This window comes from Pinus tabuliformis, chromosome 7, assembly GCF_031772625.1.
Source record: "Pinus tabuliformis cultivar Carrire ecotype Pingquan chromosome 7, CPIR1, whole genome shotgun sequence".
Classification (NCBI taxonomy): Eukaryota; Viridiplantae; Streptophyta; class Pinopsida; order Pinales; family Pinaceae; genus Pinus; species Pinus tabuliformis.
The window spans coordinates 1106379772-1106451860 of NC_142293.1; positions in this window are offsets into that span (position 1 = coordinate 1106379772).

Below are 72089 nucleotides of genomic sequence, written 5' to 3' on the forward strand. Positions count from 1 at the left end.
AGCCCATAAGAAACGAGTCAAGGCGCAGTTCGACAAGAATGTCAAACCTTGTGTCTTCTTAGAAGGTGACTTGGTCTTGCTTTACCACCAGGAATCCGATAAATTGGGAGCAGGTAAGTTCAAGTCTTTGTGGATGGGCCCCTATATTGTTAAGCATGTATTAGCAAAAGGAGCCTACAAGTTAATGGATTATGACGGGATTCCACTGGCGCAACCCCATAACGGGTTGTACCTTAAGCGTTACTACGCATGATTCAGTGTAGTAACCCCTATGCTTTTGTTACATTTTTGTTTTTGTTAAGGGTAATCATTTTGGTAAAGTAATCCACTTTTTACATTTGTTGCAGATGTAGAACCTATTGGAATCATTTGTTGGATATGCCGATGGAGCAAGTCGTAGTTCGCGGAACCTATCTTCTGCGGCCTGGGCCATTTTTGATCCAAGCAGCGAGCTAGTAAGTTTCATAGGGGTATGTATTGGTCGGTCAACAAATAACATCGCTGAATATAGCGCGTTGATAGAACTTCTCTCTGATACCATCACACATGGCATACGCTGACTTGTCATCAGGCTAGACTCGCAGCTCGTCATACTACAACTCACTGGTATCTACTCCGTCCGAAATCCAGCTATCTATCGCATGTTCCTAAGGGTCAAGATTTTGGAAAGGAAATTTGATTTTTTTCAATATCAGCATATTTCTAGAAACTTAAACACATTAATAGACTCATTGGCAAATTATGTGTTATATAGACATTTGCAACATTTATAAAAAGAAGCATTTCATCAATATTTGCATCCGGATCATGTAAATTAACCAAAATAAAACTCCGAAAATCAAAAATATATATATATAACTGTTTATGGTTTACACATAATGTTTTGTAACCAAGACAAAATTTGTCAAATGACCCAAAAATCAAAATGCTAGGGGGCACCCTAGTCTAATGATGCTGGTGATAGTAAGTCACCGCCTGTGCAATCATGCGTAAAATCCTAGTCCATCGACTTGGCACGCCAGTAGTATGTCGCTGCAACCTCAGAGGGAGCTCGTCAGTCCTCACATCTGGAATACCGAGAGTGAGGCCCTCGACCTAATCCTGTAATGCTGAAAGAGTCTCTGCCACATCGAGGTCGCGAAGGATAGCCCTTCCCACAGCCTCTCCTGCTGGAGCGGCAGCTGGCACTCTCAGGCGTACTACTGGCCGAACTGGTCCAACATCTGCATGAGCACATGAGTTCTTATTAGTCTTGATAGAATAAAGCACAAGAACATTATAAAGAGAAACAATGAACAAAGATATGGTCAAAAATTTTACCAATAGTGCCCCACTGCTCGCCAGTCGGCAGTACCAAATCCGGGTCACCACGGAAATCCATACCAGCATATGGATACTAAAAAAAAACCATCTCCTAACGATCGAACCACCCGAAGAAGGTATCAGAAAAGGAAACCTAAGACTGACCATAATTTCTGGACATATGGTCGACCCATCTTTGCATCCGTGGCTCAGTCGGTGGAGGTAAACCAAGTGAAATATACTGCGGCTGCATCAGCGGGATCTTTTCCAAGGCAAAGGCGGTCAAAATAGAACCATATCCAAATTTCTGCAATCTTCCATTTTTCACCTTGGTCAATTGTTCTTTCATCACAAAGAGTACCACATCACACCAGTTTAACACCTTTGGTTTAAGGCATTCTAAGGCGTACTACATATAAGATCGGTTGGCCACATGAAGAGCCGCACTACCAGCCATCCTAGCAAAAGTGAACAGAATGGTCCTCAAGGGTCTTCCAGTGACATCTCGGATATTGATCTTGCCATCCTTACTCGGCTAAGATCCCTCTCTGCAATACCACAAATGTAATCTCTCACATATTCACCCCCATGGGCCGAACCTGATAATGAGATAGGGGCACCCCGCCTTGATAAGCCAATCAAAAAATAGATGTTCGTGACAGTCAGAGGGATAGATTTTCCCCTAATCTGGAACACCTGGCTGGTAGGATCCCAGGCATCGAGCAAATACTGCAACAAGTTGATTTGTTGCCTCATGCTAGAGATGTGGAAAAACATGAACAGGCCATAGTTCCGCAGTGCATTTACTGTGATCGGATCATGTAAAGCAAGCATGTCCTCTTCTTCATGCTCACATTCTCGCCATGTAATAGGCATTTTTCTCCAATATATCTCTGAAAACAAACAAGAGAAGAGTTAGATCCTGATTTGGTGAAAAACAGGCAGAAATTTCCATGGAAAACTGTTCACAATTTTCCCTCATTGCGTCCATCGCACCCCCAACAGTGTTCTAGGTGCATTGCATGCTAACTGTCAAGTGGCTAAGCCAACATGCAACGCACCTTTCGATATAGAAAGGGTGCGATGGAGCCAGGGCGAGTTTTTCAAACCCCAGAGGCTCAGAAAAACCAGAAAACATGCTCAGAATGCAAAATGGGAAGGATGAAATGAAAGAGCTCAGGTTTTGCTCCTACCTGGTCTAGACGGCGCTGAAAATCATCCACAGAATCTCTTGGAATCAGCTGGTGAAAATCAAGGGGGAAAGAACCTCCAAAGCTCCAACAAACCAAAGTTCAAATGAAATGGTAAAATGAGAGGTAAAAGCACTTTTAAATTACATTTTACATAATTCAAGTAAAATATTAGTGTCTTAACTCATTTTTCAAACATATATTGTTCATTTCTAACTAGTTTGATGAAGCAATTGAGCAGGCAGTACTACCTTTGAAGTAACAAAGTTATTAATGGTAATCAATGACCATTGGATCGAGCAGTTTTAACGCGGAATTCAATCTCGTTAAAAAATAAACATAAGCAATGAGAAAGTGTTCCCCCGTCGTTTAAGCTCATTAAAAAATGAACCATTTTCCAGTAAATAACCATTGTGAATGTATTGTCATCATCCTTTGAAGCCTTGGTCATGTTCTCATCATCACCTCCACTCTGTATTGGCCGATCATTCACCTCCACTTGATTGTTTACCCCTTTTGAGGAACAGCTGCGAAGAGTGATCCTGTTAGCCATCCTTGTGACACTGCCGTGATTGGAAAATTCCAAACCTTACCTGGAACCAGCTGCTACCCAAGTCTATCACTCGTTCCTCAATAAATGAGTCTCATTTAAGCTCTTTTCAACTGACTCGTAAAATATGAAAAGATTGCCGAGCCATTGGCCTCTCCAGCTCGTTAAAGTGACCAGAAGTGCTATCCTTCCTTTAGATTTTAATCTTTTTGGACTTGAGGGATTATTACACAAAAAGATCGAGCGCTTGTTTTCTTCGACTCATTAAAAGTACCGAAAATTCATCCCTTTTGTATTGTTTTATACTTTTTCGAACTCAAGGGATTATGTGATGAAAAAGGATTTTTGGAGTTTCCTTTACGTCCCTTTTCAGACTCTCTAAAATTGAAAAGGACTGAGTTATCTTTGTCGTTAAACTCGTTAAAACCGAATAGCGATAAACTTGTCCATAACAGACAAGAATGAGTTTCACTATCGCTAGGCTCGTTAAAACATAGCGATGGGTTTGCCCGAAGGGAAAATTATAGAACAAGCATATGTTATCCTCCTCAAGCTTGATAAAAATAAAGAGGTATTGGTCAGCAATGACTGGGAAAAATTGGGAAGAAAACTTGAAGAAACGTTGTTGGTAGCAAGTCGCTCTTGAACATGACACTTTCACTCCGCATCCGAGTTGGGTTGGGTTGTTCCATTCACTGGTCACATCACCATGGTTCTGTCACACCATCCATACTTGGGGTTAATGCTACCAATCCATCATGTCAGTGTCGCCGATATGTTCAAGAGAAGTCGCTCAGAGAATTTGCCTGTGTCTCACCCACTGCAATACATTCACGCTCCATTCTTTCATGACCGCCACCCTGAACCTTATATCACCAAATCGTTTTCACCTCCATTAAAATCATTTGCTCCGTTCTGTGTCATTGATGTGGGATTCACTAAGGCCCTCTTATGATGGATCGCTTCTTGTTGACATCAGCTCATTATCCAAGAAGTTGATCTAGGAACAACCCTTTCAGTACTTTGAAGCTTTCATGCCTCAATGGCAAGTTTTTCACTTCCGGCGACAAGTTTACATCAATGGCCTTCGACCGAAAGATTTTGCGTGGTGTTCAACGCCAAGTCCCTTATTCAAACCACGTGAATTGTACTGTAGTACCTTGAGGGTCATCATCATTATCGGTGATTCCTCTCATGCCTATTAACAACTTACATCATTGGCTGGTAATCAGGCGATGTCTTTCCATGTTCGACTCCAGAACATCTCTCACATGGATCGACCTGTACTTTGAGTGAAGATCGAACGAGATTGAAGACCCCGGATCTAGTTTCATCCATCTGGGCTGCGATATATATTCAGGAAAATAAAGACATCTAATGTACATCATTGCTTCACAGATAATCATCCAATTTAAGGGATGATGGCTCTACCAGAATCATCAGTCTACACTCAGACGATTGTCTGTCTCATGTACATGAAAATGAATTTATGAAGTTGAGCATGGGAATGCCTGCCTCATCTAGATCATGAAAATATTATGAAGATAATGTATTGTATTGTATCTTATTACAGGTCGCCTTCCAGCTTGAAAAAACTTCGGATCGTCATGATAAAGCATTTCACCCGACATCAAAAGATTAACGACCTCCTGCTTTAGGGGGCAACTGTTATAGACATTTTTGGGCACTGCAACCCCAATCATAAATGTCCATAAACCAAGGGCTCCTAATTCCCTAAAGGTGCTGTTCCAACCCCTAAAAGAACAAGGTCAACTTATTACAGCATCTCCTAGAAGTTCTCCATGAAAAACTACTCAGAACTGGTCAAAACTGGACCATTTCACCTGCTCCATAGTCAAAGTGCGTTGCATCCCACCTAAATACACACAGTAGGTGCGATGAATGTTGAAAAGCCCTTCTATGGGGTGCGATGTGTGAGAGTGGACAAATGGCAGGGTCAATCTGTAAGGTGGAGGACCATGGAATCTTCCAGAAACTTCTCCTGTGACACTTACCTCTCTGCATTCACCCAAGGATGAGTAAGAGATCATCAATCTCCAAGTGGAATCAAGAACTATCAGAGAGAGGACACTAATCAAATCTCAAAAGCTGACTCATTCCCCTTGCAAACATCTATATATGGATCCCTCATCCTAGAGATCCAGAGGCTGGAATTTCTTATCTTGTAAGGAAGTGTTGGTTTCTTGGTGCAATATCATAGTGTTGGGTGATCTAAGCTTTTCATGAGGTGAAGAAGGGCTTTCTTGCTGAGATGATGATACTGGGTCAGAACAATTGGTTGTAATCCTCTTTGCTCTTTCTTGATTATCAATAAAGCTATTCAAGTTTTCCTCCACATTCTTGTATGATTGATGTTATATGCATTTGTGTGGTCAATATACATCTGGTCCTATATTGTTTATGATAATAGATCTATGCTCTTGAATAGTGTTATGCTACTTTGATTCTACAGGTGCTCTTTAAAGCTGGGTAGACGAGGAAGCAAGTGGCGAAGACCTATCATAAGGGAGAGGAATCGAGCAAGGAACCAAGCACAAGATAGAGGTTGGTCCCCTTATTCCTCTCTTATCTATTTCTCATAAAGGAAAATGAAAGTAGTTTTTAGTTTGTTTATTTCTAAGGTAGCTACCAGCCTTAGTGGGACTAGCAGCTCTTCATAGACACTAGTTTTCCCAATAACACAAAGGGAGACTGAGAGGCCAAGGAACTGTTGCTAGCCTTTTGATTCTTCACTGATCACTGTTTAAACTACTATAGAAAGCACAAATGGAAGCAGACTACTGAATCATCAAAAACAACCTATTCTTAATCATAAAAAAAATTCATCTAACAACAAACTAATCTACAAACTGAAATAAAACATACAAATACAAGTAAAGAGTTGCTTGACTACTTGGATTGGGCCCTAACCCAAGAGATTCATCCCTCTTAGGTAACTTAGTGCTAGCTCAAAAAGGATTCCATATTTATTTTCAAAACAATAGCAATATTACATGAAACTGTCACAAAATAATAAGCTTGAAGTTGGAGCAAAGTTTACATAAGAAAAAATCCAACAAAAATCCGACCCTAGTGAGGCCCTAGGCCACTCTACTTATACAAATGAAGCTACCAATAGCTTCCTTAAAATCAGGGAGGCTTGGCTCCCAAAACTCGAGATAATCATCAGTCATCCTCCACTTGCTCGACTGCCTTCTAGTGCATGATTTGGATGCTTGTACTCCGAGCTGAATGAAAGGGAATTCGAAGTGAGGAGTAATAAATGAGGGGAATTCCCTCCTATAAGTCCTCTCCTTTTTCCACTTCGAGTTATTGTTGCCATTTTTCTACTGGACCCTTGAATTTGACCTCAAAATCCATCAATAATCTACATTAAATACATGTTAGACGACATGGCACAATAACTAACTCAACTCACTCTATAAGCATAAATATAATCAGAAAATCATACAATAAGCTAAGAGAATGGTTGATCTAACTAGGTTAGGAGGTAAAATGAGCCCATATAATTACCCATTTATGAGGCTCATCAAGTGTCCTCCCTGTCCCATAGGTACAATAGTTGTTGAGCATCTCTCTAGCAGTTATAGTTAACATGGAATCCAAGATATTTTCATCAAAGAAAACCACCGAGATCAGTACTAGGGAAGAAATTGAGAAGATATCAGTTTTTCATTGAGAAGGGTACAATGCTAACATGGCAGTAGATCAAAGGCACTTTTGCAGAGGTCTTCAAGGAAGACTTAGAGGACTGGTAGTTTTATCTTAAAATCTAGCGGTCAAGGTTATACAAGGTTGCATGCAGGTGCCATGTATTCCCATGTGCATACATCATCAGTTGGATTATATCACACATTGTTACAGGGAAAAGTGTCTATATAGAACTGCTCTATCCCACTAAGGTGTGACAGCTGCCTTAGAAACAAACAGAGAAAAACTACTTTTGTTTTTCCTTTATGAATTATAGATAGAGAGGAACAGAAAGACCAACCTCTGTCTTGCGCTAATCTCTTGATTCGATCCCTCTCTTCCTTGATAGTCCTCAACTACCTGCTCCCTTGCATGCCCAGCTTCACAAAGTACCTGTAAGATCATAGAAGCATAGCACTATACAAAGACATGGATCTATAATCATAAACAATCTAGGATCAGATGTAAATTTACCATACAAATGTAACAAACATCAATGATACAAAAGCATGGAGGAAAACTCAAATAGCTTCTATTGATAAACAAGAAAAGAGCCAGGAGGAGTTACAACCAGTTGTTCCGACCCAGCATCAACCTCCCAGCAAAGAATCCCCTCTTCACCTCAAACAAAGCTTAGATCACCCAACAATCTGATGTTTGTCTCAAGAAACCAACAACAATTCCTTACAATATGCAAAATTCCAGCCTCTGGATCTCTGGGATGAGGGATCCATATATAGATATCTGTAAGGGGGATGAGTCAGCTTGTGATTTGATTAGTGTCTTCTCTCTGATAGTTCTTGCTTCCACTTGGAGACTGATGGCCTCTTACTCATCCTTGGTCGAATTCAGTGAGGCAAGTGTCACAGGAGAAGATTCTGGAAGCTTATATTGCCTCTCCACCTCACGGAATGACACTTCCATTTGTCATTTCTCGCCCATCGCACCCCACAGAAGGGAATTTTGAAATGCAACGCACCCTCACAGTGTATTTGGGTGAGATGTAACACACTTAGCCAGGGGAGCAGCTGCAATGATCCTGTTTTGACCAATTCTGAGCAGTTTCTCATGGGGAACTTCTAGGAGAAGCTGTAATCTGTTGACCTTGTTCCTTTAGGGGTTAGAACAACACTTTTAGGGACTTAGGAGCCCTTGGTTTATGGAAATTTCATGCTTGGGGTTGTAGGGCCCAAAAATGTCTATAACACGCATGGATGAACAAACTATGACATTGAGTAGTGCCAGTGGGAGAGAACTTGCCACCTTCAAGGTAGAGAACTTTCAACAAATGTATCACTTTCCCAAGCCAATGAAGCACATGGAATCACTCTTCTATGCCACCCATAGCTATGTGAACGCAAGAGATATTGTTAAGAATTGGGTGAAAGATTCGTTGAAGTTTATATAGAAACCTACCTATGTTTACAAGACAAAGTCCCTCAGGAAGGATTACCAGTTCTTAATCATCTTTTCCCGCAAAATATATGTTCAAGACAAAACAGAAACCTTTCCAGATGGCTGGGTGGTCTTACTGGACCAGTTGGTGAATGATGGGAGGCAATTTAGTTGGTTGGATTTGTTGGCTCATTAGTTGAAAACCAATTTGTGTAAGGATCAGAACCCGCCCAAGAATGAGGAAGCAAGGTTTTACATGTATGCATACTTACTGGATGAAATCTATGCCCAACAACAGTTCCCTAGCATGAGATGGATATGGACATGAAAAGAGATTGTTGTCAACATCTATTGCAAGTTACTTTCCGACTGTAGCTATCTAGGTGTGATGAAAATGCTAATTGTCCATTTTATCATCCCGTTGTACAAGGTTATCTTTGAGTAGGATCCACCTTACATTTCCTGGGAAGAAATGGAGGTTATAGAAAACATTGCAGATTGGTATGCCTCACCGGGTGGCACCTTCATCAAAGTGTTTGACAAAGAGAAGCTTCTACATGTTCTACCAAGGTATGCCACTGACAAGATGATCATGCAAGAAGTCTCATACTACCTCACTACAGGGTTTTCAGCAAGACCACATAGGAAGAAGAAAGTGCCATGGCCCGCTCTACCTTTGGGGATCTAGTTATATGAGATTAAGAGCTTGAAAGATGTAGATTCCAAGGCTAAGGACATAGTGAAATTCAATTTGCGGCACCATGGACTTTAATATATATGATCCCCATGGTATTTGTAAGGACCATTATGCTAAATACTACTTTCCATGGATCCATGGGGCATGTCACTAGCCAGAGGAGGACCCTTGGAGGTAATGCTAGAATGCCTCCAAAATCCATTAGCTGGTTAGTATCGCAAAATCTTGGAAGGTTGTTGTAAAGACAACAACGGATCTGAAAGGAAAACAACAACAACAGAAGGTAGAAATCCAACAAAGGACAAGGGAAAGAGGAAGGTTTTTGAGAATCCAGAGGGAGAGAAAAGCTACAAGATGAAGGAAAATCCTATCTTGGAGAAGGAAGCTTTGGCAACGGAAGCAAAGAAGGAGTATAAGATGAAGAGAGAAGAATGGAGGAAGAGGTAAAAGCAGAGGTTGCAGAAAGTATAACTGAAGTTGTAGGAGATAGAGAAGAAGATGAAGGAAGAACAAGAGTTGAGGAGGAAATAAAGAGAAGAGAAGAAGAAGCATGAAGAAGAACAAAGGAAAGGTGTGATGATAGAGGAAACAACGCTAATACATATTGATGAACTAGAATAGCTAGCAGCTGAGGAAGAGAGTGAATAGATGCAGGATTGAGAGCTTGCTCAACAGATTGAGAAATTTATTGAAGTGACAAATATGGAGTTGGAATAGAAGCCATAGAATGAAGACACTAACCTTATTTCGAGAGCAGCAGAGGTCATCTCTCAGTCTCCACCACCTCCAGTGTCAGAACTAGTCCTGAGCGAGAAAGGAGATACTATTCTCCTTGATGATGATCCAGTCATGGATGTGTACAATTTTTCATTTGACGAGTTGCAGAAGAAGATTGTACGGGAATGGAGGAAGCACTTTTTGGAAGATAACACATCACCTACATGTTGGGTGTGGAGTCTTCTTATATTCTTTATTTAGAGATATCATCACATTGGATCCCATTTCGTAATGTGGCGGCAATGCCGCCCATTTATGCACGCCGCCAGGGGGGGCAATGAAGATTCTTTAGAGCCCCCCCCCCAAGTGGGGGATCGGGGGTAGTGCCCCTGAAGCTACAATTAGATGTAAAATTGCCTTGTAAAATGTTGTAACTTTGTAGTAAACTTGGGTCATTCATTAGACGAAAATATGACGGTAGAATTTATGTTTAATTTAGGGTTTTTTGCCCTAGAAGGAAACCCCTCGCTATATGTGAGGGAATTGTATTGTGGTTATGTAGATGTGTATTCTAAAAGAGAAAGAGAGAAGAGATTGTGTGAGAGAGAAGAGTGAATTACAACGGATCTATTGTAGGTTGTATCTCTTCATTTTGCTGGATAATATAAAAGGAAGGACTAGTTGTTTCTCTGTGGACGTAGCCCAAATTGGGTGAACCATGTATATCTGTGTCTCTCTTGTTTTATGTGTTTTCTGTGTTTATATTTCTACAATATTTTATGTGTTCCATTACTTTGTAATATATAATTTTATGACACTAACTTCATCAAGGAAAGGGTGATAATGTCAGACACCAAGAAGCATCCAATTTCCCTTGCGAAAGCTAGCTTGGCTTATGAAGGAGCAACAAGCTCAAATGTTAAGTACATGACGATTGATAATGAACAACTCACAAAGAACTTGTAGGCTGCCAAGAAAGAGGTAGAACAACTGTGAGTATCAGCTCAGCATGTAGTTTCCGCATTGGATGAAATGAGGACAACAATACTTGTGAAAGTATCAACACTTGAGGGTGCCATGCGAAATCTCTATGATGTATTTGTCACCATGCATAAAGCAATTTTCTGTGTGCATGTCCTACAACAGTGGAGCAAAGAGATCACTCAAACTCTCAAGAACATACATGTTGCCATTGCCCATGTATAAGAGTGGACAATGCGATACAAAGGGACCCCGCTGGACTTAGTAAAGAATATAAAGCCACAAGCAGAGTTGGAGAAAGCAAAAGTCCAGATGTTGATTGAGAACTACAAGCAGCTCACCCCATTCATCAGCAACATACATGCCTCATATGTTCGGTTGTACAATAGTTTGAATTCATGGTGAGGAAGCACAAGATCCCATCAATTGGTTCCCTTACTGATGCTAAACCTAAGAACTGAGTCTAGTTAGATATTGATCAGTACATGGAGTAGCTAAGACAAGAGGCCACCAGGGAAGACTTGGAATTGAATGCACACAACATGAAGAAGTACATCGATGGTCCTATCAAGGTCAACACCATGCTACTCATGCTTCATAACAAGTTGGATACAAGTTCCAAGACCATATACTAGGAGGCCATGGAGGCAAGAGTCTACTTCTAGAAAGATATTATAAAAAAAAAATGGGACACCATCGCACAATACTAAGCTTGGGTCCGATATGTGACTGAGAAACATCAAGTGGATGTTGTTGAGCTAGACTTTCTGCAAACTCCAGAGCATAGTGTTGTGCCTTGTCAGGCTGTCTCTAGCCTATTTTATCTTATATGGGTACATGTGGAAAATGTAATATTATTTGTAAATATGTTGTAAGTTAAATTCGAAGTGTCGTTAGTGGAATGTGAAAGGTCATCATGTTATGTAATGTGTCGTTTAGTGAAGAATTTGAAGGGTCATGAGGGAAGTCAAAGAGTCACAAAGGGGAATGTCAAGGGTCACCCCACCCTTTGTCATAAATATAACCGCATAACTCATAGAATGGGCTTTTGGGAGCTAATATTTTGGCTAGGCTTAGGCTTAGAGAAGGCTTGAGAGTATTGTGAATAGCCTTGGCTTCTCCATAGCATAGAGTGAGTATACTTATTTGGAGGAGCATGTGTTCTTGACTATAATGTTCCACTAGTGCGGATACTGGTCGTCAACGATGTATATATGGATGGAAATTTCACTTATAATAATAATACCAGAGCCAACACACTTTCATGTATATGTTTTTAATGTAGTTGGACTATTCTGGTTGCATTGGAAATGTATTCTATTTAACTTACGCATATGCTTATGAACTAGTCTGTATGCATTTATATGAATCTTGTTGAATGTGTGTTGTTGAATTAACTCATCACTTTAATTTGTGGACTATTCTACATTTTAGATTGTGATTTCATTTCTCTCTTGTGTTCCTTTCAAGTTGCGTACTATTGCAAGATTCTAAGGGGCATGCTTCGTTTTCCCCTCTATGTGTTAAAACCTTCATGCATCACATTTTACTCTCCACAGGGTCACACACTTGCTCTCACCAAAAGTTATCATACTTTCCTCTATGCGCTACCACAGTCAAGGAATTACACTACCACCCACTACTGGGACTCCTAATCCAAATGGTTTGAGGTCTAGTTGGGACTTTATATCGGGGAGATCCCCTAAATGTTGGTGGGTCCAGCACCGTCAACATTTCTGGTGCTAGAAGGAGGCAGATAAAAAACTAAGCCCTCGAAGTCTGTTTTGAATTTCTACACATATTTCGTGACTTCTATCGAAATCAAAACCCCAACATGTTTTTCTAACTCTGATCATTTTGAAGTGCTAGCAAGTATTTTAGATGACTTGTCCAGATATATGTTTAATGGTGAGGGTGGAACAACCTTGTTCAAGCACACAATTCCTTTGTTGGTTTATGTGACAGGCATGATGTCCTGTCTGATGATATTTCCTATGGTTGGTTCGCTTTCAAGTTTGAAGGGTGCACGAAGAAATTGTGTCACACTTTTCCTGCAACCTCTATACACTCTTTTTATCACTTTTTATAAAATTATGTTGTTCTTTCATTCTTTATGACCATAAAGACCTTAATAGAAAAATATTAAAATTTCGAAAATAACCTGATGAATATCTTCAAGATTTTCATGATCGTTTTCTTCATTATTGTTTTGAATTTCCTGAAGATGAAGTTGAATGGGAATTATTTGATGAAATATTTCAATATCTTGTTCACATTTATGAGAATCCATAGGATTTGGAATCTTTTGAACCTCTCCCAACATACCTCAGTGTTAGAGATTCTAAATCTGAGACAGACAAGGTTGTTGTCCCAAGTGACCCTCCATCCCCTTCTCATCAAACAACTCTAACTCCGTAGGTCGAGGTGGGAGAAGTTGGAAATCCACCTGTTGATCTATTATCATCTCCTCCTACCCCACCTGCTCAGGATTTCTGTGCAGATTTGGATTGTAACTCCAGTGGTTTTCAGGTGGTCTTATCTCCTCATCCTCCGTCCTTTGGTCCCTTTGATCCTTCAAATTTTGGTGTGTTTTTTTCATCCGTGTTATATATCACATGTGATGTTCACAAGGATCAAGTTCTGGATGGAGTTGGTGTTGAACAACCAACCTGTGATATCATTTTTGATGAGTATGTGTGGGAGTCTGAACAAGAATCTACGGTGAAGGATGACCTCCTTTTTTCTGCACCTCGTCCGCTTTATCCTGAAATCTTCCACGATTCTGTTAGTTCTGTTCCATATTGTGAAAATTCATTTCTAGACATTTCTCTTTCTGATCATTTGCAGAACATGTGGAATGCCAGTTTTTCATTTGATTACAGAGAGGAGAAATCTATCTTCCCTGATCCTCCCAAACTCTCATCTTATCATTCCAGAAACATAGAGGGTGAAATTTCTTACCTTTTGTCATCCCCTTTGTACGATTCATTAGATCATGAGGATTCCACTACCCATAATATTGAACTTTTTGATCATGGTTGTCATGATCTTTTCATCCCTTCATTTGATCCTGATAGTTTTGATTTGTCTACTGTTGATCTTTCTAAGCCACCGGCCTTTGATAATCCATCTTTTCATGAATTGGAAACTCCTCAAGCTGAAGGAACTTCAACCCAGGTTAATGGTTATGTCAGGTTCTTGTAGCCTTGAGGTTAGTTCCAATTATGATCAAAAATCTATTGAATCTTTCTAAGCTCCTCATCACTTTGTTGTTCACATTGAAAATCAATCTATCTTACCATTTTCGCATCCTCCACTGGAATCACATGATCCTATTGCTCAAGCATTGGAGGAGTCGTATGTAGCAAGCACTGTTGTGAAATGAAAGTTTTGTTCTTTCTTTATGTTTGCTCATTTTTCAAGTTTGAAGGTGTGTACATTCTTGTTTTCCACTCACAATTTGTTAGGGAACCATTATACATATGTAGAGTTCCTCTCATGTGCTTTCCATTCTTACTTATCTGCAGAGGTATTCGAGCTTTAGACGAATTGGTTTACATTTTTTTATATTTCTTATCTGTTGGATTACTTGCATATATTTCTTTTCAACCATGCTCTCGCTTACATGGGCCAACCAATGCGTCGATGGCTACATTGGAAGTATCACTTGACATGAGTTGGCCTATGTTCTACTTAGGGTAGGAGTAGGAGAAGTGTTCCTTTTCTTGTTTGTTTCTTGATCTTCTTTGCTTTGTTTTTTTCCTTTTCCTGCTTCTTTCCTCTATTTGTTTGATTTTTCACCTATAGGTTAGTTTCCACATGAAATGATCTAGGTGGATATTGGTAGCCACCCACCAATTCCACTTGGACCCCACCATTGTTTCTTTCAGTTTTTCAATTTCCTTAATTGTAGCACACTTTACTATTTTTAGCAGTTTTTTGGGTCCTAAACTTCCAAAACTGTTTTTAGGCCCTAAAAAACGTTTTTTTGGCAACCTACCACCACTGATTGTTTGCTTAAAACAATAATTTTTGTTATAGTCCTCGGAGAGATCTTTCCAACAAGTTATCATGTGCATCAAATGAAGATAATATGACCAATTCACGACCCCAGGAAGTTGGCTATCCAACTCACCCCAACAGGGCCCATAAAATCTTGGTGTTACATCTCCTTGGGTTAGGGTTTGGTTGTTTAAGGTTTGCTCTTATTTTTCAATAATAAAAAGGCCCTTGAGCCTCATTGTAACACAGTTCAGAGGCATGTAGCCGCCACATCTCTTCTCAGAGATACGCTACCATAGCCTGAGCTAATATTATTTCCATTCTGTTTGTAAGCATATTTCAGTATTTGATATTAATGAAATGAAGTGTTATTTCTACTACATCTTTGTATTTATGGTTATATCTGTAATTTGTTGTGTTCTTGTCTAAATCCAGATTATGAAACCGTGTTTGGTTTCTTAGATAAGCATGGTGAAGTCCAAGAGGAACTTGTACAACTATCAACACTTTGTTATATGTTTATTCCCTCTCTTTGTGTGAGTCTTGTGTTTATTCTAGTCGATGATACCCTAATGGAAAATATGTTCCTTTTAGAGAGAGTCATGGTGAAATCATGATGGTTGCACTTTTAACTAGTACTACCTACTCTAATCGGTTTTCTATTTTCAGTTAACCCTTGTCAAATTAGTCAAGTAGAGTAAGGAGAGGGGGGAAACCTTAACAAGTATGTCAGAGGTATATATAAATATACTTCTCTAAAGGGACAACCTCTTTTACTCTCAATAGGTTGGGATCCCTCTTCTGCCTCATGAAATAAATAAGTTCCTATGCAAAATTCTTTGAAAAATTAAAAAATGAAAAAAATAAAATAAAGGGCGAAAGAAGAGAAAGGCTTCCTGCGCAAAGAGGCGAAGCAAGTAACTCTGCTAGGGTACTATCCAAGCTCCTTGGCAGCAGAACAATGCTTGTCTTCCTAAAGTGACTCTACAGGTTTACTATCCAGTCCTGCTGGCAGCGAAGCAGCACCAGAGATGAAACTAAAAATATGACAATCTATTTTACATGTGCATCTATATACCCCTCATCCCCAATCAAAACAACTTAGTTTGACTTGGCTTGGTATGTGTGCTGTTGATAAAGAGAATGGTAGGGACTACATATTTAACTCAAGCTAAGTGAAGAAGCTATGATAATAAAAGAACTAAACAATACTTTCAAAAGAGTTAGACTCACTTTGAATGAGACAAGGTCCATACAGAGAGTTGGAGTTCTACTAGTGTGTCACCAATGTTGTAGCAACTATAAACACCCTCCAAAATGTTTTCTATGCTTCGATTTTTGAGCCTTCCTTCTAAACCATTGCAACTCATATTGCACTAATCCAAGTACTTATGCTTCGACTGAGCCTTATTATTTTCATATTGGCTTGTGTTTTCTCACTTAGTTCATTTTCTAACCCACAAGTCGATCTCTTGACTTGGTACCTTGATAGTTTCGAGCTTGACTTAGAGAACTGCACAATTCTTGAGGGTAACTAGCCTTTCTCTTGGGAATTGTAGAGTCCTGACTACCAGTGATCCTTGAGCTTAGAAAAAGTGCAAGACTGGATGGAATCCAACCTCGAGATGGGAAATTGAGTATATAGGAGAGGCAGTCTAGAGCCACTGAGCTCAAAAATTGCACAGACCCCACTATGCTCAGAAGCTGCGCAGTGCACGAGCCAGAGAGTTGCCAAGTCCTTCCCAAAACTACACAATCTTTCTGGGAAATGCATGCCACTTTTTCCCAAAAAATAAAAAAGGAAAAAGTGAAATGTATCCCTGAAAATAGGGATATATTTTTAGTAACTTGAAGGAGGCACTTGAGTTATTTTTAGAAACTACTGCCAAGTGTCACTTTTTCCTTGATTTTAGCTTCACGTCATAAACCCTAACTTGACCAAATGTATTTAATTGACAGTGTTATAGCTCATTTTCACACTCTGGAGCTCTAACATTCCCAAGGAGATCAAGGAGCCTTCGGTGCAATTGTCGTCACTTTTCTGGGTGACTTTTGCTTTTCTTGTATTTTGTCATTTTTTCTGTTGTTTTTTGTTGTTTAGCTTGTGAGAGTGTTGTTTCACTTGTTTCTTTGAATGATTTCTATGTTTTTAACTTGTTTTAGCTTGTAGAAGTGTTTTTTCAAGTTTTATATTGCCTTTTCCAAGTGTTGCATGTGTTTTTCCATTTTTGCACCAATAGTCATTGTTGCGGCGAGTTTCTTCGCATGCTTCTCTCTCCTTCAATTTAATCGATTCTTGCACTTGTTTCACATGCATTCTTCAACACTTAGTTAGATTTTCACTCAGCATCACACCATCCTTCAGATCTGTGTGTTTTTCACACTCCCCTTGGGTAGATCTAGGTCCCCTTGCACAAATCTCACACTTCATTGCTTGGACTGTGCAATCTGGGAGCACAAGGCTTGTGCCTTGGCTTTTGGAATTGTGAAAAGCTTGACCTGGGTTGGCTCCAATTGTGCACTATGCAGTTCCAGGAGCTAGCCTCCCAACTTGGCCACTGATACTATGTAGTCTCTCCCGGCCTTGGTCCAGACTGAACTGTGCATTGCGTAGTTCCAGTCATCAAGCTTCTTGACTGACTGTTGGGACTACATAGTTCAAAGTTCGCATAGTCAGTGAGTGATCCCTGTCATCCAAAACTATGAAATCCTTCCCATCATGAGTGCGACTTGCTGCTTGATCTTGTCTTCAAGTTTTTTTTATTTTAGCTGACATTTTCTTTCCATGAGTTTCTTCTCTGTCCCACAAATACAACAGTTGTTGAGCATCTCTCAGCCGTTACAGTTAACATGGCATCCAAGAGAGTTTCATCAAAGGAAACCATCGAGAGTAGTATTGGGGAAGAAATTGAGCATATATCAGTGGATTTTCTAGTATATGCAGATACTCAATTGTTCATTGAGAAGGATACAACACTAACATGGCAGTAGATCAAAGACACTCTTGCAGAGGACTTCAAGGAAGACTAGAGGAATGACAGGTTTATCTGAGCATCCAACGGTCAGGGTTATACAAGGTTGCATGCGGGTACCTCATCTTCCCATGTGCGGACATCATCAGCTGGAATGTCTCACACATGGATGAATAGACTATGACATTGAGTAGTTCTAGAGGGAGAGAGCTTTCCACTTTGAGGGCAGAGAACTTTCAACGAATGTATCACTTTCTTGAACCAATGAAGAACATGATCTCACTCATGTATGCCACCCATTTCTATGTGAATACAAGATATATTGTTAAGCATTGGGTGAAAGAGTTGTCGAAGTTTAGACAGAAACCTACCCATGTTTCCAAGACAAAGTCCCTCAGGAAGGCTTACCAATTCTTAATCATCTTTGCCTACAAAATATATGGTTAAGAGAAAACATAAACCTTTCCTGAAGGGTGGGTGGTCTTATTGGACCAGTTGGTGAATGATGGGAGGCCATTCAACTGGTCAGATTTTTTGGCTCATCAATTGAAGATCCATGTGGCTAAGGCTCAGAATCCACCCAAGAATGATAAATCAAGGTTTTACATGTCTGCATACCTACTGGATGCAATTTGTGCCCAACAACAGTTTACTGGCATGAGTTGGACACAAACACCAAAAGAGATTATCGTCAACATCTATCGCAAGTTTCTTTATTAATGCAGCGATTGAGGAGTGATGACAAGGTTAAATGACCATTTAATTATCCTGTTGTACAATCTTATCTTTGAGCAGGATCCACCTTTCATGTCCTAAGAAGTAATGGAGGCGATAGTAAACATTACAGATTGGTATTCCTCACTAGGTGGCACCTTCATTAGAGTGTTTGGCGAAGAGAAACCTTTGCATTTTCTACCAAGGTATGCCAAAAAAAAGTTGATCATGCAAGAATTATCATACCACCTCACTATAGGGTTATCATCAAGACTACATAGGAAGAAGAAAGTGTCATGGTTTTCTCTTCCTTTGCGAATTGGGTTATACTAGATTAAGAGCTTGAAAGATGCAAATGTTGAGGCTAACGACATAGTGAAATTCAAGTTCGACAAGGACCACTGTGCGAGAGTGCACTTTCCATGGCGTAATGGGGCATTTCATTGGCCAAAGGAGGACCCTTGGAGGTATTGCTACAATGCCTCCAAAATCCATGAGCTGGTCAGTATAGAAAAAGCTTGGAAGGTTGTTCTATAGACAACAACAACTTTGGAAGTAACAACAACAACAACAGAAGGCAGTAATTTAGTGAAGGATGAGGGAAAGAGGAAGATTTTTGAGAACCTAAAGGGGGAGAAAAGTTTAAAGATGAAGGCATATCCTATCTTGGAGAAGGCAACTTTGGCAGCAGAAAAAAAGAGGGAGCAACGGATGAAGAGAGCAGAACGTAGGAAGAGAGAAAAGCAGAGGTTGCATGAAGCAGAATTGAAGCTGCAGGAGATGGAGATGAAGTTGAAGGGAGAACAAGAGTTGAGGAGGAGAGAAAAGAGAATAGAAGTAGAATCAGGGAGAATAAAAAAGGCAAGGCATGATGATAGAGGAAATAGTGCCAATACAGGTTGATGAACTGGAATAAGCAACAGTTGAGGAAGAGTGAATAGATGTAGGATCAGGAGCTTTCTTATAATATTGAGGAATTGATTGAAGTGATATACATGGATTTGGAACAAGAGACACAAAATGAAGACATTGACCTTATGCCAAGAGCAACATAAGTCATCTCTCAGTCTCCAACACCTCTAGTGTCAAAACTAGTCCCAAGTGTGCAAGGAGATATTGCTCTCCTTGATGATGATTGGTCATGGATGTGTATAATCTATCATTTGACGAGTTGCAGAAGAAGATTGTATAGGCACGGAGGAGGCACTTTTCGGATGATCACGCATCACCTGCATTCATCAAGGAAATTGAGATGGTGTTAGACACCAGGAAGCATCCAACTGCCCTTGTCAAAGCCAGATTTGCCTATGCAGGAGCAACAAGCTCAAATGTTAAGTACCTAACAACTGAGAACGAAAAACTAGCAAATAACTTGTAGGATGCCAAGCAAGAGGCAGAACAACTATGATCATCAACACATAATGCAGTTTCTACATTGGGGGTAATGAGGAAAATAATACTTGCTGAAGTAACAACACTTGAGGGTACCGTGCAAACACTCTATGATAGATTTGTATTCGTGCATAAATAATTTGTTCGTGTGCATGGCCTACAAAAATGGAGCAAAGAGTTTGTTCAAACTCTCAAGAACATACATGTTTCCATTGCCCATGTACAAGAGTGGACAATGTGGTACAAAGGGACCCCGCTTGACTTAGTTAAGAAGATGAAACCACAGAAATAGTTGGAGAAATAAAAGGTTTGGATGTTTATCCAAAACTACGAGAAGCTCGCCCCATTCATTGGCAGGATACATGCCTCATATGTGTGGTTTTACAATAGTTTGGATGTCATGGTGAGGAATCACATGATCCCATCATTTGGTTCCCTCATCGATGCTAAGCCTAAGAACCGATTCCGGCTAGAGATCGATGAGTACATGGATCAGCTAAAACAAGAGGCCACCAAGGAAGACTTGGACCTAAACTCACACAACATGCAGAAGTAAATCAATGGTCCTGTCAAGGTCAACACCATGTTGATCATGCTTCAGAATGAGTTGGATATAGGTTCTAAGACCATATACCCAGATGTCATGGAGGTAAGAGTCTTCTTCTAGAAAGACACCATCAAACTGTTTGGGGACACCAACACACAGTACCAAGCCTGACACCGATATGTGACTGAGAAACATCAAGTGGATGTTGTTGAGCTAGACTTTCCCCAAACTCTAGAGTTAGAGTGTTGTGTCTTTTCATACTGTCTCTAGCCTATTTTATCTTATATGGGTAAATGAGGAAAATGTAATATTATTTGTAAATATGTTGTAAGTGAAATTCCGAAAATGTAATATTATTTGTAAATATGTTGTAAGTGAAATTCCAAGTGTCGTTAGTGGAATGTGAAAGGTCATCTTGTTATGTAATGTGTCATTTAATGAAGAAGTTGAAGAGACACAAGGGGAGTCAAAGAGTCACAAAGGGGAATGTTAAGGGTCACCCCACCATTTGTTACAAAAAGAACCTCATAACTCATAGAAGGGATTTTGGGAGCCAAGCTTTTGGCTAGGCTTAGTTTTAGAGAAGGCTTGGGAGTATTGTGAAGAGCCTTGGCTTCTCCATAACCTAGAACGAGTATACTTATTTGGAGGAGTAGGTGTTCTTAATTATAATGTTCCATTATTGGGGCTAGTGGTCGTTAATGGTGTATGTATGGATGGAACTTTCACTTATAATAATATTATTAGATCCAACACACTTTCATGCATATGTTGTTAATGTAGTTGGACTATTCTGGTTGCATTGTCAATGTATTGTATTTAACTTACGCATATGCTTAAGAAATATTTTTTATGAATTTGTACGAATCATGTTAAATCTGTGTTGTCGAATTAACTAATCACTTTAATTTGTGGACTATTCTACATTTTAGTTTGTGATGTCATTATGCTCTTGTGTTCCTTTCAAGATGTGTACTATTATAGGCTTCTAAGGGGCGCACTTCCTTTTCCCCTCCATGTGTTAGAACCTTCATATATTGTAGTTGACTCTCCGCAATGTCACACACTTTCTCTCACTCAAAGTTATCATACTTTCCTCTACGCGTTGTTGTAGTAAAGGCATTACACTACCAACCACTACTAGGACTCCTACTCCAAATGGTGTGAGGTCTAGTTGGGACTTCGTATTGTGGATATCCCATGAATGTTGGCGAGTCCAGCACCATCAATAGGGTACGAGTGTATATTGTAATATTATTTGGTAATTAATTTGTAAGTGGAATCCCAAGTGTCAATATTGGAATGTGAAGAGTCACAATGTAATGTAACGATTTATTTTATAAAGAAATTGAAGAGTCGTGAGGGAAGTCCAAGAGTCACAAAGGGGAGTTGAAGAGTCACCCCCTCTTGTTATAAATATACACTCATAACTCATGTAAAGGAATTTTGGGAGCCAAGCATTTGGCTAGGCTTAGGCTTAGAATCAAGAGCTTGGGATTTTGTGAGAGCCTTGGCTTCTCCGTAGCATAGAGGGAGTATATTTATTTGGAGGAGAAAGTGATGTTGACTTCATGCTCCACTCTTGGGGCTAGTGGTCCTTCAATGGTGTAAATATGATTGGAAATTTCACTTGATAAAAGCTCAAATCCAGCATGTTTTCATGCATATGTTGTTAATATAGTAGGACTATTCTTGTTATGTCTGCAATTTATTTTTTAACTTACTATTATTTTTATGAACTATTTTGTTTACATTTGTATGAATCTCGTTGAATGCATGGTGTTGTTTAATTCCATCACTATTTACTTGTGAACTATTTCGCATATTAGTTTGTGATGTCATTTATGCTCGTGTGCTCCTTTCAAGCTGCGTACTATTAAAGGCTTCTAAGGGGCACATTCATTTTAATTTTTGTGTGTTAGAACCTTCATGCATCACACTTGACTTTCCGCAGGTTCACAAACTTTTTCTCACCAAACTCACTATACATTCTATGCGTTATTACAGCCAAGACACATCATTAAAACTCACTGCATCGACAACCAGGTTGTATTCCAAATGGGACTCTTACACCAAATGGTGTGAGGTCCAATTGGGACTACATATCGGGGAGATCCCTTGAATGTTGGAAGGTCCAACGCCATCAACATTTCTGGTGCTAGAAGGAGGGTCAGATGACAAGATGAGCCCGTGAAGTCTGTTTTGAACTTTCTGTATCATCTAATGGCTTCTTCCCAAATCATAACCCTGAAATATTTTTCTAGAACCGAAAATATAAAAGTGTCAGTGAGAATCATTGATGACTTGTCAAATCTTAAATTCAATGGTGAGAATGAAAAAACCATTCTTGAGAACACCATTCAATTTCTTGAGTTTTGTATGAAATACAATATTCATTGTGAGGATATTGTGTGCAGGTTATTCATCCTCACATTCGAAGAACGCGTAAAGGAATGGTGTTACACATTGCCAGTTGCTTCCATTCACTCTTTTGAACATCTTGTCATAGAGCTTTACTATGCCTTTGACAAGTATGATTATAAATCCATTTTCAAGAAAATCATCTGATTGTGAAAAGAACCTGGTGAATCTCTTGATGATTTTCACAATCATTTAATTCATTTTTGTTTTTATTTTTTTTAAGATGATATAGATTGGATTTTAATGAAAGAAAAATTTGAATTTCTTGTTCACATTTCGATGAATTTGCACGAATATGAGACTTCCGAAAGTATCCCAACATACCTCGGTTAGAGGGCTTCTAAATATGCGATGAACAAAGTTGTTGTTCTAAGTGACTCTTCATCTTCCCCTCATCTAACAGCTCCATTTCCACAGGCTGATGCGAGAGAACTTGAGAATTCATATGATGATTGACCACCATCTTCTCCCACACTAGATACTTAGAATTTCAATGCAGGTTTAGACTCTGAATCTGATATTTGCGATAATGTTCTATCTCCTCATCCCCCATCCATTTATTTGTTTGTTCCTCCTGATTATGAGTTATTTGGTCCACCTTCTTCAACTATTTCTATGGATGTTCATGTGGATCAATTTCAAGATGGAGTTAGTGTTGAGAATCCAAACTATGATATCATTTATGATGACTATGTGTGGAAGTCTATATCTGAACAAGAATCTATGATGAAGGTTGATATTTCTTCTTTCGCACCTCTCCCTCATTACCTTGACATTTTCTGCGATTATGTCATTCTTGTTGAATCTTGTGAAGAATTGGTTTCTAATGATGTTATTCCTAATCACACTCAAAATTCATGGAATGTCAGTTTTTCATCCAAATGTGGAGAGGGAAATTCTTCTCTTCTTGATCTCTCCAATCCATCATCTCATCATTCTCAAGAAATAGAGGGTGAAATTTCTTGTTTTCAATATTCCCCTCTTTATGATTCATCAGATCACGAGGATGACTCTATTTCTAAGCTTGAAATTTCTGATCAAGGCTATTATGATCTTTTCACCCATTCATCTGGTCACAACTTTGATTTTTACATTCTTCATTTTTCTAAGCCACCTATTTTTCATGATATATCTTTTGATGATTTGGTACTTCCACAAGCTGTCGAGACACTTCAGCCCAAGCTGATTGTTTTGTCAAGTTCTCGTAGTCTTGAGACCAGCTCCAATTCTGATCAAAATATTGATGCATCTTTCAAGGCCCCTCACCACTCCTCTGCACAAATTAAAAATCATTTTGTTTCATAGTTTTCACTTCCTCCATATGTTTTGCATGAACCTATTACTCAGTCACTAGTGTCATTCCTAGCAAGCTCCATTATGAAACACAATTTTTCTTATTTTTTTTTATGTTCACCCGGTTTCGATGTTTGAAAGATTTTTCTTACAAGTCATGTAGCTGCAGTGTGTCTAAACACCATAATGTATCTATAGAATGCCTTGCATGTGATTTTCTCCTTCTTTTTATGTGTGCATTTTCAAACTTTGAATCTTATTGTATGTACCATTTTATCTTTCTTGTTTGATGTTATGCTTGAATCTATTTCTTGATAAGCATTTCCTTTCCCACATAGGCCATTCGATGCATCAATGATTACACTGGAAGTTTCATTATACATGAGTTTGGCCTATTCTTTGTTAGTGTAGGAGTAGGGGTATATTTTTATTTTCTTTCTTTCATTTTTTTTTTTTTTTATTTACTTTCCACCCAACTCTTTTTCTATTTTTTTCAGTTACAAGGTAGCTTCCACATTGTTGGAACATAGATTGTCCCAGTAACTGAGGAAAACCTATGACCGCATCATTGAGGACCACTAAGTCCTCCAAATCTAGGTGTCACTGCTGACCTTCAGCACACCACAGGGGGTAACCCTGAAATCTAAACTATTTTATTTTCAATTACCAAATAGAATTGGGCTAGATAGAGATAATTGATCGTTGTAATAAATAGTGGAATTAACAAAAGGGAGGAACACAAATTAATTGGTCTCAATTCCGAGATCCTAATTCAAGTGATATGAAAGAGTAACAATAAATTTAGACAAGAACCATAGCGATCATTAAGAAAAGGAAAGAAAGAAAGGGTAAAAAAAGAAAATATTAATGTGAAAAATTTTCGCCAAGCTTAAAACTTAAAATTTACATTAGGTGCAAGCATATTCACTATTTTGCTCTAATATGTAGATGAAAATAGTTAATTGTAAATATTGTGACTAGAATCCCTAACAGGAAAGAAAAATTTCATGATCTAGAGAAAACAGAAAACATACTAGTAAAATACATATCACATAATCAAGAACGGAACAGACAAATCTGCAATCACAATTAAGACATAAATTATTGTAAAATGAAAGTTTCACCTTTAGTTATCAATAATTCATGACTACTGTCTAGTCAATTTAACGTCTTAAATTGCTCTACATAAATTATCAATCCGGGTATCGTAAACTGACAAGGATAATTTTAGGGGCGAATGTTCGCCCTTTGGCGAAATTAAGGGGTTTTAAATTTTTAGTGGGCGAATATTCGCCCATTTTCAAGAATAGGTTTTATTTAAGTGAATCCTATGGGCCAAATACCATATTTATAAAAGAGGTATGGTAAATTAATAAAAATATAAATAAATGAGAGGTATGGTAAATAAATAAAACATTTTTTATATTTACTCCATAAGTCACCTTATATACATGTGAGCGTGTAAACAAATAAAAATATAAGTAAAGTGGAGGTATGGTAAATAAATAAAACGTCTTTTTATACTTACTCAAAAGGTATGGTAAATAAATAAAAATATAAATAAACTAGACGTATCGTAAATAAATAAAACCTCTTTTTATATTGAGTCCATAACACTCTATTTATGAAGGCTCAAGAAAGAGGTTTTATTTAAGTAAATCCTATGGGCCAAATACCATATTTGTAAAAGAGGTATGGTAAATTAATAAAAATATAAATAAACGAGAGGTATGGTAAACAAATAAAACATTTTTTTATGTTTACTCCATAAGTCACGTTATATTTACGAACACTCAAAAAATTGGTTATATTTAGGTGAAACCTATGGCCAAAATACTATGGGACAAATACCATGGACTAGATTGTTATTAATACCATGCAAAAAACCATTATTAACCCTAATATTAGAATTAATAAAAATAAAAATGGCACATGGTATTGACCCATGGTATTCACCAAAATGGCACATGGTATTGACCCATGGTATTCACCTGGAATGTAGCCTATTTAAATGGGGGAATTAAACCAGCATGTAGCCTATGCTAAGATTCACTAGGACTTTACAAAGTTTTATTATTTAGTGAAAGACTCGCCAAGATCTTACAAGATTTTATAATTGAGTAAAATATTCGCCATGCCTGGTGATAGATTCGCCAAAAATTTATATATACATATTATATTATTGGTAAAATCGCCTTCCATTTTTCCTATATACCATGGAGATTCGCCCATTTATTATATTTATAAATTTACGGGGGGTTCATAAAATTTTCCCTGTAAACTGATGAAGTGTGGTGCACCATATGTGCTTAGTTAACCTTTTTCTTACTTCGTTGTTTTATAGTTTATGTTGTTTTTGGGGTTTTGTTCTTGTTGGTTTCCTAAAGTGTTTAATGCAAATGGAAATCCTATTCTAAGGTCTTAAGAATACTTTTAAAGGTCAAGTATGGATGTAGATTTCAAAACAAGGTTTATGTCCCTTATGGTAACTTCCAAAACTTAGCACTTCAAAAGATCTCAAAACATGCTATTGATAAAATTAATACTTGAACAAGAATGTAAATATGAAACTACTTAAATCAAACAAAAGATGAAATATTGATCATGAAATCACTGTCTCTGCTGCCCATCTAATTACAGAAATAAAATCTAAACTATTGCACTCAAACAAACCAAAAATTGCAGACTAACGAAAGCAAGATCAATTTACTTCACTTATAATCCGATAGCTCACCAAGTAGCTTTTTTGGGTTAAGCCATGGCTCTGGAGATAATGTCAATAACATGAAGAATTGATATCTAAATTATCTACTTGCAAATGAAAGTAAAATCAAGTCACTTCACTTATAATCTGATAGCTCGCCAAGTAGCTTTTTGGGGTTAAGCCATGGCTCTGGAGATAACGTCAATAACATGAAGAACCTGATATCTAAATTACCTACTTGCAAATGAAAGTAAAATCAAGTCACTTCACTTATAATCCGATAGCTCGCCAAGTAGCTTTTTGGGGTTAAGCCATGGCTCTGGAGATAATGTCAGTAACATGAAGAACCTGATATCTAATCGCATAGATGAAAGTAAAATCAAATCACTTCACTCATAATCCGATAGCTCGCTAAGTAGATTTTCAGGATTAAGCCATGGCTCTGGAGATAACGTAAAATGACATGAAGAATTTGATATCTAAACTAACTAACAACATCAAATAAATAAGACTAAAATCAAAGCATAATTGAAATTGAAAAGCTTAAGAAAAAGTTCAGCAGAGAGGCAAATCTCATGTCACTATTTGATGCAAAAACATGTAAAGAAAAACTAATCTACAATCAATCGGTGCACGTTTACATGAATTAAAATTGCATGAATGGAAAATCTAATCTATCAAACTTGAAAGCAATAAAATGACATATTTGAATGAAATCAAAGCAAAATTACAAAATAAAATCTACTCTACCTTACATTCTAATGTGCTCCATAACATCTACTTCACATCTCCTTCCATGTTCAGAACATCAAAGCTTTATTCAAATTCTTCAAAATTGCAAAGTACAACAAAGCTCTCCAAAGCTTTCAAAAGCCATCAAGGAAGAACTATAAACTCCAAGCTAAGCTAAGACTAACAAGTTAACAAGCTAACAAATGAAGGAGAGAGATCTCCTATTTATACAAAAATATGAGAAGCCATCTCATTAATGAGAGTCCATGAATCTCTCCCTCTTCCTCTAGAGTCCTAATCAAAATAGGAACTGATAAGATACATGTCTTCTTAGAGTTTCAATACAATTAGGAGATGTGACACATATCCTCATGATCCCATGATTCTTTCCACTCAAATTCGAATTTGGCCTTAAAGTGCCACATAAAGATCTTCTAGAAGCCTCCTTTTGACCTACACATGTCAACAATCTCAAACCACTTGTTAGGTATAAGCATATGCACATTATTTTCTAATTTTTAACCACAAATTCACTTAAAAAGGCTTAGAATTAATGAAGTTTGGAAAAAAATAAATGTGGCTCAATGATAATGAAAGTGGGATGAATGTGGTCACATAGTAGTTAAATGGAGGTGATATACTGGACATAATAGTGAAAGTGTAATGGAAATGAATGACATTTTCAAGACTCAACACTAATAATTCAACATTTATGTTGATAGTATAGATATCAGAACATGAAAACCAAATGATCTAATTCCTAAACGAGGGCAGGCCTCAAATTTAGTTCTTTGTTATTACAGATCAAAATAACAAGAAGAACATACATAACTTAAAATCACCATAATAGACTTTTAGAATTGAAAATAAAAATTGTGTACCATGTACAATTAACTTGTGTATTTAACAAGTTTCACTCTTTTGTCAATAACCACCCCCTCTCAAATGAGAAAACAAGGTTTTTATACAAAGGTTTCAATAACTTTAGATCTAAGACTTTTGTGATCCATAATGTAGATATCAGTCTTTCATATTAATCACATTGTTAGGATTTGGTTGACGTTTCGAATCAACTAATGTGGTTCACCCTCATGACAAGATGAGAAATAAATCAAGCTGAGGATAGCATGGATGCATCATTGCCTAGAGTTAGCCGTTGGTAAATTAGTTAATAATGAAAGTAAAATATTATTTAAGAATTAATAATATATATTTAGTTAATAACTGTTTGAATAATTGTCCAATAACTTCTTAAAAAACAAATATGTATTTTGAAAATAATCATTTGAAAATAGTTTCCCTTCTCTCATAAATGGTTTAAGAATTCAATTTTTCCTTTTAACTTTGGATTAGGACTCCACACTCATTAGTCTTCCATGGGGGTAGTTTATCCAAATTATAATCCTTGAATAATTTGCATAACATAAAACATGAGTTATGAATTAATAACAACACATAAATAAACACATGAAAAAAACCTAGAACTTTTCCTCATTCATTAAACTTTCTCATAAAATTGTTAAGGAAAAAGTCGAATGTAAACAATATTCACATACCTCATGTTCTTGAAAAAATTATGCAGTAAAAATCCTCTTCATATTTAAGTTACGCAATGTTGGAAATACTGAGAGGGGGGGTGAATCAATGTTCCTTTTCAATTGCTACTTTTACCAGTTAGATCACTTATAATTAGAACAAAAAATGAAAAATAAGAATAAATACTTTTATTAATATCAATAACTCAATTACAATATTTGTGTAGGGCTCCAACCCTAGATGAAGACACCAATCTTCAATCTCCTAGGCTCCAACCTATATTTTTCCAAGCACCGACTTGGAATTCCCAAGGCTCCAACCTTGTCACTTTGAGGCACCAACCTCTGGGGATCCAACCCTATCTCTGGTACAGACACCAACCTGGTCTCTTGAGGACTCTTATCCTCTAGGGCTCCAACCCTATCTTATCCAAGGCACCAACCTTGAGTTTAGGAGCACCAACTCCAAGGACACCAATCTTATATTTTCCAAGCACCAACTTGGACTTTCCAAGGCACCAACCTTGTCAATTCTGAGGCACCAACCCCAAGGGTTCCAACCCTATAGCTTCACTTCATCAAGATGTGTTTAGTTGTACTTCACATCTCCCAATGACTTCTTCATCGAGACCTATCAATCTTCAGTAATGCCTTCTCCAAATCATTTCATCAATGAAAACCTTGTCTTCTTAGAAGTTGTCACAATTGCTCTTCATATTACCCATGTAAATATCTCCAAAGTCACCTCATGATTGCTTCAACGCATCATGGTATCCAATGATATCTCTAAGAGCTTCAAGGTGTCTTCAATAGGAATTCTTCTAGGTCTTCAATGATTTTCTCAACAAAGTCTTCTCAAACAAGTTTTTGATTCTTAATCTATCTTTAATAGGTCTTGTACACCACTCTTACTATTAGCCTCCTGTTGCAACAGGTGTTCATCTTTCATGATTGATAGTTTTACATACCAAATATGTCATACTTTGCATCCTGCAATGCTCCATATTTCCAGAAAAAAGCCAAAGAAGAGGCCATGAAAGTGTGCCAGTCCAAATGCCACTGCTGTATTCCAATTTTGATGACTTAACCATTTTTGAAGAATGTTCTGTTAAGGGAAGTCCAGACAGCTTAATCTTGGCTTCCCTAGGTTTCAATTTCTTGTTTTAGAATATAGAGAATTGATATCTATCCAAACAACTTAATCTTGGTAGATTTGTAGACAGGTAGAGAAACAAAGGACTCCAACTGCTTAATCTGGGCCCTTGGAAGAAATAAGGATAGATTTAGATAGGAGGGCAGTCAAAAAAGAAAAATTGTAAAGCAGGGTCTGCAAGTCTAAGTGCACCCTTCCTGAAGTAACAAAAAATCCTAGATGTATTAGGCTGGGTAGGTAGCCTGGGGTTGCAGAAGCAAGATTATCTTCAGTGTTGGCCTCGACAAGGAAATCTCATCTCATCAGTGTTAGAGGTAGCAAACCAGTGTTTTGGTGGCAGAATTCTGGAAACATGTCTAACTTCCCTTCACTCCCCCTCAAAGTTCCTTACTAACACCCCTAAAGGACCTTGGGATCTGCCCAACAAGTCCTGAGTCCATTTCATTTCTGTGAAACAATAAGTCAAAGTTTTGACTTTCTTCATGAAAAGAAGCCACATTTTTTGTGTAAAAGTCATGTTTTCATCTTCTGCACAATCTCTATGTCTGTCACCACTTCATAGACTTATAATTGGTCCCTTTCATTTCCACTCTACCAGATCATATTAACTCCTGATTCTACTATATAGCTCCCTAACTGTTCCCCATCCCCATTTACTACTAAAACTATATAAAATCCCAAAAAATATTAAATAATCCCCCCCTGGCATCAAAGTCAGCAAAGCAGTTAAGGCCATTTAAAAGCCTATCTGGTCGGGATTAGTGCACATTAATGCCAACAAAACAGCAGCAAAACCAAGTTAGAGGTGGAGATAAAGGACAAATCACAGTTATTACAGAAGGACTGCACCAGGCTACCCAGGACAAACATTAACTCAATTTTGAGACAGCGGCCCTTAGCGCAGCCCAAAGATATTTTCATGCATTTATTTCTGGATAAAATTAGGTTAAAGTAATCATTTTCTTTTAGACCTACTTAGGTCGGCTGTAATAAGTTAGTTTTGATAATTTTCCCTATATATACCGACCCTCTGTATTGTTTAAAGGGTTGGTTGGTTGATAATCCTCATGAGAGACTCGCCCTGGATATCAGAGATGTTTTACTTAATCAAAGACTGTTGAAAAGCTTTGGAGGAACGACTGTCTGCTCTGTGTCTAATGGTTTGAAGAATTGAATGTGGAATTCTTGTGCTTCTATATGAATCAATAAGTTTTCCTTATCTCTGTTATTTCGATTTCACATATGCTCAAGTCACAGAACAAAGGATTGGCTCAGAACTTGCTTGGTTGCACTCTATGCTCAGTTTCTGTGGCTTCTTAATGTTTTCCTCTTGAATTAGGCATAAATATGAATTCTGTTATGGCTCATGTTTGACCTATTTTCATATATAAATGACTGTTATCTAGGAATTCTTAACTGCTCCTAGATAGGGCTCATTTGTCTTCTTTCTGCTAATCTGAATGAGAGATTCTTAAATTGCCCCTCATTCCTTAGCCTTTAATCCATCCCTTTTACCTTGAATGATTGTTTCATATGTAGCTAGCTTGCTCCATATTCCCTCTTGTGACCAAGAAAACGCACCAGCAGTCCTACTCTTTGACTCCACGCCCAATGGTTCTAGAACTTTCATGTTGTCCCTGCCTCTTTACTTGAAAGCATCATCCTTCCCACCAAAAACAAAACAAAACCCCTTGAACTCAATAACTAGCCTAAAACATTATCAACAAAGCTAAATCAAAAAAGAGAGAGCCCTCTCTGATTGCAGGTGGGCTAGAACCTGCAATCCAAAGATTGGTCTGTGGTTACCTCGGCCGTATCCTTTTGATGCCGACCAGAAGGACAACCTGAGTGATAACATAATGGCGACTCCACTGGGGAAATCCTCAGTTATTTTCACAAATCAAGTTGGAAAACTCCGGAAGAGCAAAAATCAATGTTGTCTGTCCCTTAAGACTACAAATGAAGTCTGAATGTTGGCCAGCAAGCCTTTGAAACTGTTCTTGCTTTGCAGTTACAGGAGTAAATAAATGTTGCTTCAGCCAATCTTCATGCTAGTTTTGAACTACAGATAGTTGTCCCCGAAATTTAATTAGTTCCTTGCCAAAACAAATTCAGAATCTGGCTCCCAAAAAGAATTCTCATTATACTAGGTCAAATCCAGACCCAAATCCACCAGCTGCTTTTGAAAATCCGAAGTTAATCCCAAAAATCCTTAGGAAGAAAGAACAAAGAGACGATTTTGTTGATAATAGTCCTCAAGCAGTTCTCCCAAGCAGCGTTCCAACCCCTATCAAATTCTTATTCCGTTCAAACCCTACTACCCCTTGTTCATCATCTACTTCCCAAAGCACTCCTTCCACACCTCCATTCACTACACATACTCCCGTTACCACTACTGTTGTACCAATTGTCCCAGTTGTTCCACTTATCCCTGTTGTTCTGGTCGTCCCTGTAAACATGGCCAATAGATATGCACCCCTGCAGTTACCCGCAAACCCTGGGGCTATGCCTTAGGATTATCAAACTAAAATCACATATTTTGATGGAACTGGCACTTGCATAGCCCTTCAGCATACAAAGAAAATGCAAGACTACTTTGAGAACTACGAAATAGATGATGATAGTGTGAGAATGAAAATTTTTGTTCAAAGTCTAACAGGTGATGTAAGAACTTGGTTCAGATCACTTGCTGCAAATTCCATAACCACCCCGGATGAGCTTTACCAATCCTTTACCAACAGATGGGAGAAAAAGAAAGACCCCTTACACATACTTGCTGAGTACAACACAATAAAAAGAGGCCCTCAAGAGTCTGTCCTAGATTACTGTGCTAGATTCAATAATGTCTATAATGCAATACCACAGAACCTATGACCTCCACCTGACCTCACTTTGTATAAATTCCCTAATGGATTCGACCCAGATATGGCCTACCAGTTAAAAGAAAGAGCCCCTCAAACCCTTGCAGACATGCAGAATGTTGCTGTTAGCGTAGAGGCCAACCTGATTGCCAAAAGAAATAGAGCTAGAATGGAGAGAAGAACCACTTTCAAAGAAGAACCCACAGCCTTAGATCAGAAACTCGATGCTATTATCAATGGCATGCAAAGGCTGGGAGACAGAGTAGAAAGTGTTGAGAGGAAATCATCATGGGAAGGACAACAACCCAATACAATAAGGAACCCAAATTTCAGGAAAACACAGAACACAAATGCTGGTAGGTCTAGTCCAGACCATGATATAAGACCACCTTTTCATGAAAATTATGCAGAAGCATCTACATCTAGTGAACCCTCAGAGGACACTCACATGAACCTGGTGGATTCGAGGCTTGAACAAAAAATTTTCCTAACTCAACAAGACCAAGATGAGCATGACTTTAATCAATTTCAGACTAAGTCTGGTGAGTCTTTTGACTTTAAACAGGGCTATGATACTGCCGTGTATGAGGTCCACAAACAATATAAGCTGAGAACTAGGACCATTGACATTCCTAAACCTAACAAACCAAAGGATGGCAAACAGCCCAACAAAACTAAAGGCAAGGCTGTCATAACAGAACCAGCTGATATACCTGTCCCAAACCCGCATCAAGTGACTGTAGAGGACATAACACAAATGTAGCCTTCTATTGACCAGCCTCGGCCACCTTCTTCCTCGAAAGAAAATGTGGACAGCATTCCAAAAAGCCCTCCTAAAACAGAAAAGCCGCAATCAAACACTTCCCATAACACCGATAAAGAAGACCAAGCTGTTGATACTCCAATAGAAAAAGGGAAACCTGCTTCTCACGTTACTAAAACCCAATCTGAAAAATCATTTGACTTAGAGGCAAAAATAGGTAAATTGAAGATATCCATCCCCTTATCCGAACTGGCCAAACATGATGTGTATAGGCAACAAATTCAAAGGTCACTTCAAATGCCAGAGGTAAAGGATGATGTGAATGTTCTTGATGATCAACCTGAGCTGTTGTTTGGTCCAGAAGTTAATGGAAAATCAACATATGGATCTGTCTTGCCCTTTTATGTCAGTTTACATATACATGACAAAGTCCTGCACAATGCCATGTTTGACTCAGGTGCCTCACACAACCTTATGCCTAAAGCCGTAATGGAAAAGTTGAACCTTGATGTTACAAGACCCTACAAAGAGCTATTCTCCTTTGACTCAAGTCAGATCAAGTGTTTAGGCCTCATCAAATACCTGTGTGTCTCCTTAGTCCAATTTCCTAACAAGAAAATCCTCATGGATGTGGTGGTTGCTGACATTCCACCAAAGTATGGCATGTTACTGTCAAGATATTGGGGGGGAAAACTCCAAGGATCCCTCCAATTAGATCTCTCTTATGCCACTATATCTGTCTTTGGGCAACCAAAGAGACTGTATAGAGAAACACTGATGAAATATGTGGTAACTAGTGAGAGCCAACCTGAAAATTTTCCCATTTACTCAATCCATTCTGATATGGATTCTTTTATTTTATTTAATGATGAAAAAAGTCCTCCAATTGATGACAAGCCGTTGGCTTTAGGAATGAACACACCCATCAACGAAGAATCAGTTGCCCGTACTGATATAACTGTCAAAACAATCAAGGCAAACAGCTTACAAGAAGAACCTCCCCAAACAGAAAATTCAAATCTGTCCGCTGCAAGAATGACTGAAACTCTTGACACTAAATATGAGCAAGAAATCGTATGGTATTTAGAGTTTGATGGCTCTGTCAACAAGTTAGGAGCAGGGGCAGGTGTCTGGGTTCACAATACACATAACAACCATGCAGAAGGCCATGCCTATAGACTAAACTTCAAATGCACTAATAACATGGCAGAGTATGAGGCTCTCCTCTTAGGCCTTAAACTGCTCAAAGCAAGGATAATTTTAGGGGCGAATGTTCGCCCTTTGGCGAAATTAAGGGGTTTTAAATTTTTAGTGGGTGAATATTTTGTATCATAGTACATTTTTACAAATCACCTCAAATAGCCCACCTTATTTTAAGGGAGAGGGTAAAAAAGGTAAATTTAGCCCTTGAAATTAGGACTTACAACCTTCCATTCGCCCATTTTCAAGAATAGGTTTTATTTAAGTGAATCCATTCGCCCATTTTCAAGAATAGGTTTGATTTAAGTGAATCCTATGGGCCAAATACCATATTTATAAAAGAGGTATGGTAAATTAATAAAAATATAAATAAATGAGAGGTATGGTAAATAAATAAAACATTTTTTATATTTACTCCATAAGTCACCTTATATACATGTAAGGGTGTAAACAAATAAAAATATAAGTAAAGTGGAGGTATGGTAAATAAATAAAACGTCTTTTTATACTTACTCAAAAGGTATGGTAAATAAATAAAAATATAAATAAACTAGACGTATCGTAAATAAATAAAACCTCTTTTTATATTTAGTCCATAACCCTCGTTCTATTTATGAAGGCTCAAGAAAGAGGTTTTATTTAAGTGAATCATATGGGCCAAATACAAATTAATAAGAATATAAATAAACGAGAGGTATGGTAAACAAATAAAACATTTTTTTACATTTACTCCATAAGTCACCTTATATTTACGAACACTCAAAAAATGGGTTATATTTAGTTGAAACCTATGGCCAAAATACTATGGGACAAATACCATGGACTAGATTGTTATTAATACCATGCAAAAAACCATTATTAACCCTAATATTAGAATTAATAAAAATAAAAATGGCACATGGTGTTGACCCATGGTATTCACCAAAATGGCACATGGTATTGACCCATGGTGTTCACCTGGAATGTAGCCTATTTAAATGGGGGAATTAAACCAGCATGTAACCTATGCTAATATTGACTAGGACTTTACAAATTTTTATTATTTAGTGAAAGACTTGCCAAGATCTTACAAGATTTTATAATTGAGTAAAATATTCGCCATGTCTCGTGAGAGATTCGCCAAAACATTATATATACATATTATATTATTGATAAAATCGCCTTCCATTTTTCCTATATACCATGGAGATTCGCCCATTTATTATATTTATAAATTTAGGGGGGTTCTTAAAATTTTCCCTGGCTCAAAGCTCTAGGAGCTACAAAGGTATCCATTTTAGGTGACTCTGATTTAATCATACAACAGATGAAAGGTAATTTTGTTACCAATGACAATAGAATGAGGGCCTATAGGACTGCTGCCACTAGTATACTCAACACATTCACTGAATCTAAGCTTGCCAAGATTTCAAGAGAGCATAACATTCATGCACACAGCCTGGCTACTTTTGCTAGTACATGCAAGCTTCCTTTTAAACCAAATCATCACTTCACTGCTGAAATAAAACATAGACCCGCTATCCCAAGTAATGTTAAAGATTGGAAAGTGTTCGAGAACAATGCCTAGATTAATAATTTCCTCACCCTTGAGCATGAGTTTTCAAATATTAACATTGACATGGATGCTATGACAGATGAACAACAGCGAACCAATGAAAATCAGTAGGCTGTAATGCCTATAACGGCCAAATGAATGTTGAACCCAACTGTTTTTGATAAAACAAATATAGAAGAACTGAAACTGATGCATTTGGAGGTAATAGTCGAAACAGAGGCCCATATCGTTAATCTGAAAGACAACTTACTCCCTGCTGGCCTCACTCCGTTGGAAGACATGTTTGATGCTAATGATGTCCCCAAGAAACCAAAAATGCAACCCCTGAACGCTGCTATAGAGGAACACAACATTGGGACAGAAGAGACTCCCAAAATGATCAAATTATCCAAAAATATGCCATCTGATCAAAAGCCCAAATATATTGATTTATTCAAAGAATTCCAAGATGTATTTGCTTGGAGTTATGAGGACTTGAAATCCTATGACACCTCAGTAATCCAACACACCATTCCCTTAAAACCAAACCAAAAGCCCTTCAAACAGAAACTGAGGAGAATCAATCCCATGCTTCTCCCTTTGATTGAAAAGGAAGTGAAAAGAATGTTTGAAGTAGGTATCATAGCACCCATCAGATTTTCTGAGTGGGTATCCAATCTTGTTCTGTTGGGTCCCTATAATACTAGTGATTACCCCATTACTATTGTAGTTATACCCCTATTTATGTTGTTGTGCCCCTATTACCCCCATATTGTAACTATTATGCCACATAGAAGCCCATCATTGTTACTGTTGTGCCCTACAATATTATTGTTATGTAGGCTTTGATTGTATTGGGACCACTTAGACTCCTATATATAGAAAGGAGGTATTTTCATTTGTATCATCCAAGAATTGTTCATTTATGTAATGTAAAGGAGGTTGCCCCCTCGAAGAGGCTGAATTCTAAGGCGTGGATTTATCTTTTCTATCTTTTCTTGAGCTGGTTTCATAACATTTGGTATCAGAGCTTTGGATTCTAGGGTTTCGCTGCTCCAAACAGGTCATCGTGGCATTTTCACCATAACTTTTTCTCTGTGACGTTTCAGAAGTCACAAAAAAAACCCATTTGAGAAGAATTGGTGCTGAACCTTGGGTCCGAATTTCAGAGCTTTTCGCGCGATATTGTTGGAGATATGATCTGAGGAAGTTGGCCTTTTTGCAGACTCCTGAATTACATTCAAAACAGGTGACCTGGGGAAAATCGTCATAACTCTCTCTCTGAGGATCGGATTGAAATTTCGTAAAAAGGTACAGAAAGAGGACAGACTGTAGCAGGGAAAATTTTATGAACCCCCCGTAAATTTATAAATATAATAAATGGGCGAATCTCCATGGTATATAGGAAAAATGGAAGGCGATTTTACCAATAATATAATATGTATATATAAATTTTTGGCGAATCTATCACCAGGCATGGCGAATATTTTACTCAATTATAAAATCTTGTAAGATCTTGGCGAGTCTTTCACTAAATAATAAAACTTTGTAAAGTCCTAGTGAATCTTAGCATAGGCTACATGCTGGTTTAATTCCCCCATTTAAATAGGCTACATTCCAGGTGAATACCATGGGTCAATACCATGTGCCATTTTGGTGAATACCATGGGTCAATACCATGTGCCATTTTTATTTTTATTAATTCTAATATTAGGGTTAATAATGGTTTTTTTCATGGTATTAATAACAATCTAGTCCATGGTATTTGTCCCATAGTATTTTGGCCATAGGTTTCACCTAAATATAACCAAATTTTTGAGTGTTCGTAAATATAACGTGACTTATGGAGTAAACATAAAAAAATGTTTTATTTGTTTACCATACCTCTCGTTTATTTATATTTTTATTAATTTACCATACCTTTTTTACAAATATGGTATTTGGCCCATAGGATTTACTTAAATAAAACCTCTTTCTTGAGCCTTCATAAATAGAGTGTTATGGACTCAATATAAAAAGAGGTTTTATTTATTTACGATACGTCTAGTTTATTTATATTTTTATTTATTTACCATACCTTTTGAGTAAGTATAAAAAGACGTTTTATTTATTTACCATACCTCCACTTTACTTATATTTTTATTTGTTTACACGCTCACATGTATATAAGGTGACTTATGGAGTAAATATAAAAAATGTTTTATTTATTTACCATACCTCTCATTTATTTATATTTTTATTAATTTACCATACCTCTTTTATAAATATGGTATTTGGCCCATAGGATTCACTTAAATAAAACCTATTCTTGAAAATGGGCGAATGGATTCACTTAAATAAAATCTATTCTTGAAAATGGGCGAATGGAAGGTTGTAAGTCCTAATTTCAAAGGCTAAATTTACCTTTTTTACCCTCTCCCTTAAAATAAGGTGGGCTATTTGAGGTGATTTGTAAAAATGTACTATGATACAAAATATTCGCCCACTAAAAATTTAAAACCCCTTAATTTCGCCAAAGGGCGAACATTCGCCCCTAAAATTATCCTTGGACTGTAGTTTCTTTTATGTGTGTTTCAGATTCAAAGGTTGAAACAGTGACTTGTGGCACGTCGTACAAGTTCGCTCTACTGAACCAGTCTAAAAGCAAGTCACTGTGGGAGATTTCACATAACTCTTCCTTGGAGAATCCAATTTGGCTCAGACTTGTGGCATTGGAAAGAGGACACAGAAGGCTACTGCAAGTAGCATTTTTAGAATTGGATGATTCGAAATTACAGAGATACATCAGATTCAATATCAGGCTTCTATAAAGTGAAAAAAGGTGTGTAGTTTTTTTTTAATTTTTGTGTAAGCTTGGTTTAACGGAATTCAAAGGGCATAGTAAAACATTATTATCGGTAACTGATGCCCCGAGGAAAGAAAATGCAAACACCTAGTAAGGAACCTGAAAGCTCTAGCATGACTCATGAAGAAGAGGAAGAAATGCTACATGATATATCAAAATTACAAGAACAAGTGCAACAAATGTCACGCTCACAAAAGCTAACAGAAGCTAAGGTAAATGGCGTGGAATCTAAGATAAAGGGCATGGAAGCTAAGATGGATGGCATGGACGCTAAAATTGATGGCATGGATGATAATATGGATGAATTGAAGAAATTGCTACAAGAAAGGGTCACTAATGGTGAAAAGGCAGTAAAGGAAACTCATGATGAGAATAAAAGAAATGTTAATCATGATTCCATAGACTCTAATGTTGGATCGAAGACTCACCATGTTCCAAAAATCGATATGAGGAAGTTTGATGGCAAGGATCCCACCACATGGATATTACAGATGGAGCAATTCTTCGATCTCAATAATGTGCAAAAGACACAAAAGGTACGTATGGCAACTTTATATTTGGAACCAAATCAGTTTGTATGGTATCAATGGCTTTGTTCTCGTAAACAATTTATCACTTGGGCAATTTTTACGGAAGAATTGATAGCACATTATGAGGATACAAAAAGCAACACTTTTTTTAGCCAATTGATAAGTCTCAAACAAAAGGGTTCAATAATGGAGCACATTGAGGAGTTCCAAAAATTGAACATAAGGGTAAAAGATATTCCAGAGGAGCATAGGATTGATGTGTTCATAGGGTCTTTAAAGGATAATATCCAACATGATGTGCGCCTTTGGGAACCTGATTCATTAGAGAAGGCATTCAGGTTAGCAAGAAAAATGGAAAGCAAAATTATGGCAACTAGGAAGCATACCGTTCACAACTATAAAGACGGAAGTGTTGTTGCCCATAGTCTTCCACAACCTACAAGGTTGACACCACAACAATTGGAAGAAAAAAGAGCAAAAGGGCTTTGTTACAATTGTGATAGCAAATACACAAAAGGTCATAAGTGTGCTGAGAAGAAATTATTCTACATAGATTGTGAAGAGGAAGAAGAAAAGGAGCAAGAAAGGTCAAAAGAAGAGGATATATTCCAGGAACAAAGCCTAGATGAAGAACAAATAAATCCGACCATATCTTGTAATGCATTGGCAGGAATTACCACTCCTCAAACCATCAAGATAGAAGGACAAATCAAGAAGAAAAAGGTAATAGTGTTGATTGATTCAGGAAGCACCCACAATTTTATTCATTGTAGGGTAGCAAAAGAATTGAATTGCTTCCTATATCCAGCACCAGAGTGTCAAGTGATGATTGCAAATGGAGGAACAATAAATTGTTCTGGAAAGTGCCATAATATCAAGCTATCCATGGGAGAATATGTATTGACTAGCCCAATGCTTTCCATTCCAATGGGAGGTGCTGATGTTGTACTAGGAGTCCAATGGCTACAATCCTTGGGTACAATAGCTTTTAATTTTCAAGAACTTTTCATGAAATTTTCTGTGGAAGGAAAGGAAGTTGAATTAAGGGGTATTGCAGGGAAACCAGGAAAGATAATCAGCTCTAATGGCATGACAAAGCTTCTAAAAAAGGAGCAAAGAGGTGTAATTGCACAATTATGTTCGCTAGATGTTTCCACATTGGAATCATCTATTTCTCCAGATCTCCAAAAAGTCCTGGACAATCATTCCAAGGTATTTGAGACTCCCAAAGGTCTCCCACCTATGCGTGATCATGATCATGCTATTCATCTGATTCCAGGAAGTGTTCCTCCAAACATCAGGCCGTACAGATATCCATATGTCCAAAAAAGTGAAATTGAACGTATGGTTGCAGAAATGCTAGAGGCTGGTATAATTCAACCGAGTCAAAGTTCTTTCTCAGCTCCAGTAGTATTGGTGCACAAGAAGGATGGATCATGGCGCATGTGTCCAGATTATAGGGAGCTCAACAAGCTCACTATTAAAGATAAGTTCCCCATTCTTGCTATTGATGAATTACTGGATGAATTGCATGGATCAATTTACTTCACCAAGTTGGATCTTCGTTCGGGATATCATCAAATCAGAATGAAGATTGAAGACATTCCAAAAACAGCATTTAGAACTCATGAGGGTCATTATGAATTTTTGGTCATGCCTTTTGGCCTTACCAATGCACCTTCAACATTTCAAGGTTTGATGAATTCAATTTTCAAACCATTCCTTAGAAAATTTGTGTTAGTATTTTTTGATGATATACTAATCTACAACAAGTCTTGGAAGGATCATGTTGAACATGTTGACAGGGTGCTACAACTATTGGAGGAGAAACAATTATATGCAAAAAGATCCAAATGTTTCTTTGGAGTCCAGGAGGTGGAATATTTGGGTCATATTGTATCTCATGAAGGAGTTAAGGTAGACCCTAGCAAAATTAAAGCCATTAAGGAATGGAAAATCCCCACATCCATAAAGCATCTGCGAGGATTTCTTGGGTTGACAGGGTATTATCGCAAGTTTGTTAAGAATTATGGGAGAATAGCAGCACCTCTAACAACATTATTGAAGAAAGATTCATTTTCATGGACTTCGGAAGCAACAAAGGCCTTTGAACATCTTAAAGAGGCAATGTGCCAAGCACCGGTCTTAGCTACACCGGACTTCACAAAAACCTTTATTGTGGAATGTGATGCTTCAGGAAATGGAATTGGTGCTGTTCTAATGCAAGATGAAAGACCCATTGCTTTTGAAAGTCGTCCAATCAAGGGAAAGTTTTTAAGCAAAGCTATTTATGAGAAGGAAATGTTGGCAATACTCCATGCACTTAAGAAATGGCGACCCTACCTAATGGGAAGACACTTCAAGGTAAAAACGGATCATGATAGCCTTAAATACTTTTTAGAACAAAGATTATCCTCTGAAGAGCAACAAAAGTGGGTCACAAAGATGTTGGGTTATGACTTTGAAATCATCTACAAAAAAGGGAAGCAAAATGTGGTGGCAGATGCACTCTCAAGAAAGGATGAGGATGTGGAAGCATTGTTGTGTGCCATTTCTATTATCCAACCAGATTGGATAAACGAAGCAAGGGAGGAATGGAAGAATGACGAAGAAGTGTGGGCACTTATTCAAAAGCTACAACAAGATTCCAGTACTTCTGATACATTTAGCTGGAAAAATGATTCGTTATGGTACAAAGATCGCTTATACCTCTGTAAGAATTCCCAGCTAAAACAAAAGATTCTTATGGAATTGCACACTTCTCCCTTAGGAGGGCACTCAGGATTTTTAAAAACTTACCACAGGGTTAAGAAGGAATTTTTTTGGGATGGCCTTAAATCAGATATTCAAAAGTTTGTGGCGGAATGTTTGGTTTGCCAGCAAAATAAAGTTGAAACAATTAAGACACCAGGTCTATTACAACCTTTATCCATTCCAAGCCAACGTTGGGAGGAGGTTTCAATGGATTTTATCACAGGTTTACCCAAGTCTGAGGGAAAGAGTGTCATCATGGTGGTAGTTGACAGACTTACCAAGTATGCACACTTTTGTGCATTATCACATCCATTTAAAGCCAGTACAGTTTCTACTGCATTTATGGAAACAGTTCAAAAGCTACATGGAAACCCAAAGATTATTGTAAGTGACAGAGATCCCATTTTCACTGGAAATTTTTGGACAGAATTATTTTCTTGTCTTGGTACTCAGTTAGCTCATAGCTCATCTTATCATCCTCAATCTGATGGGCAAACTGAGATAGTAAACAAATGTTTGGAAGGATATCTTCGTTGCTTTGTATCTGATAAACAGACACAATGGGTCAAATGGTTGCCTCTGGCTGAATGGTGGTATAACACTTCCTTCCATACAACAACAAAAATGACCCCATTTATGGCACTTTATGGGTATCAACCACCATCCATCACATCATATTTAAGAGAAAATTCTAAGGTTCAGGCAGTGGAACATCACATCGAACATCAACAACAAGTCCTCCAACTCTTAAAGGATAACCTCGTGTTGGCACAAAATAGAATGAAACAACAGGCAGATCAACATCGCAGTGAAAGAAGTTTTGATGTAGGTGATTGGGTATTCCTACGGCTACAACCATATAAGAAAATGTCCCTAAAGCAAGCTAAGAAGGATAATAAATTATCACCAAAGTATTATGGTCCGTACAAGGTGTTGGAAAAGATTGGTACTATGGCATACAAATTGGAGCTTCCTGCAGCTTCTCGATTGCACCCAGTTTTCCATGTTTCATGTTTAAAGAAGGTTATAGGTGACAAGCTCCCAATTCAAACAATATTGCCAGAACTTGACAAGGAAGGAAAAATTATATTGGAACCGGAAGCAATCACAGAAACAAGAACTCGACAGCTACGAAATCGATCAATTTCAGAGTATCTTATCAAGTGGAAGAACTTATCCGCTGAAGATTCCACATGGGAGGATGAGAATTTTATGCAGAAGTATCCAGAACTGCTCAAGCGTTGAGGACAACACTTTTTTGAAGGAGAGGGGCATGTTGGGTCCCTATAATACTAGTGATTACCCCATTACTATTGTAGTTATACCCCTATTTATGTTGTTGTGCCCCTATTACCCCCATATTGTAACTATTATGCCACATAGAAGCCCATCATTGTTATTGTTGTGCCCTACAATATTATTGTTATGTAGGCTTTGATTGTATTGGGACCACTTAGACTCCTATATATAGAAAGGAGGTATTTTCATTTGTATCATCCAAGAATTGTTCATTTATGTAATGTAAAGGAGGTTGCCCCCTCGAAGAGGCTGAATTCTAAGGCATGGATTTATCTTTTCTATCTTTTCTTGAGCTGGTTTCATAACGTGTTCCTACAAGAAAAAAGATAGGAGAGATTAGGCTATGCATAGACCTATGAAATTTAAACCAAGTATCCCTAAAAGACCACTACCCATTGCCCAAAATGGATCATATTCTGCAGAGAGTAGTGGGATCATCTAGAATTTCTTTGCTAGATGGCTTTTCAGGTTTCAATCAAATACTGGTTCACCCGGATGACCAAGACAAGACAGCCTTTACCACACCGTGGGGAACATTTAAGTATGTAAAGATGCCATTCGGACTTAAAAACGCTGGTGCTACCTTTCAAAGGGAAATGGATATTGCATTTGCCAAAGAAATACATGATTTCCTAGTTGTCTACCTTGATGATCTAACCCCTTTCTCTAAATCTTATCAAGAGCACCTGAAACATTTAAGACAAATATTCATGACATGCAGGAAATATGGCATTTCCTTGAACCCCAAAAAATCCCTCTTTAGCCTTGAAGAAGGCAAACTCCTTGGCCATATCATATCAAAGGACGGGATCAGAATTGATCCTGAAAGAATCCAAGCCATCCTCCAAATCCCATACCCAAGAAACATAAAAGAGTTGCAAGCATTCTTGCGAAAGATCAATTTCCTAAGGAGATTCATTCCAAATCTAGCTGAGTTGATAAGACTATTAAGCAACATGTTAAAAAAGGATTCCAAGGTAAGATGGTCTCTTGAAACCAAACAAGCCTTTGAGGGCATAAAATATGCCTTAACCCAAGCCCCTGTCCTTACAAGCCCACAGTTTGATAGGGACTTTATCATATTTTCTTTTGCATCTGATCACACCATAGTTGTTGTTCTTCTGCAAAAGGATGATCAGGGAGCTAAAAAGCCAATTTCATTTTTCAGTCGAGCCTTAAGAGATGCCCCTTTGAAATACCCAATCATGGAGAAGCAGGCCTATGCCCTGGTCAAAGCAATCAAGGATTTCCGAGTGTACATTTTATATTCACATGTAATTGCCTATGTCCCGAATGCTGTTATAAAAGACATATTAACCCAAGAGGGATTAGAGGGCAAAAGAGGCAAATGGATTGCAAACATCCTTGAGTATGACATAGAAATAAAACCAACCAAGCTCATAAAGGGACAAGGTTTAGCCAAACTGATGTCCGAAACAAACTTTCAAGCCTTAGACATTAACCAACTGGAAAATGAACAGGAGATGGCGACTCCACAGATTAGTGAAACCTTTTTTCAATCCCCATGGTATGCTGATATATGATTTGTTTTGTTAAACCTGTTTGCTCCCCCAGGGTTGTCTAGAACTAAGAAAAGATTTTTAAGAATGAAGGCTTCAAAGTTTTGTGTCATAGATGGTGCATTATTTTGGAAAAATCATGAAGGTATATTGCTTAATCGTTTAATCATGAATGAAACTAACAATGTCATGAAAGATTTCCATGCAGGTGACTGTGGAGGGCATCTGTATTGGAAATCCACTGCTGATAAAATTCTAAGGGTTGGTTTCTATTCGCCCTCTCTTTTTGTAGATGTAAAGAAGTTTGCCATTTCATGTCACAAATGCCAAATCTTTGAAGGCAAAAGAAAGCTGTTGCCCATGCCCCTTAGACCCATCTCAACTGAAAGGCCTTTTCAACAATGGGGTCTTGACTTCATTGGAGAAATCCATCCCTCTTCCTCAGGCCAGCACAAATGAATTTTAACAGCCACCGGCTATTTCACCAAGTGGGTTGAGGCCATCCCATGCAGACAAGCCAATGACACCATCATTATCCAATTCCTTGAGTGCAACATCCTTTTTAGATTTGGCTGCCCTGAGAAGATCATTACTGATAACGCCGCTGCTTTTAAATCCAAAAAAATGATCAATTTTTTCCACAAATTTCACATCACCTTGGGGCATTCTACAGCCTATTACCCCTAAGGTAATGGCTTGGCTGAGTCATCTAATAAGAGCCTGATTAATATCATAAAGAAAGTGCTAGAAGACAACAAGAAGAACTGGCATAGAAAGCTCACAAATGCCCTATGGGCAGACATAATTTCAACAAAGAAATCCATTGGGATGAGCCCTTATGAGATAGTATATGTCATGGAAGCCGGGTTTCCTTCATCTTTGGGCATCCCTACTATCAGACTGTTACAGGAGATTCAGGCTAAACCAAATGACATTCAACGAAGAATCAACCAAACCATTCACCTTCAGCAAACCAGAGAGCAAGTTTATGACAGAGCTCAGGTTTTGCAAGAAAAGCTCAAAAGGATGTTTGATAAGAGAGCTAAGACTGAGGATTTTTATATGGGTGACAAAGTTCTAAGGTGGGATTCACGAAGAGAAGACAAGGGAAAACATGCAAAATTTGATTTTTTGTGGAAAGGGCCTTTCATTATTTCTGTTGTTCAGGGAAATAACACATATTTTCTCAAATTTGTAGAGGGTAGCACAGTTGAAGAAGGCCCTGTGAATGGCCGAATGCTGAAACATTACCATGATCCCTTTTAAAGGGATACATTCCAGCTCTATATATATCCTTTGTACATTGATATTTGTATATATCAGCGCTCTGTTTTTTAACTGTTTATGTGTAGGCAATCTGAGTGTTAGAGGAGCAACAGTAATGTTTGTGAAGACACAGCCAATTTCCAATATTCCATTCTGTAAAGCTCTGTCTCTACATTTAACTCGGTAAAAACAGCAATAATAGCACTGTCATACCACAAAAATTATGGTGAAAGCAAACAGTGGGCAACTTGCAGTCTTCAGTCAAACAGTATCAATAAGAGAGGAGTATTCTTTAAATTTCACATCAGCGACTGTTTCTAGACCAGAGCTAAAGGAAACACATCTGTTTTGACCTCTGTTTTTCAAAGGCACAATGCTCAAGAAATACTGTACACAACATCAAGCACGTAGAAGAAAGCAGGCAATGCTATGCAGCTTACAGTAATTCAGTTGAGGAGGGAGCTGTTCATATTTCAAAATTTCACACTACAAAACAACCAACATAAAGAAGTTTTCCAATCCACAGCAACAATAGAAGATCAAGGCAGTCTGACCTGCTGTTCTTGGCTTTTCACAAGGAAAATCCATCCCCAAGTGGAGCCACTGTTAGCCTCCTGTTGTAACAGGTGTTCATTTTCATGATTGACAGTTTTACATACCAAATATGTCATACTTTGCATCCTGCAATGCTCCATATTTCTAGAAAAAGGCCAAACAAGAGGCCATGAAAGTGTGCCAGTCCAAATGCCACTGTTGTATTCCAATTTTGATGACTTAACCATTTTTGAAGAATGTTCTGTTAAGGGAAGTCTACACAGCTTAATCTTGGCTTCCCTAGGTTTCAATTTCTTGTTTTAGAATATAGAGAATTGATATCTGTCCAAACAGCTTAATCTTGGCAGATTTGTAGACAGGTAGAGAAACAAAGGACTCCAACTGCTTAATCTGGACCCTTGGAAGAAATAAGGATAGATTTAGATAGGAGGGCAGTCAAAAAAGAAAAATTGTAAAGCAGGGTCTGCAAGTCTAAGTGCACCCTTCCTGAAGTAACAAAAAATGCTAGATGTATTAGGCTGGGTAGGTAGCCTGGGGTTGCAGAAGAAAAATTATCTTCAGTGTTGGCCTTGACAAGGAAATCTCATCTCATCAGTGTTAGAGGTAGCAAAGCAGTGTTTTGGTGGCAGAATTTTGGAAGCATGTCTAACTTCCCTTCACTCCCCCTCAAAGTTCCTTACTAACACCCCTAAAGGACCTTGGGATCTGCCCAACAAGTCTTGAGTCAATTTCATTTTTGTGAAACATTAAGTCAAAGTTTTGACTTTTTTCAAGAAAAGAAGCCACATTTCTTGTGTAAAAGTCATGTTTTCATCTTCTGCACAATCTCTATGTCTGTCACCACTTCATAGACTTATCATTGGTCCCTTTCATTTCCACTCTACCAGATCATATTAACTCATGATTCTACTATATAGCTCCCTAACTGTTCCCCATCCCCATTTACTACTAAAACTATATAAAATCCCAAAAAATATTAAATAACCCCCCCTGGCACTATAGCCATATGTTCTAAAAAATTGGGGAAATATGAAGTCCATCAGGGACTTATATTTAACCTTTCCTCGTTTGTCCCTCGAAATTAGTTAAACCCCTGGTTGAACTGATAGCCATTTAAACCCTTCACAATCATTCCCAAAAGTTAAATGTTTAAATGTTATGTTAAACGTTAAAATTTTATTTTACCCCCGCTCGATATAAACCCAAAACCCACTTTATAAATGTTTAAACCCCCCCCCCGCCGCATGAATAATTAAACGAAATAGTGGGCGGGTCCCCGCCCTAACTTTCCCCCACTTCAACCATCCCGCCAGCCGTTAGATCTGGCCCGCCCAAGATCTACAGTGGGCGGGGCTTTTTCATACGCCAACACACCAAGGGTTAGCGTCCGGGAGTTCGGCAGTTTTCCCGCCGTACTCCCGCCACGCGTCGCCCTCCTGGGTGTGGCGGAGCCCCCTCCTCCCAAACCACCCAGGCGCTAAAGCGGTGCGCCCGAAACTGCCAAACCACCCTCCCCTGGTGATGTCAGCGCCACGTCCTCCACCCAGTGATGTCATCGCTGACGTCATCAACCTGCGTCGGCCTCCTGCCACCGCACTGCCAAGTCACCCTGCCACCTCACTGCCACTGTGTACTGCCACATCACCCGTCGTACTGCTGACATCATCAGCTGACGTCATCCCACCACATCACCCGCTGTACTGGGTCCCACCCGCTGACGTCATCACTCAAAAGGCGCGAAAGACGAAAATCGTGCTTAGGAAGCCCGGATTCAGATTCTGAGGTAGTTTTTCATGCGCGATTAGCGCCTAGCGCTAATCACGCATGGCTACGGGAAATGGGCCAAAATGGAAAGCCCCTCATCACACAGCCCCTAGCAAGCCCGAAAGGCGTAGAATGAACTGTTTTTTTTCGCGAAGCATTCAGAAAGGGGCAAACACACCTTTTAAAGCAACAGAATACCGAGCAGTTGCCCTGAAGGATCAATGGGATAGTCTAAAACATTCAGGAGATTTTAAAGACTCCAGGATCAGCGCAAAAGAGTATCAGGAAGCGGCAGAGTGTATCAGTTCAGCAACATCAAATCAGGTGAAAGTTAAAAAGCTTCATCAAAGTCAGCAAAGCAGTTAAGGCCATTTAAAAGCCTATCTGGTCGGGATTAGTGCACATTAATGCCAACAAAACAGCAGCAAAACCAAGTTAGAGGTGGAGATAAAGGACAAATCACAGTTATTACAGAAGGACTGCACCAGGCTACCCAGGACAGACATTAACTCAATTTTGAGACAGCTACCCTTAGCGCAACACAAAGATATTTTCATGCATTTATTTTTGGATAAGATTAGGTTAAAGTAATCATTTTCTTTCAGACCTGCTTAGGTCGGCTGTAATAAGTTAGTTTTTGATAATTTTCCCTATATATACCGACCCTCTATATTGTTTAAAGGGTTGGTTGGTTGATAATCCTCATTAGAGACTCGCACTGGATATCAGAGATGTTTTACTTAATCAAAGATTGCTGAAAAGCTTTGGAGGAACGACTGTCTGCTCTGTGTCTAATGGTTTGAAGAATTGAATGTGGAATTCTTGTGCTGCTATATGAATCAATAAGTTTTCCTTATCTCTGTTATTTCGATTTCACATATGCTCAAGTCACAGAACAAAGGATTGGCTCAGAACTTGCTTGGTTGCACTCTATGCTCAGTTTCTGTGGCTTCTTAATGTTTTCCTCTTGAATTAGGCATAAATATGAATTTTGTTATGGCTCATGTTTGACCTATTTTCATATATAAATGACTGTTATCTAGGAATTCTTAATTTCTCCTAGATAGGGCTCATTTGTCTTCTTTCTGCTAATCTGAATGAGAGATTCTTAAATTGCCCCTCATTCCTTAGCCTTTAATCCATCCCTTTTACCTGAATGATTGTTTCATACGCAACTAGCTTGCTCCATATTCCCTCTTGTGACCAAGAAAACACACCGGCAGTCTTACTCTTTGACTCCATGCCCAATGGTTCTAGAACTTTCATGTTGTCCCTGCCTCTTTACTTGAAAGCATCATCCTTCCCACCAAAAACAAAACAAAACCCCTTAAACTCAATAACTAGCCTAAAACATTATCAACAAAGCTAAATCAAAAAAGAGAGAGCCCTCTCTGATTGCAGGTGGGCTAGAACCTGCAATCCAAAGATTGGTCTGTGGTTACCTCGGCCGTATCCTTTTGATGCCGACCAGAAGGACAACCTGAGTGATAACACTTACAATATCCTTTAACAAGTTGATTTGATAATACTTTAAGGGTCCTTCAATATTTCTTCAATGTTTGGTCCAAGTGAATAAGCCCAAAAATATGCTCAAGGTAGATTTAGAATATTTTCCTCGAATGATGCTTCAAGTGGTCTCTTAGTGCTTCCTTCAATTGTCTTTCAATCTTTCAACCAAGGTCTGGATGAAATCTGCTTCAAGGAGGTATCTATATTTTCCTTTAAAAACAGCTCCAAGGTTAGGCCAAAATCTGCTTCTATGACTTTCAAAATATCTACAAAATACTGCTTCAAAGTTCTTGCAAGGGCTACTTTAAATACATCAAGGAAGTGCTTCAAGAATTCCTCCAATGTCTAGTCAAACTGTCTCCAAAGGCTGCTTTAAAAACATTGCTTCAAAAGGTTGATTCAAGGTGATCTCCAACGGTTGTTTCATTACTTTATGGCTGCCTTCAATAGTACAACTGCTTCAGAAAATATACAATAGATCAATTCCAATCAATTTTTAAGATCTCCTCAACTATCCTTCAAAATAATCTTAAAATCTGCTTCAAGTAATCCTCAATAAACTGCTCTCAATAATGTCAAAGACAATCAATGATGTGTCACAATGTTCAAGTGTCAACAATCTAGATTTGGATGCCTCTACAGTCCAAAAAATATTCCTTTTGTAGTCCGAACAGAGATCACACAAGCCTCCACAGACCAAGTTTTTTTTGGTGTCTGCTACAGGTACAAATTAGGATTAGGTTGAGATTCTTAAAGCTACAGGTCTGAGATGCAGTAGATTTTCCTAAGGAGCAAAGGTCATAGGTATAAAACTTGACATTTTTTGCAGTCCTATTCCATAGATCTGAGGAGAATTCTTCCTTTTCAGAGACTTCACATCAAACTAAATGTATTGCTTCAGCAAGGTCGTATTTGTAATGGATTTATTACTTCTGGAAACTCAAATAATAACAGTTGTATCACTTCAGAAAAATTGCACCAGTAACAAAGATATATCCAAAAGACCCAACCATAGAAACAAAGAAAAATGCTGCATAAATCTTCACAAGAAATGATCTGAATTCTTCTTTGTAATAGTAGCCCAATTCTTCTCTTAATCTCACACTTATTTGCATGATCTTCTCTGAAATCGTCGTTAAAATGAGCAGTCCGAGTTTAGTATTATACTAATTCGTGTATGTTAAGGAACACGTCTGTTGGGTGAAGGAGCTTACTTGCACATGTCGGCTTAGGTCGGCTTGCATAAAAAATATAATATTTAAACTTGAAAAATCATTTTCTCACAATCTAGAAGGAGTTAGGAGGCGTATAATAGCTCGTTAGAAAGAGAAAAATATCCTCTATGAGTTGGTGTCAATTTCATTCTTAGATATGCTCATTTTACCATCAAGAAACTTAAATTTGTGAAACTGTCATTCTAATTTTATTCATGGCAGCTCTTAGTATTTTATGTCTAGGGTTCCTTCTTCATGGACTTAGGCCTTCAAGATTTTAGGATGAAGGCATCTTTAGGGAATCATCATTTAAAAATATATTTAGGGCTTAGGGCATCCTATTTGCAAATCAACATTTATTCATGCATCATTTATGAGTAGAAGGGTTTTATGGTAAGGGATTCATCATCATGCATCATTAGATCATCCAAGAGAGATCATGGGCATCTAGGGTTTCATTAGATCATGCATAATTAATAGATTGACATCTTCCTTAATAGAATCCTTATCAAACAAGAGGGACTTGTCATCATGAGCAAGGACATCATCATATTATGCATCACAAGAATATTTGCCATCCCAATAATGCCATATTCACATCAATGAAAAATTTTGATTAACAATCTCCCCCTTTGTCATTGATGGCAATATTCTTGCCCTTCCAACATTCTCTCCCCCTTTGACATCAATGGCAAATAGGGTGCTCAAGTACTCCCCCTGTCAAGCTGCTTCTTTTTTCATCAATAGTAGTTCTTCATAGTTATGTTACTCCCCCTATCATGGTGCTCTTCCTTCTAGCAATGTGGTCCATGATAGATGTGTTTACATTTATTCATGTGATGAACCAACTCCCCTTGCTTGCATAAACTCCTCTAGCTTCTTTAGACAAGAAAGATTTCTTCCTTGTGATCAAGTGGAAGAAATATTCAACAATAGTCCATCGGATAAGTAAGGAATCATGTTCTTCAATCGATTTTCTCCCAAGAGATGATCTATCAAAAGATGACTGTCCATGTGTGACTCATCAAGAATTTCATAGGGCCCATTCACGGATAGCTTCTACAAGAATGATTAAGAATCATAAGCTCCCCCTAACATTATGCATGGTCTCCTTTGGTAGAGTCTCATTATCAAAGCCTATCTGGTCGGGATTAGTGCACATTAATGCCAAAAAAACAGCAGCAAAACCAAGTTAGAGGTGGAGATAAAGGACAAATCACAGTTATTACAGAAGGACTGCACCAGGCTACCCAGGACAGACATTAACTCAATTTTGAGACAGCTACCCTTAGCGCAACACAAAGATATTTTCATGCATTTATTTTTGGATAAGATTAGGTTAAAGTAATCATTTTCTTTCAAACCTGCTTAGGTCGGCTGTAATAAGTTAGTTTTTGATAATTTTCCCTATATATACCGACCCTCTATATTGTTTAAAGGGTTGGTTGGTTGATAATCCTCATGAGAGACTCGCACTGGATATCAGAGATGTTTTACTTAATCAAAGACTGCTGAAAAGCTTTGGAGGAACGACTGTCTGCTCTGTGTCTAATGGTTTGAAGAATTGAATGTGGAATTCTTGTGCTGCTATATGAATCAATAAGTTTTCCTTATCTCTATTATTTCGATTTCACATATGCTCAAGTCACAGAACAAAGGATTGGCTCAGAACTTGCTTGGTTGCACTCTATGCTCAGTTTCTGTGGCTTCTTAATGTTTTCCTCTTAAATTAGGCATAAATATGAATTTTGTTATGGCTCATGTTTGACCTGTTTTCATATATAAATGACTGTTATCTAGGAATTCTTAATTTCTCCTAGATAGGGCTCATTTGTCTTCTTTCTGCTAATCTGAACGAGAGATTCTTAAATTGCCCCTCATTCCTTAGCCTTTAATCCATCCCTTTTACCTGAATGATTGTTTCATACGCAACTAGCTTGCTCCATATTCCCTCTTGTGACCAAGAAAACACACCGGCAGTCTTACTCTTTGACTCCATGCCCAATGGTTCTAGAACTTTCATGTTGTCCCTGCCTCTTTACTTGAAAGCATCATCCTTCCCACCAAAAACAAAACAAAACCCCTTAAACTCAATAACTAGCCTAAAACATTATCAACAAAGCTAAATCAAAAAAGAGAGAGCCCTCTCTGATTGCAGGTGGGCTAGAACCTGCAATCCAAAGATTGGTCTGTGGTTACCTCGGCCGTATCCTTTTGATGCCGACCAGAAGGACAACCTGAGTGATAACACTTACAATATCCTTTAACAAGTTGATTTGATAATACTTTAAGGGTCCTTCAATATTTCTTCAATGTTTGGTCCAAGTGAATAAGCCCAAAAATATGCTCAAGGTAGATTTAGAATATTTTCCTCGAATGATGCTTCAAGTGGTCTCTTAGTGCTTCCTTCAATTGTCTTTCAATCTTTCAACCAAGGTCTGGATGAAATCTGCTTCAAGGAGGTATCTATATTTTCCTTTAAAAACAGCTCCAAGGTTAGGCCAAAATCTGCTTCTATGACTTTCAAAATATCTACAAAATACTGCTTCAAAGTTCTTGCAAGGGCTACTTTAAATACATCAAGGAAGTGCTTCAAGAATTCCTCCAATGTCTAGTCAAACTGTCTCCAAAGGCTGCTTTAAAAACATTGCTTCAAAAGGTTGATTCAAGGTGATCTCCAACGGTTGTTTCATTACTTTATGGCTGCCTTCAATAGTACAACTGCTTCAGAAAATATACAATAGATCAATTCCAATCAATTTTTAAGATCTCCTCAACTATCCTTCAAAATAATCTTAAAATCTGCTTCAAGTAATCCTCAATAAACTGCTCTCAATAATGTCAAAGACAATCAATGATGTGTCACAATGTTCAAGTGTCAACAATCTAGATTTGGATGCCTCTACAGTCCAAAAAATATTCCTTTTGTAGTCCGAACAGAGATCACACAAGCCTCCACAGACCAAGTTTTTTTTGGTGTCTGCTACAGGTACAAATTAGGATTAGGTTGAGATTCTTAAAGCTACAGGTCTGAGATGCAGTAGATTTTCCTAAGGAGCAAAGGTCATAGGTATAAAACTTGACATTTTTTGCAGTCCTATTCCATAGATCTGAGGAGAATTCTTCCTTTTCAGAGACTTCACATCAAACTAAATGTATTGCTTCAGCAAGGTCGTATTTGTAATGGATTTATTACTTCTGGAAACTCAAATAATAACAGTTGTATCACTTCAGAAAAATTGCACCAGTAACAAAGATATATCCAAAAGACCCAACCATAGAAACAAAGAAAAATGCTGCATAAATCTTCACAAGAAATGATCTGAATTCTTCTTTGTAATAGTAGCCCAATTCTTCTCTTAATCTCACACTTATTTGCATGATCTTCTCTGAAATCGTCGTTAAAATGAGCAGTCCGAGTTTAGTATTATACTAATTCGTGTATGTTAAGGAACACGTCTGTTGGGTGAAGGAGCTTACTTGCACATGTCGGCTTAGGTCGGCTTGCATAAAAAATATAATATTTAAACTTGAAAAATCATTTTCTCACAATCTAGAAGGAGTTAGGAGGCGTATAATAGCTCGTTAGAAAGAGAAAAATATCCTCTATGAGTTGGTGTCAATTTCATTCTTAGATATGCTCATTTTACCATCAAGAAACTTAAATTTGTGAAACTGTCATTCTAATTTTATTCATGGCAGCTCTTAGTATTTTATGTCTAGGGTTCCTTCTTCATGGACTTAGGCCTTCAAGATTTTAGGATGAAGGCATCTTTAGGGAATCATCATTTAAAAATATATTTAGGGCTTAGGGCATCCTATTTGCAAATCAACATTTATTCATGCATCATTTATGAGTAGAAGGGTTTTATGGTAAGGGATTCATCATCATGCATCATTAGATCATCCAAGAGAGATCATGGGCATCTAGGGTTTCATTAGATCATGCATAATTAATAGATTGACATCTTCCTTAATAGAATCCTTATCAAACAAGAGGGACTTGTCATCATGAGCAAGGACATCATCATATTATGCATCACAAGAATATTTGCCATCCCAATAATGCCATATTCACATCAATGAAAAATTTTGATTAACAATCTCCCCCTTTGTCATTGATGGCAATATTCTTGCCCTTCCAACATTCTCTCCCCCTTTGACATCAATGGCAAATAGGGTGCTCAAGTACTCCCCCTGTCAAGCTGCTTCTTTTTTCATCAATAGTAGTTCTTCATAGTTATGTTACTCCCCCTATCATGGTGCTCTTCCTTCTAGCAATGTGGTCCATGATAGATGTGTTTACATTTATTCATGTGATGAACCAACTCCCCTTGCTTGCATAAACTCCTCTAGCTTCTTTAGACAAGAAAGATTTCTTCCTTGTGATCAAGTGGAAGAAATATTCAACAATAGTCCATCGGATAAGTAAGGAATCATGTTCTTCAATCGATTTTCTCCCAAGAGATGATCTATCAAAAGATGACTGTCCATGTGTGACTCATCAAGAATTTCATAGGGCCCATTCACGGATAGCTTCTACAAGAATGATTAAGAATCATAAGCTCCCCCTAACATTATGCATGGTCTCCTTTGGTAGAGTCTCATTATCAAAGCCTATCTGGTCGGGATTAGTGCACATTAATGCCAAAAAAACAGCAGCAAAACCAAGTTAGAGGTGGAGATAAAGGACAAATCACAGTTATTACAGAAGGACTGCACCAGGCTACCCAGGACAGACATTAACTCAATTTTGAGACAGCTACCCTTAGCGCAACACAAAGATATTTTCATGCATTTATTTTTGGATAAGATTAGGTTAAAGTAATCATTTTCTTTCAAACCTGCTTAGGTCGGCTGTAATAAGTTAGTTTTTGATAATTTTCCCTATATATACCGACCCTCTATATTGTTTAAAGGGTTGGTTGGTTGATAATCCTCATGAGAGACTCGCACTGGATATCAGAGATGTTTTACTTAATCAAAGACTGCTGAAAAGCTTTGGAGGAACGAATGTCTGCTCTGTGTCTAATGGTTTGAAGAATTGAATGTGGAATTCTTGTGCTGCTATATGAATCAATAAGTTTTCCTTATCTCTATTATTTCGATTTCACATATGCTCAAGTCACAGAACAAAGGATTGGCTCAGAACTTGCTTGGTTGCACTCTATGCTCAGTTTCTGTGGCTTCTTAATGTTTTCCTCTTAAATTAGGCATAAATATGAATTTTGTTATGGCTCATGTTTGACCTGTTTTCATATATAAATGACTGTTATCTAGGAATTCTTAATTTCTCCTAGATAGGGCTCATTTGTCTTCTTTCTGCTAATCTGAACGAGAGATTCTTAAATTGCCCCTCATTCCTTAGCCTTTAATCCATCCCTTTTACCTGAATGATTGTTTCATACGCAACTAGCTTGCTCCATATTCCCTCTTGTGACCAAGAAAACACACCGGCAGTCTTACTCTTTGACTCCATGCCCAATGGTTCTAGAACTTTCATGTTGTCCCTGCCTCTTTACTTGAAAGCATCATCCTTCCCACCAAAAACAAAACAAAACCCCTTAAACTCAATAACTAGCCTAAAACATTATCAACAAAGCTAAATCAAAAAAGAGAGAGCCCTCTCTGATTGCAGGTGGGCTAGAACCTGCAATCCAAAGATTGGTCTGTGGTTACCTCGGCCGTATCCTTTTGATGCCGACCAGAAGGACAACCTGAGTGATAACACTTACAATATCCTTTAACAAGTTGATTTGATAATACTTTAAGGGTCCTTCAATATTTCTTCAATGTTTGGTCCAAGTGAATAAGCCCAAAAATATGCTCAAGGTAGATTTAGAATATTTTCCTCGAATGATGCTTCAAGTGGTCTCTTAGTGCTTCCTTCAATTGTCTTTCAATCTTTCAACCAAGGTCTGGATGAAATCTGCTTCAAGGAGGTATCTATATTTTCCTTTAAAAACAGCTCCAAGGTTAGGCCAAAATCTGCTTCTATGACTTTCAAAATATCTACAAAATACTGCTTCAAAGTTCTTGCAAGGGCTACTTTAAATACATCAAGGAAGTGCTTCAAGAATTCCTCCAATGTCTAGTCAAACTGTCTCCAAAGGCTGCTTTAAAAACATTGCTTCAAAAGGTTGATTCAAGGTGATCTCCAACGGTTGTTTCATTACTTTATGGCTGCCTTCAATAGTACAACTGCTTCAGAAAATATACAATAGATCAATTCCAATCAATTTTTAAGATCTCCTCAACTATCCTTCAAAATAATCTTAAAATCTGCTTCAAGTAATCCTCAATAAACTGCTCTCAATAATGTCAAAGACAATCAATGATGTGTCACAATGTTCAAGTGTCAACAATCTAGATTTGGATGCCTCTACAGTCCAAAAAATATTCCTTTTGTAGTCCGAACAGAGATCACACAAGCCTCCACAGACCAAGTTTTTTTTGGTGTCTGCTACAGGTACAAATTAGGATTAGGTTGAGATTCTTAAAGCTACAGGTCTGAGATGCAGTAGATTTGCCTAAGGAGCAAAGGTCATAGGTATAAAACTTGACATTTTTTGCAGTCCTATTCCATAGATCTGAGGAGAATTCTTCCTTTTCAGAGACTTCACATCAAACTAAATGTATTGCTTCAGCAAGGTCGTATTTGTAATGGATTTATTACTTCTGGAAACTCAAATAATAACAGTTGTATCACTTCAGAAAAATTGCACCAGTAACAAAGATATATCCAAAAGACCCAACCATAGAAACAAAGAAAAATGCTGCATAAATCTTCACAAGAAATGATCTGAATTCTTCTTTGTAATAGTAGCCCAATTCTTCTCTTAATCTCACACTTATTTGCATGATCTTCTCTGAAATCGTCGTTAAAATGAGCAGTCCGAGTTTAGTATTATACTAATTCGTGTATGTTAAGGAACACGTCTGTTGGGTGAAGGAGCTTACTTGCACATGTCGGCTTAGGTCGGCTTGCATAAAAAATATAATATTTAAACTTGAAAAATCATTTTCTCACAATCTAGAAGGAGTTAGGAGGCGTATAATAGCTCGTTAGAAAGAGAAAAATATCCTCTATGAGTTGGTGTCAATTTCATTCTTAGATATGCTCATTTTACCATCAAGAAACTTAAATTTGTGAAACTGTCATTCTAATTTTATTCATGGCAGCTCTTAGTATTTTATGTCTAGGGTTCCTTCTTCATGGACTTAGGCCTTCAAGATTTTAGGATGAAGGCATCTTTAGGGAATCATCATTTAAAAATATATTTAGGGCTTAGGGCATCCTATTTGCAAATCAACATTTATTCATGCATCATTTATGAGTAGAAGGGTTTTATGGTAAGGGATTCATCATCATGCATCATTAGATCATCCAAGAGAGATCATGGGCATCTAGGGTTTCATTAGATCATGCATAATTAATAGATTGACATCTTCCTTAATAGAATCCTTATCAAACAAGAGGGACTTGTCATCATGAGCAAGGACATCATCATATTATGCATCACAAGAATATTTGCCATCCCAATAATGCCATATTCACATCAATGAAAAATTTTGATTAACAATCTCCCCCTTTGTCATTGATGGCAATATTCTTGCCCTTCCAACATTCTCTCCCCCTTTGACATCAATGGCAAATAGGGTGCTCAAGTACTCCCCCTGTCAAGCTGCTTCTTTTTTCATCAATAGTAGTTCTTCATAGTTATGTTACTCCCCCTATCATGGTGCTCTTCCTTCTAGCAATGTGGTCCATGATAGATGTGTTTACATTTATTCATGTGATGAACCAACTCCCCTTGCTTGCATAAACTCCTCTAGCTTCTTTAGACAAGAAAGATTTCTTCCTTGTGATCAAGTGGAAGAAATATTCAACAATAGTCCATCGGATAAGTAAGGAATCATGTTCTTCAATCGATTTTCTCCCAAGAGATGATCTATCAAAAGATGACTGTCCATGTGTGACTCATCAAGAATTTCATAGGGCCCATTCACGGATAGCTTCTACAAGAATGATTAAGAATCATAAGCTCCCCCTAACATTATGCATGGTCTCCTTTGGTAGAGTCTCATTATCAAAGCCTATCTGGTCGGGATTAGTGCACATTAATGCCAAAAAAACAGCAGCAAAACCAAGTTAGAGGTGGAGATAAAGGACAAATCACAGTTATTACAGAAGGACTGCACCAGGCTACCCAGGACAGACATTAACTCAATTTTGAGACAGCTACCCTTAGCGCAACACAAAGATATTTTCATGCATTTATTTTTGGATAAGATTAGGTTAAAGTAATCATTTTCTTTCAAACCTGCTTAGGTCGGCTGTAATAAGTTAGTTTTTGATAATTTTCCCTATATATACCGACCCTCTATATTGTTTAAAGGGTTGGTTGGTTGATAATCCTCATGAGAGACTCGCACTGGATATCAGAGATGTTTTACTTAATCAAAGACTGCTGAAAAGCTTTGGAGGAACGAATGTCTGCTCTGTGTCTAATGGTTTGAAGAATTGAATGTGGAATTCTTGTGCTGCTATATGAATCAATAAGTTTTCCTTATCTCTATTATTTCGATTTCACATATGCTCAAGTCACAGAACAAAGGATTGGCTCAGAACTTGCTTGGTTGCACTCTATGCTCAGTTTCTGTGGCTTCTTAATGTTTTCCTCTTAAATTAGGCATAAATATGAATTTTGTTATGGCTCATGTTTGACCTGTTTTCATATATAAATGACTGTTATCTAGGAATTCTTAATTTCTCCTAGATAGGGCTCATTTGTCTTCTTTCTGCTAATCTGAACGAGAGATTCTTAAATTGCCCCTCATTCCTTAGCCTTTAATCCATCCCTTTTACCTGAATGATTGTTTCATACGCAACTAGCTTGCTCCATATTCCCTCTTGTGACCAAGAAAACACACCGGCAGTCTTACTCTTTGACTCCATGCCCAATGGTTCTAGAACTTTCATGTTGTCCCTGCCTCTTTACTTGAAAGCATCATCCTTCCCACCAAAAACAAAACAAAACCCCTTAAACTCAATAACTAGCCTAAAACATTATCAACAAAGCTAAATCAAAAAAGAGAGAGCCCTCTCTGATTGCAGGTGGGCTAGAACCTGCAATCCAAAGATTGGTCTGTGGTTACCTCGGCCGTATCCTTTTGATGCCGACCAGAAGGACAACCTGAGTGATAACACTTACAATATCCTTTAACAAGTTGATTTGATAATACTTTAAGGGTCCTTCAATATTTCTTCAATGTTTGGTCCAAGTGAATAAGCCCAAAAATATGCTCAAGGTAGATTTAGAATATTTTCCTCGAATGATGCTTCAAGTGGTCTCTTAGTGCTTCCTTCAATTGTCTTTCAATCTTTCAACCAAGGTCTGGATGAAATCTGCTTCAAGGAGGTATCTATATTTTCCTTTAAAAACAGCTCCAAGGTTAGGCCAAAATCTGCTTCTATGACTTTCAAAATATCTACAAAATACTGCTTCAAAGTTCTTGCAAGGGCTACTTTAAATACATCAAGGAAGTGCTTCAAGAATTCCTCCAATGTCTAGTCAAACTGTCTCCAAAGGCTGCTTTAAAAACATTGCTTCAAAAGGTTGATTCAAGGTGATCTCCAACGGTTGTTTCATTACTTTATGGCTGCCTTCAATAGTACAACTGCTTCAGAAAATATACAATAGATCAATTCCAATCAATTTTTAAGATCTCCTCAACTATCCTTCAAAATAATCTTAAAATCTGCTTCAAGTAATCCTCAATAAACTGCTCTCAATAATGTCAAAGACAATCAATGATGTGTCACAATGTTCAAGTGTCAACAATCTAGATTTGGATGCCTCTACAGTCCAAAAAATATTCCTTTTGTAGTCCGAACAGAGATCACACAAGCCTCCACAGACCAAGTTTTTTTTGGTGTCTGCTACAGGTACAAATTAGGATTAGGTTGAGATTCTTAAAGCTACAGGTCTGAGATGCAGTAGATTTGCCTAAGGAGCAAAGGTCATAGGTATAAAACTTGACATTTTTTGCAGTCCTATTCCATAGATCTGAGGAGAATTCTTCCTTTTCAGAGACTTCACATCAAACTAAATGTATTGCTTCAGCAAGGTCGTATTTGTAATGGATTTATTACTTCTGGAAACTCAAATAATAACAGTTGTATCACTTCAGAAAAATTGCACCAGTAACAAAGATATATCCAAAAGACCCAACCATAGAAACAAAGAAAAATGCTGCATAAATCTTCACAAGAAATGATCTGAATTCTTCTTTGTAATAGTAGCCCAATTCTTCTCTTAATCTCACACTTATTTGCATGATCTTCTCTGAAATCGTCGTTAAAATGAGCAGTCCGAGTTTAGTATTATACTAATTCGTGTATGTTAAGGAACACGTCTGTTGGGTGAAGGAGCTTACTTGCACATGTCGGCTTAGGTCGGCTTGCATAAAAAATATAATATTTAAACTTGAAAAATCATTTTCTCACAATCTAGAAGGAGTTAGGAGGCGTATAATAGCTCGTTAGAAAGAGAAAAATATCCTCTATGAGTTGGTGTCAATTTCATTCTTAGATATGCTCATTTTACCATCAAGAAACTTAAATTTGTGAAACTGTCATTCTAATTTTATTCATGGCAGCTCTTAGTATTTTATGTCTAGGGTTCCTTCTTCATGGACTTAGGCCTTCAAGATTTTAGGATGAAGGCATCTTTAGGGAATCATCATTTAAAAATATATTTAGGGCTTAGGGCATCCTATTTGCAAATCAACATTTATTCATGCATCATTTATGAGTAGAAGGGTTTTATGGTAAGGGATTCATCATCATGCATCATTAGATCATCCAAGAGAGATCATGGGCATCTAGGGTTTCATTAGATCATGCATAATTAATAGATTGACATCTTCCTTAATAGAATCCTTATCAAACAAGAGGGACTTGTCATCATGAGCAAGGACATCATCATATTATGCATCACAAGAATATTTGCCATCCCAATAATGCCATATTCACATCAATGAAAATTTTTGATTAACAATCTCCCCCTTTGTCATTGATGGCAATATTCTTGCCCTTCCAACATTCTCTCCCCCTTTGACATCAATGGCAAATAGGGTGCTCAAGTACTCCCCCTGTCAAGCTGCTTCTTTTTTCATCAATAGTAGTTCTTCATAGTTATGTTACTCCCCCTATCATGGTGCTCTTCCTTCTAGCAATGTGGTCCATGATAGATGTGTTTACATTTATTCATGTGATGAACCAACTCCCCTTGCTTGCATAAACTCCTCTAGCTTCTTTAGACAAGAAAGATTTCTTCCTTGTGATCAAGTGGAAGAAATATTCAACAATAGTCCATCGGATAAGTAAGGAATCATGTTCTTCAATCGATTTTCTCCCAAGAGATGATCTATCAAAAGATGACTGTCCATGTGTGACTCATCAAGAATTTCATAGGGCCCATTCACGGATAGCTTCTACAAGAATGATTAAGAATCATAAGCTCCCCCTAACATTATGCATGGTCTCCTTTGGTAGAGTCTCATTATCAAAGCCTATCTGGTCGGGATTAGTGCACATTAATGCCAAAAAAACAGCAGCAAAACCAAGTTAGAGGTGGAGATAAAGGACAAATCACAGTTATTACAGAAGGACTGCACCAGGCTACCCAGGACAGACATTAACTCAATTTTGAGACAGCTACCCTTAGCGCAACACAAAGATATTTTCATGCATTTATTTTTGGATAAGATTAGGTTAAAGTAATCATTTTCTTTCAAACCTGCTTAGGTCGGCTGTAATAAGTTAGTTTTTGATAATTTTCCCTATATATACCGACCCTCTATATTGTTTAAAGGGTTGGTTGGTTGATAATCCTCATGAGAGACTCGCACTGGATATCAGAGATGTTTTACTTAATCAAAGACTGCTGAAAAGCTTTGGAGGAACGAATGTCTGCTCTGTGTCTAATGGTTTGAAGAATTGAATGTGGAATTCTTGTGCTGCTATATGAATCAATAAGTTTTCCTTATCTCTATTATTTCGATTTCACATATGCTCAAGTCACAGAACAAAGGATTGGCTCAGAACTTGCTTGGTTGCACTCTATGCTCAGTTTCTGTGGCTTCTTAATGTTTTCCTCTTAAATTAGGCATAAATATGAATTTTGTTATGGCTCATGTTTGACCTGTTTTCATATATAAATGACTGTTATCTAGGAATTCTTAATTTCTCCTAGATAGGGCTCATTTGTCTTCTTTCTGCTAATCTGAACGAGAGATTCTTAAATTGCCCCTCATTCCTTAGCCTTTAATCCATCCCTTTTACCTGAATGATTGTTTCATACGCAACTAGCTTGCTCCATATTCCCTCTTGTGACCAAGAAAACACACCGGCAGTCTTACTCTTTGACTCCATGCCCAATGGTTCTAGAACTTTCATGTTGTCCCTGCCTCTTTACTTGAAAGCATCATCCTTCCCACCAAAAACAAAACAAAACCCCTTAAACTCAATAACTAGCCTAAAACATTATCAACAAAGCTAAATCAAAAAAGAGAGAGCCCTCTCTGATTGCAGGTGGGCTAGAACCTGCAATCCAAAGATTGGTGTGTGGTTACCTCGGCCGTATCCTTTTGATGCCGACCAGAAGGACAACCTGAGTGATAACACTTACAATATCCTTTAACAAGTTGATTTGATAATACTTTAAGGGTCCTTCAATATTTCTTCAATGTTTGGTCCAAGTGAATAAGCCCAAAAATATGCTCAAGGTAGATTTAGAATATTTTCCTCGAATGATGCTTCAAGTGGTCTCTTAGTGCTTCCTTCAATTGTCTTTCAATCTTTCAACCAAGGTCTGGATGAAATCTGCTTCAAGGAGGTATCTATATTTTCCTTTAAAAACAGCTCCAAGGTTAGGCCAAAATCTGCTTCTATGACTTTCAAAATATCTACAAAATACTGCTTCAAAGTTCTTGCAAGGGCTACTTTAAATACATCAAGGAAGTGCTTCAAGAATTCCTCCAATGTCTAGTCAAACTGTCTCCAAAGGCTGCTTTAAAAACATTGCTTCAAAAGGTTGATTCAAGGTGATCTCCAACGGTTGTTTCATTACTTTATGGCTGCCTTCAATAGTACAACTGCTTCAGAAAATATACAATAGATCAATTCCAATCAATTTTTAAGATCTCCTCAACTATCCTTCAAAATAATCTTAAAATCTGCTTCAAGTAATCCTCAATAAACTGCTCTCAATAATGTCAAAGACAATCAATGATGTGTCACAATGTTCAAGTGTCAACAATCTAGATTTGGATGCCTCTACAGTCCAAAAAATATTCCTTTTGTAGTCCGAACAGAGATCACACAAGCCTCCACAGACCAAGTTTTTTTTGGTGTCTGCTACAGGTACAAATTAGGATTAGGTTGAGATTCTTAAAGCTACAGGTCTGAGATGCAGTAGATTTGCCTAAGGAGCAAAGGTCATAGGTATAAAACTTGACATTTTTTGCAGTCCTATTCCATAGATCTGAGGAGAATTCTTCCTTTTCAGAGACTTCACATCAAACTAAATGTATTGCTTCAGCAAGGTCGTATTTGTAATGGATTTATTACTTCTGGAAACTCAAATAATAACAGTTGTATCACTTCAGAAAAATTGCACCAGTAACAAAGATATATCCAAAAGACCCAACCATAGAAACAAAGAAAAATGCTGCATAAATCTTCACAAGAAATGATCTGAATTCTTCTTTGTAATAGTAGCCCAATTCTTCTCTTAATCTCACACTTATTTGCATGATCTTCTCTGAAATCGTCGTTAAAATGAGCAGTCCGAGTTTAGTATTATACTAATTCGTGTATGTTAAGGAACACGTCTGTTGGGTGAAGGAGCTTACTTGCACATGTCGGCTTAGGTCGGCTTGCATAAAAAATATAATATTTAAACTTGAAAAATCATTTTCTCACAATCTAGAAGGAGTTAGGAGGCGTATAATAGCTCGTTAGAAAGAGAAAAATATCCTCTATGAGTTGGTGTCAATTTCATTCTTAGATATGCTCATTTTACCATCAAGAAACTTAAATTTGTGAAACTGTCATTCTAATTTTATTCATGGCAGCTCTTAGTATTTTATGTCTAGGGTTCCTTCTTCATGGACTTAGGCCTTCAAGATTTTAGGATGAAGGCATCTTTAGGGAATCATCATTTAAAAATATATTTAGGGCTTAGGGCATCCTATTTGCAAATCAACATTTATTCATGCATCATTTATGAGTAGAAGGGTTTTATGGTAAGGGATTCATCATCATGCATCATTAGATCATCCAAGAGAGATCATGGGCATCTAGGGTTTCATTAGATCATGCATAATTAATAGATTGACATCTTCCTTAATAGAATCCTTATCAAACAAGAGGGACTTGTCATCATGAGCAAGGACATCATCATATTATGCATCACAAGAATATTTGCCATCCCAATAATGCCATATTGACATCAATGAAAACTTTTGATTAACAATCTCCCCCTTTGTCATTGATGGCAATATTCTTGCCCTTCCAACATTCTCTCCCCCTTTGACATCAATGGCAAATAGGGTGCCCAAGTACTCCCCCTGTCAAGCTGCTTCTTTTCTTCATCAATAGTAGTTCTTCATAGGTATGTTACTCCCCCTATCATGGTGCTCTTCCTTCTAGCAATGTGGTCCATGATAGATGTGTTTACATTTATTCATGTGATGAACCAACTCCCCTTGCTTGCATAAACTCCTCTAGCTTCTTTAGACAAGAAAGATTTCTTCCTTGTGATCAAGTGGAAGAAATATTCAACAATAGTCCATCGGATAAGTAAGGAATCATGTTCTTCAATCGATTTTCTCCCAAGAGATGATCTATCAAAAGATGATTGTCCATGTGTGACTCATCAAGAATTTCATAGGGCCCATTCACGGATAGCTTCTACAAGAATGATTAAGAATCATAAGCTCCCCCTAACAGTATGCATGGTCTCCTTTGGTAGAGTCTCATTATCAAACACTTGGAGTATCAAGGATGACTTCATCAGATCAACAACATGTGTTTTTGCCTGGAGTGTCCAAGAGACTTTCATATCCAATTTGCTTCTTTCTCCATATTTTTGTACCTTTCTTTTCTGGTTTGGTTGTCATGGTTCTAGCATGTGTAGGGATCCAAGTCAAGTTACAATCATGTGCCATATGTCCAATGTTATGGCAATTGAAACAATCCATCTTATTTATGAATGAGTAATCATGACTTCTTCTTGCAAAATTTCTTCTAGGAGATTGACGGGGACCATTATATTTGTCTTTGTGATATGCCCTACAATCTTTATCCATGTGCCCAAAGTTTGTACAAGAATAGAAATAACCAAGAAATATAATTTGGTACCTGGGAGATGAAGATTTCCTTGATGTACTTCTGAAGTCTTTTTTCCTTGGGATTATTTAATGATATTCATTGCCTTTTGTATTCTTAACACCATCTGCAAGTCTCCTTGGAGTAGGATTTCTTCCATAGTTGTCTTGACTCTTCTCCTTGCCTTTGCTGGAACTGGGAGCATCAACATTTCTTCCAGGCTTCCTCACATCCTTGTTGTTTGAAGCATTAGGGTTTGCATCATTCTTTCTTGAGGATTCACCTGCATATCCAATACTTGATTTATCAAGGGGAGACATTTGATGACTTAAGATGTCATCTAGGGTTTGAGAGATTTTCAAGTTCTTATTCAACAAGTCAACTTCCTTTTTAAGAAAGACAATTTCTCCTTTCAACTTTTCACAATCTTCATCTTTCATAACTAGTTGTTTCTTCATTTCTTCCATCATCTTGGTTGCTTCACACGATTGGGCCTTAAGAGAAGTGATTTCTAAGTTTAACTTGGTGATGTCATCATCCTTTTCTTCTAGTTGGCATATCATGGTGTTTCTCTCCTTTTTTGCTTCATCAACTTGTCTTTCTATGAATGTCAAAGCTTCCATCACATTCTCATCTCCTTGTGCTTGTTTTCTTGCTTCTTCTAGTTGATATCTAATGGAGGAGAGATCTTCCTTGTATTGACCAATCTCTACTTCAGGTTTGTTCAAGATTTTGTTCCTTTGTTCAAGTTGTCTTGACAAGGTATCTTCTGGTTTCTTTGTGTTAGGTCCCTATAATACTAGTGATTACCCCATTACTATTGTAGTTGTATCCCTTATTAATACTTTTGTGCCCCCTTGTCCCCATATTGTTATTATTGTGCCCCATAGAATCCCTCTATTGTTATTTTTGTGCCTTTATATTATTATTGTTAGGTCGACTGGGTTATATTGTGACTCCTTAGACTCCTATATATAGAAAGGAGGTTTTGTCATTTGAATCATCAAATATTCATTCATATGTGTAATGTAAATGAGGTTTCCCCCTTGAAGAGGCTAAATTCTAAGGTGTTGATCTATCTTTTCTATCTTTTTGTGAGCTAGTTTCATAACATTTGGTATCAGAGCTTTGGATTCTAGGGTTTCACTGCTCCAAATAGTTCATCGTGGAATTTTCGCTACAACTTTTTTCTGTGATGTTTAAGAATAAAAAAAAACACATTTGAGACAAAATCACACTGAACCTTGGGTTCGAATTTTAGAGCTTTTCGCTCTATATTTGCGTAGATATGATCTGAGGAAGTTGGTCTTTTGCAGACCCCTGCATTACATTCCAAACAGGTGACCTGGGGGAAATCATCATAACTTTCTCTCTGAGCATTGGATTGAAATTTCGTAAGAAGGTAAAGAAAGAGGATGGACTGTAGTTTCTTGTATATATTTTTTAGAGCCAAAGGTCGAAACAGGGACACGTGGCATGTCGTACAAGTTCGCTCTACTAAACTAGTCTATAATCAGGTCACTATGGGAGATTTGGCATAAATCTTCCTTGGAGAATCAAATTTGGATCAGAATGGTGGCATTGGAAAGAGGACATAGAGGGCTAGTGCAGATCACAATTTTAGAACTGGATGATCTAAAATTACAGAGATACATCAGAGGCAATATCAAGCTCCTACAAAGTGAAAAAAGGTGTGTAGATTTTTTTAAATTTTTGCTTAAGCTTGGTTTGAAAAATTATTTTGAAGGAATTCAAAGGGCATAGTAGAGCATTATTATCAGTATTTGATGACCCAAGGAAAAAAAATGAAAACACCTAGTAAGCAACCTGAAAGCTCTAGCATGGCTTATGAAGAAGAGGAAGAAATGCAACATGATATATCAAAATTATGAGACCAAGTGCAACAAATGTCACTCGCACAAAAAGTAACAGAATCTAAGATGGATGGTTTAAAGAAATATGTGGAAGCTAAGATGGATGATTTGAAGATAGATTTGAAGACAAATTTGAAGACAGGCATGGCAGATTTGAAGACAAATTTGACAAATTTTCTACAATAAATACTTACTAATGGTGAAAGGGTAGTAAAGGAAACTCATGATGTGAACAAAAGAAATGTTAATCATGATTTCATAGACTCTAATATTGGATTGAAGATCCACCATATTCCAAAAATCGATATGAGGAAGTTTGATGGCAAAGATCCCACAACATGGATATTACAGATGGAGAAATTTTTCGATCTCAATAATGTGCAAAACACACAAAAGGTACGTATTGCAACTTTATATTTGGAACCAAATTATTTTGTATGGTATCAATGGCTTTGGAATTTTTTAAGGAAGAATTGACAGCACATTATGAGGATATAAAAAGCAACACTTTTTTTAGCCAATTGATAAGTCTAAAAAAAAAAGGTTCAATAATGGAGGACATTGAGGAGTTCCAAAAATTGAACATAAGGGTAAAAAATATTCTAGAGGAGCATAGGATTGATGTGTTCATAGGGAATTTAAAGGATAATATCCAACATGATGTTCACCTTTGGGAACCTGATTCATTAGAGAAGGCATTCAGGTTAGCAAGAAAAATGGAAAGCAAAATTATGGCAACCAGGAAGCATACCACTCACAACTATAAAGATGGAAGTGTTGTTGCCCCTAGTCTTCCAAAATCTATAAGGTTGACACCACAAAAATTCGAAGAAAAAAGAGCAAAAGGGCTTTGTTACAGTTGTGATAACAAATACACTAAAGGTCATAAGTGTGCTGAGAAGAAATTATTCTACATAGATTGTGAAGAGGAAGAAGAAAAGGAGCAAGAAAGGTCAAAAGAAGAGGATATACTCCAGGAACAAAGCCTAGATAAAGAAGAAATGAATCCGACCATATCTTGTAATGCATTGGCTAGAATTACCACTCCTCAAATCATCAAGATAGAAGGACAAATCAAGAAGCAAAAGGTAATAGTGTTGATTGATTCAGGAAGTGCCCACAATTTTATTCATTGTAAGATAGCAAAATAATTGAATTTCTTCCTATATCCAGCACCAGAGTGTCAAGTGATGGTTGCAAATGGAGGAACAATAAATTGCTCTGGAAAGTGCCATAATATCAAGCTATCCATGGGATAATATGTATTGACTAGCCCAATGCTTTCGATTCCAATGGGAGGTGCTGATGTTGTACTAGGAGTCAAATGGCTACAATCCTTTGGTACAATAGCTTTTAATTTTCAAGAACTTTTCATGAAATTTTTTGCGGAAGGAAAGGAAGTTGAATTAATGGGTATTGCAAGGAAACTAGGAAAGATAATCAGCTCTAACAGTATGATAAAGCTTCTAAAAAGGGAACAAAGAGGTGTAATTGCACAATTATGTTCACTAGATGTTTCCACATCAAAATCATATATTTCTCCAGATCTCCAAAAAGTATTGGACAATCATTCCAAGGTATTTGAGACTCCCAAAGGTCTCCCACCTATTCGTGATCATGATCATGCTATTCATCTGATTCCAGGAAGTGTTCCTCCAAACATTAGGCCATATAGATATCCCTATGCCGAAAAGAGTGAAATTGAACATATGGTTGCATAAATGCTAGAGGCTGGTATAATTCAACCTAGTCAAAGTTCTTTCTCTGCTCCAGTAGTATTGGTGCACAAGAAGGATGGATCATGGAGCATGTGTCTGGATTATAGGGAGCTCAAGAAGCTCACTATTAAAGATGAGTTTCCCATTCCTATCATTGATGAATTACTGGATGAATTGCATGGATAAATTTACTTCACCAAGTTGGATCTTCATTTAGGATATCATCAAATCAGAATGAAGACTGAAGACATTCCGAGAACAACATTTAGAACTCATGTGGGTCATTATGAATTTTTGGTCATGCCTTCTGGCCTTACCAATGCACCTTCTACATTTCAAGGTTTGATGAATTCCATTTTCAAACCCTTCCTTAGAAAATTTGTGTTAGTATTTTTTGATGATATATTAATCTACAACAAGTCTTGGAAGGATCATGTTGAACATGTTGACAGGGTGCTACAACTATTGGAGGAGAAACAATTATATGCAAAAAGATCCAAATGTTTATTTGGAGTACAAGAGGTGCAATATCTGGGTCATATTGTGTCTCATGAAGGAGTTAAGTTAGACCCTAGAAAAATTAAAGCCATTAAGGAATGGAAAATCCCCACATCCATAAAGCATCTGCGAGGATTTCTCGGGTTGATAGTGTATTATCACAAGTTTGTTAAGAATTCTGGGACAATAGCAGCACCTCTACCAACATTTTTGAATAAAGATGCATTTTCATGGACTCCAGAAGCAACAAAGGCCTTCGAACATCTTAAAGAGGCAATGTGCCAAGCAGCGGTCTTAGCTACATCGGACTTCACAAAAACCTTTATTGTGAAATGTTATGCTTTAAGAAATGGAATTGGTGTTGTTTTAATGCAAGATGAAAGACCCATTAATTTTGAAAGTCATCCAATCTGTTAGTGCTTGAGATTTCACCCTAGGCTGAAGAAGGTAAACCTTCAAGGCAACATCAAACCATTTCACCTCGTAGCTAGCCCTACGAGGTATGAGAAGGCTCTCTCGGGTCAGATTCGATAGATCTTTCAATATGATTAGGCTGACCAATTAATAATAAAGATTTTAGGCTAGTAAATTGATAAGGGGGTTGATTTAATGATTTTTGGGGTTTTTGGTGGCAATTGGTGGAAGTGCAATTCAAGGTGCGGGGATTGAGCACAGTTTTCACAGGGGGATCTAAGGGGCAAGGTAGGAATGAGTGCTGATGCCTTAATCTGAGATGGATGATCAGAGATGATAGAGGAGAAGCTAAAGAGGGCAAACACACAATTCGAATCCTCTCTAGACAGTAGAAAACATTAAAATTGAACAAACTAAAAAGCTGAGCATGTCAAAACATGAGTTCAAACTTTACCACTTCATCTGTCCAATTTAGAAGCATAAGAGAGATGTGAAACATATAAACAAACTTACAAGAACATGTAGAGAACACACCATCAACAATCAGATCCACAAGAATCCTCAAA